We start from the raw sequence: 71,772 nt of genomic DNA, 5'->3' as shown, positions 1-71,772 counted from the left end.
TCTCAGCACGTCCCTCACCAGCTCCACCACCCTGCAGGAAAACTGGGAAAGAGAAATGATAAAAGTTAAGGTTTGGGGTTTAATGGATTTAAGCCCCTGGCCAGGGCTGCTCCCTGAGGAGCTGTAAAGTCATTTAATTTGTGTGTTTGTCCCCCTTTCTCCATGAATGGTGTCCAATTCGACATGATGGCACCTGGAATTGTGACAGTGTCTCTCTGCACATTTCACTTCACCCATACAATCACTGTTTTACAAAATCCGTGCCTGTTTTCTTCCAAACTCTCAGTGCCAGCCTCATTCTGCTTCCTTGAGCTTAGCAAAAGTAAAGAGTACCTTTTCTTGGAATAATGAACCAAAATAATATCAGATTTTATAAAGATTGTTCCAGTCCTGCCATCCAGAAAATGACAGCTTTATGTAACTGGGCAAGGGCTGGCTTTTGAGTAGAAACCATAATAAATGCATTAAATAAAACCATGTGGTGCTAATTGATTCAAGACCTGCTCTGTTTTCCTGTGTTGGCACTTCCTCCTCCTTTAGCTCAGCATAGATTCGGTATTTCCTGAGAGTCTCAGGTGTTAGGCCAGAAAATGCATTTTTTTATTTATGCAATGTTTCTCATGGTAAAAGCACAGAAGTGTGTTGGTTTAGGGTCAAAGCGTGAGCAGAACCTTGTGAAAATAGATGAATGCAAACGCTTGGCTTTCGAGGAACTCTACCTGAGGAACGAATCACCTGCAGCAATAATGAGGTAAATAATGAGGCAATAATGAGGTAAATAATGAGGCAATAATGAGGCCAATCCATGGAGTTTGTTCACTGCCTCTGTTTGCCCTGACCTCAACATCAGCCAGGCACAGGAGAAACACCCAGCACTCTCAGGAGCCTGTGCCAGCCCTGGAGAATTTATTACAACTCACCTGGGAATTAATATTTTCTTTAGGGCTCTGTCAGCTGAACTTATTTAATGTGTAGGAGTCTCACCTTTCTTTTAAAAAGAGGTTCATTTTTAGCCTATGTGGCTGGGAAGGCAAACATGAAAATGAAGTAGGAAATGGGGAAATGCAAGTTTCAGGAAAAGCACTGGCGTTTTATTTTAATTACTCTCATATTTTGTGGGTTTGGACTTGGCATTTTTCAATACATGGCATTAGCAGCAGTTCACATGTTTTATACAATATTTTTTTCATTTAATTAAACTGGAATGATCTGAAAGCATAGAATTTCTTATGTGACCAAATGGTTTGCAGAGAGTTTCTTTTGCCTTGTAGACACACCATGGTCCAAGAACAAAGAACCTTGTGCAGGAGTGCTCAGTAAAACTGACATTTCTGGGTACCTGTGCAGGATGAATGTCCTATGGATGCTTTGGCTGAATCCATCCTTTGTAGAATGGTGCAGGGCCCAGCCCACATCAGAGTAGAGCTGGTGATGAACGGGATGAGGAGAGAGGTGAACCCTGGCAGGCAGGAACTGATTCTTTGTCCTTATCAGTGAACTCGGCTCTGGTAAATTCACACGTGGCCTCCTGGGCTTTCCCAATTGACCTGAGTGATATAAACCCAATGGATGTGATGCCTTAAGTGTGAGCTTTCATATTTTTAAGGCTCTGTGCTGCCCAGGGTGCAGCTCTGAGCTCACACTCAGGGTCACTCAGCTCTGCACACAGCAGGGACACAAAACAAATCCTTCTCCTGCTGAAAAGCAAAGACAATGGTTACAAGTTTTCAGCCTCAAAAGTACAAACAAGGGTGGGCTGAAGGAGAGGAACAAGAAAGGTGGGACCTCACAACCTGAAGCTGTAATTGGACAATTAAAGCCCAATATGCAAATGAGCTAAAACTTATCAAAGTGTGAGACCTCGTGACCGTTTGTCCATTTTGTGACCATTTTGGGTCCACCTTGGGTGCAGCCCTGGCCAGGCTCTTGTCCTGCCCAGGGTATATCCTGGAGACCTTTTAATAAATACCTACTTTATTCTCTAGCTCTGTCCAGTCTCTGCTCCAGCTCAGCCCTCCCAAGGCATCAGTTGTTCCTGGGGTTTTCTGCCTGCTGCTTCTTTGGGTTTTTTCCCACCACCCTGTGGATCCAGATTGCAACCATGGCTTTGACCAACACTCATCAAAATTGCAACAAGTCTCATCACAAGGCTTAGGGGTGGTGAGATCTTTTCATCCTCATCTTTTCCTTCTTCTTCATTTTCTCAAGTGATATTTTTTATGCTCTTATATTATCATATTCCTAAGGATAACAACAACCTGAACAGCTCTATGCCGCTTTCCTGTACAACCCAATTTTTCTCCAATAAACCCTCCATGTGAATATTTGCAAACACTGATCATTCAGTGTCGTTTCACTCTAATCCACCCTAACAGATCTACTAACAGGAACCTGAATTATTCCTGTTTTCTGGGGTGGGCTGACAACCCTGCAGTTGATAATGCCTCTTTACCACTCTGTGTTAGCCCAGCAAGCAGCACTGCAGGGGCAAGAGAATCTGAATCATTTCAAGGATGTTTGGGAGGGATGGAAAAGAATGGATAGGGATAAATGCCGTGTTTGAGAGACCCTACAGTACTTTACCAGCCCAAATCTCTCTTACTCTTTACTTAAAAACTTGAAACACCGTTTGTAGTTTTGGAGAATGGCTTTTTTAATGGAATCACAGAATTGTTTGGGTTGTTAAGGACATTAAAGCTCATTTTGTTCCAACCCCCTGCCATGGGCAGGCAAACCACCCACTAGATCAGGTGCTCAGGACCCCATCCAACCTGGCCTTGAACACTTGCAGGGATGGGGCATTGTATAACTGGACTTTCTGTATAGCTAGGCTGAAAAAAACCTCACTACAAACTGAAATTTTTGTCTTTTGTTCTTGTAAAGAAAAAACCTGTTATTTTCACTAGGGAGGTGGATGATGAGTACAAAGAGATCAAACCTTCTTTTACATTATTATGACCAATTAAAATATCCTCTTTATTATATTAGAGCTTCATTCTGGCAATTAAAAAGAGCCCCAGAGCAGCAAACATTTCTTTCACTGATTTTATTAAATAAGAAGCTAGAAAATACCACTTGGGTCATCAACCCCCATCCCAATAAATGAGAGGTTGCCATGTAAAGGGATGCTCAGTTTAGAAAGGTCCCTAAAACCCCATCTGAGGTGAGCTATCCCCTACAGCCCTTATCCCAGAAACACATTCAGGAGCTCAGCCCAAAGGTCCTGTTATGAACTACCCCAGGGAGAAAGGAGGAGTGATGTAGGAAATTCCCAGTTACTTTCATTCCCTGCAAGAGCAACAGTTATTGCTGTTGGATAAAACTCCCAAATGTGTATGTAAATGTCTATAAATTTTAAGTAAATGCTTGAACTCTTTTTTTTTTCTTTTTTTAATCTCCTTTTCATTTTTCCTCTGGACAAGCAATTTGTGATAGTCCAGTTTTTTCTTATTTATGCATCTGGCAAGGCCTTGTGGATGAAACACCGAGATCCCAAGGCTGTATAAAATTTTGATGAGACATTTTCTTCCTGGGGTGAGAAGATTGAACATTTCACCCCAAAGTGCCTCTTTTACTAAAACTAGGCCACTCCAGCCTTCTGACTCACACAGCCAAGGCAGCAGCCCACGCTTGGAGCTTGGGTTTGCTGGTCAGAACTAATTCCTGGTGTAGAAATGCCCCTCCAGCAGTGGCTGAGCTCCCTCCCAGCTGCCAGCTGGGTCCTAGCAGGTGAGTTGGATGCACTTCTGTTGGTCCAGGACCTGCTGAGCTGTGACCTGCCCTGCATGGAACAAACCTGGGTGGGGAAAAGCCTCCCCCAGCTGGGATTTGGGATTTGTGCTGTCCCACCCTCCCAGATCAGTGGAGAAGAAAGGAAGAGTCTCTCCACCAAAAGGAGAACCCAGAGAGGCCCAGTGCTTTGGAGAGCTTGTGTTGTTCCCTCCACAGGTGATTTTGGCATTGTGCCACCCTCTGCAGCTGTCCCACATTCCCTGCAGGGCACACCTGGGTTTGTCTGCAGGAGGGAGGGGTGTCCCTGCTGAGGAGAACGTGGTGCCACCATCTCCTGCCCACCATGAGACTTGTGACACCCAGGCTTCTGCTCTGCTGGGCAAGGGTGAGTTTCAGTTCATTTTCATGCTGGAGAAAGGGAAAGCAATTCTTTTCCCAAATATATTCAATAAAATACAAAAACAAAATTGTAGATGCTGGGAATTGGTGCTGCTGCCTCTTACAGTCGTGTTCAAATTGACTTTAAACATGTAAAACGATTTCTGAACTGCGCTGAACAGCACTGCATGTACATTTTGGCCATCTGCATTTCCTATTGTGACTCACCTGGAGATGCTTTTCTTGAATAATATTCTCAGGGTTTTGCATCTCAATGTGTGCATTTTCCTTATCCTTAACATGGAGTAACTTTGAGAGATTGTAGTTAGGGAAAAAAAAATATTTATACTTCAGTATTCTTCCTGAGGGGTTTTAAAATGCATGTGTTACATGGGCAGTGTCCCTGACTGTGGTGGGGGGCTGGAACTTGATGGTTTTTCTGCTCCCTTCCACTTTGTGATTCCATGAAAAAACTTTGGCATTATGCAAGTGTTTGCATCTACCTGACCTGCAAACCTGGGCCCTTTGTGTTGCATCTGCTCATTAAAATTGGGCTGTGGAAATGCTTCAAGAAAAACCAGGAACCAGCCCAGCTTATTCTGGGAAATGGTTTCAGTGGCAAAGCAGAAAATCTGCAGCATGTGTGTGCAAATTGGTTGCTCTGGGGAAAAGCAGGATAAATATGTTAGGAAACCTAGGCCTGGATGGGGCTAAATAACAATGTACATGTTTCAAAGTATATAAAGTAATTTAAAATATTTTTTTAAAAACTCAATCAAATAAAAAAAAATCTGTATTTTCTTGGTTCTTGGACTTAATGACAACCAGGTTTTGGCTATCCTCACAAAGCTTTGTGAACAGCTCCATGTATCAAAACAATCTCAGGATATTGTTCAAGCTACTTATTCTAATCAGTTACATTCCACATATCCCCTTTTGCCTTGTCCTTTTAGAGCAACCAGAAAGCCAACACTGGGCTGGTTCCTCACAGCAGAGGAATTTCTCCTCATGCCTGAATGCAAACCTGACCAAATTCTCTCCACTGTCCTTCAGTCTTCTCACCTGGAGCCAGGTGTGGGTAGGTTGGGTTGCCTAAGTTACCTTTTTTTTTCTTTTTCTTTTTTTTTCTTTTTTTCCCAGGTTATTTCATGAAACAAGGAACTTGTGGTGCTATTTTACTCCCAGTGGAACATCAGTTTAGGTGTAATGCCAGGCCAGCATGGCTGGTTTGCCTCCTCAGTTTTGCCAGCCTTGAAGGGCAGGCAAGATGAGCCCAGGGCTGTTGTTGGAGGCTTCCTTGAGGTTTGAGGAGGATATGGGGATGACAAGGTCCTCAAGGCCTTCTGAGTCCCAAGGAAGCAGGGGATAGCTGCAAGATCTTCCTTTCCTTCAGGTTTGGTGACTACAACCATGAGCTGGGTGTGTTATTGTCTGTGGGAAAATCCTTGATCCAGCATGCCTGGAAGTAAGGAAAATACAGAAGACAGGAAAATCCTTGGAGCAGTAACAGATTTTTGAACACCCACAGGTGAAGACCATTCAAATTTTAAAGATTTACAGTCTAAAATGTCTGAGATAGCTGCCAAGGCAGCAGTGAACAGTGAGCAACATCTCTTGTTAGCTTGTTCTGTTTGCAGCTGAAGGACCAAATCACTCTGGCACAAGGCTCAGTTTCCCTGGAGTGGATCAGCTCCTCCTCACCAGGGCTGCCCTTGGAGCCTTTCATCCCTCTCAGCCCTGGGTTCTTCAGTTCTCCAGCACACCAGTTCCTCGATTTAAGTGTTAAAATTCCCAATTTCCTGGCTCTGGCAGCTGTTAGCCTCAGCAGACCCTGCCTCCTGCCGTGCTGGACACCCACAGCTCCTGCCCCCTGAGGTCTTACCCTGCTCACAACCATCCACTTCTGCTAGCCCAAGTGCTTTGAACCTCCTGCCTTCAGAAGCTCAGGGGTTTGATTTCTTGCTGAATTGTTCTGTTTCAAGCACCTTCCTCAGCTCCTGCTGTGCTGCCTTCGCCCCCCATGCTGTAATTCCAGAGCAGGAGGTACCTCCTGGGCTGTTCATTAGGTGATATTCACTTCTGGAGCACCTACAGAAGAAAGGGAAATTACTGAGAGCAGCCCAATGTAAATGTATAAATTCAGTTCTTCTCAAATGCAGCAGTACAAAAGCGCAGGCATGGTTACAATGCCAGGACTGCTCTGCAGCACCACCTGCTGAAGTGAAATGGTTTTTAATCCAGTTTTAGGAAGGGACATATTAACCATTGGCATCCTGCTCATTTGGCTTTGGATTGGGAACAAATGTTCCAGGGCTGTATGACACAGCTCTGTCAAGGACTGGCTCATATTTACCAGTTTGGTAGGTGTTATTTAATGTTTTTTTCAGTCCAAGAAACTTTTTTCATGGATTAATAGGACTACTGAAGCAAAATAAAATGCTTCAGCAGTGCTTGGTTTGTAACATCACTGTGAGGCACCAGAGAAATGGGAAATGCTGTCCATGATTCAATGAATGCTGAGCTGACTGCTGAGTGTGTCACAGGAGGGATTTTCAGTGGGGATGAATTGTTCATATGTTCTTTTCCTGATCTATCCTGATACAGGATAACTGAATATTGCACTGAAATTGTAAACTCAGAGGAGCCAGGCTTGCCACTCACAGCAAGGAAGCAGGGGTTTTATTTGGATTTTTATTTACCTTCAAAACTGCACTGAGGTTTGAGAAGGGATTTGCATTCAGCAGGGTGGATCAGAGTGAGTTTAAGTTCCCCAGTTCTGGTTGGCTCATGCAGGAGGGAAGAAGTGGAATTACGATGCCAATGGCTCTGTGTGAGGAGCACCAACGCTGTGAGGGTGGATTTGGTGACCTGAAAGGTTTTTTCCAAGATAAACAACTCCATGATTCTACACTGTGTGTAAATTACACTGCAGAGTGTGTTTCAGCCCCTTTGTCCAACTCTCCCAGTTATGTTTCGGGTGAGTTATGTTGAGTTACATACAAGTTATATTGTGTTATGTGTGTGTTTATGTTCCATAGCACGAGAACAAATTTCTCTCCAGCATTTGCTGCAGTTCCTGGTGAAATCTCTGGGGTTTTTGCCCTCCAGACACGCTATCAGACATGTCCCTCCTTTTCCCCCTTTTCCCACCTTCCAGGTGTCCTTTCTGCAGGTGATGCAGGACAAGCAGCTGGCTCTGGCTGTGGCACTGCGTTTCCAGCTGCAGCTGAATTTTCAGCCGTGCCCTGCCCTCTCGTGGTGTGCTGCTGGCCCAGTCATGCTTTATTTCTTGCTGCTCCTACACCACTGGGAAATAAAAAATTGCCTGAGAGCTGCAGCTGGAGGGCTGGGGTGACAAAGTGCTGCACCCCACCCTGCCTCTGTCAGCAGCAGCACAGCCCAGCACCTAAAATCAGTGAGTTTTCACCCAGACAGAGCCCAAAATAGAAAGCACGTTATATTTTTGCCACCTGTTTTACATCCTGCCTTTTTATGGATCCTCTCATCTAAAGCCACCACTCAGGGACAGATGATACCTGAGAAATCTCTAATGCCAATCCTTTCTTCTTTTCAGCCAGAAATGCAGCTTTTAGCCTCTCTTTCAGACTCTTAATCCAGTCAAACACTTCTTGTTCTTTTTTCAGACCTTCCCCTCAACGATTGCTCTATTCCCTTTCACCAGTGTTTGCTCCTTCCCAAGCTTAAATGAAGAATTAGAGTTTTGCACAAGCCAAGCAGAGGAAGTGAGGAACCCACATTTCTGTGGGTTTCATCCCTGGTGCTGAATTTAAACCTCTCAGTGCAACAAACAACAAAAGCAAAGTCTGCAGTGGGCTCAGCTGATGCTTTCCACTCAAGCCAACATGCTTTCCCAGGTGAAATGATTATTTTCCTTTCCTAAGCCTTTTCAGATGGTAAGAAAAAAATCCACCTTTTCATCTTACAGCCACACATCCCTTTCTGCTCATTTCTCTGTCTTATTTCTTCTGGGTTTTTTGGCTGCCTTGCTTGGCTTTACTTTCTTCCATGCAATTTTGTGTCTTCAATTTGTTCTCAGCATTCCAGCATTCACTAGACACAGCTGCAGGACTTCTTTCTTATTTTTCCCCTTTCTCCATTCCTTCCTGTAGCTGTTTTACCACAGCCTTTGCCTCCTTGCCCTGTAGGAGTGCCCAGCTTGTATGATGGGCAGAAGTTTCCATTGCTTTCTATCTCTGATTTCAACAATTTAGAGGAGGAAATAATGTGTGTGGACCCAATTACCCACCCAGACAGTGCAGCACCAGCTCCAAATCTGTGGTCTCTGAGACACCCAAAGAGTTCAATAATCAGGATATACTGGCTTTAGCTTCTTTAAAAACTCCAAGTCACCTGTAGCCTAAATTAAATGAAACTTTGGGAGCTGGTCTGAGGCTGTTCATGTACTGCAATGTTCTGAGGAGCAGGAGAGCCTTTCCCTTTCCTCATTCCTCTTCATTAATGGAGGAAGAAATAATTTTCTGAGTGTGTGAGACATTCCCAGACTGAGGAAAGGCCTGGAAATCTGCCCCATTTTCCTCAAGGAAGGTGTCCTGTGCAGCTGCCCTGCTGCACAGTGTCACACAGCAGCTGCTCCTTCAGGGACTAAACTGCAATTTAAACCACTTGAGTTGTTGTTTTGAGCATTTTTTCAGTAGATCTTCCACACCTCTGCCAGCCCAGCTGAGGCACCACCACATCAACACCTGCTGGAAGGGGAAGCTTTTCCCCCAGCAAAGGGAGGTTTAGAAATGGTGAGGATGAGGGAAAGTGTCTCTGCTCTGAACTGTGATGCAGTGATTACTATTTGTGCCTCTTTCAGACCTTATTTTCTGCTAATTGTGCCTTAATATATACACAACAGGCTACTAATTTTAATGGCAGCTTCCAGCCTGGCAGCCCATTAAGCCCCTGCCATGCTGGCAATCATTTTGAGGGTCTCTCTGTTGATTGAGGCAGTGCAGAGTTTTCACAGGAGCTGTGACTTAAAAGCATCTGTCCCCAGCAGGGCACGGAGAATTCAGCAGAGGTGAGCAGCTCCCAGCTCAGCTGCTGGTGACATCTTTCCCTGGATGAGGTGGGCTCGGTGTCTTCTCCCAAGGAATAAGGGACAAGACAAGAAGGAAAGGCCTCAGCTTGCACCAGGGGAGGTTTAGATTGGATTTTAAGGGAAAATTCTTCATTGAAAGGTTTGTCCAGCCCTGGCACAGCCACCCCGGGCCGTGGTGGAGTCTCCACCCCTGCAGGGATTTAAAATCCCTGTGGATGTGACACTTGGGGACATGGGTCAATGGTGGCCTTGGCAGTGCTCGATGATCTCAGAGGTCTTTCCCAACCTGAATGATTCTGTGATTCCACAATGCTGGGGCTGTGCCAAGCCAGCATTTCTCCACATGCTCACCAGCTCCTGAGCTGCTCTGGAAATTTAATTCCTGCGAGCATCTGAAAAGAAGTAGAAATGGTTTTTTCCCCTTTTGCACCTGCCTCTTCTTTTTTCCAGAGCAGGAAAAACCCGCGTTCATGGCACAAAGCAGGGTTGGCCACAAGATGGTACTGCAAGGCAAGAATTCCTGTTGGAAACGCTGCTCCTGGAATTGTTCAGGTTGGAAAAGACCTCCGAGGTCTCAGACCATCCCCAGCACTGCCACCACTTAGCCATGTCCCCAAGCTCCACATCCACAGCTCCTGTAAATCCCTCCAGAGGTGGTGACCTCACTGCCCTGCACAGCCTGTTCCATGCTTGACAACCCTTTCAGTGAAGAAATTTTTCCTCAAATCCAACCTAAACCTCTCCTGCTGCAAATTGAGGCTGTGTCCTCTGGTCCCCCTGCTCTGTGTGAGGGGGATCAAGCAGGGATGACTTTTTATGACCCTGCTGTGCCTTGTCTTTAACAAAAGAACATTTGGCTTAGTTGGAAAATGGATCCATTTCTTGGCAGAAAGGTACAACAACTTCACCTTTTCTCCTCAGTTTGCTAAGCTGAAGCCCAGGGTCTGCAGCCTGGACTCAAGAGATAACAGCACCCCCTTTTCCAATCAACCAGTGCCCATTTTCCTTTGCAGGAGATCCTTTGTTTTTATTGTACTTCTTCCAGACAGCCAAGGTGCTTGGCCCAAACACTCAAGGTCTTACAGAAAACACATTTCACATTCCTCTGCAGTAGCAGTGAGAACATTTGGAAACAACCCTTTCCTCAGTGCCTGTGCACTCAGGAAAGCTGCATCTTTGATTAGTTTTGTTCAGCAGAGATAAGAGCAAAAGCACAGTATGAGACTGGGATTTTCTGAGGTGTCTGCAAGGAGCCGCTGCTATGCTTTGGCACACAACAGCAAAAATGAAAACATATTGTCTGATATTAATTCCATCTTCTTGGCAAATTGTTCTTTTGGGGGTGTGGGTCACCTCAGAGCTACAGTGACTAATAACAACAAAACTGAATTTTTTCACGGCTAGAATTGTCAGCAGGAAGGTGCAGGGAACTGGAAGAACTTGGGTGAGCCTTGTCCTGTGAAGGGTTTGCTGTGAAGCCACTGACTGGCTGTGGATGAAGAAGAGGGGCTCTGACACCCAGCACTGCCACATCACTTGAGGAAATGCTCTTTTATTTCACTCTGAGTCACCAGATCAATTTTATTTTTACAGCCTGAGCTAGACAGTGATTTCCCTACCTCCAAAATGACTGCTTGATCAGTACTGGCTGCTGTTTGATTCTTAGTCATGCCACAAGCCAACAGCATAAGGCTGCAGTGTTAAAATCAGGAGATTCTGCTTTGGAGCTCATGAAGGAGATGGAGACAGAAAAGCAGCCTCAGTGAAGACTTCACTTCCAGAAGGACCACAGGAACAAACCAGAGCACGTGAGCTGTTCAATGCTCAAGTTAATGATAAGGACAGATGTATTAATTAGCTTTTAGGGCTGGTAAAATAATATCATTAGATCACGGCTGTAGTTGACAACTAAATGGAAATACTTGACCGTGGCAGACCAGGTTAGGAAACATCTGTGTAGAGTTATCCTGACCACACAGAGTTGATTCCAAATCAAAGCACAGCTGGGTGAACTCTTTGGTGTAAATATGTTGTTGATTAAATTTTTTACATCTGCAAATGGTGGCAAATTTATTCTGATTTTTTGTTTCATGGTCCCATGATACTTTTTATTTGTGCTGCTAAAGTAGTCCATTCTCAGCTCTCTGACAATTTTTGGTCTGTGAGCATTTCTGAACTAGAACTAATCTGTTCTGGTTGTCTAAAATACTTCATTAAATTACTTATTTTAGGTTTTTCAAACCCCAGACCGAATCCTTTTTTTAAGCAGCACATTACCAGTTGGCAAAGAACCTCAGAACAGTCTCCTGTTGCAAAACATCTCACATGTCACCAATCATATTCCCGTGTGGAATGCTTGGGATCCATCAAGTTTTCAGCGTTAATTCTCAGTTTAGAAACACATGAAGTGAATAATATGTCCCCGTGGAGAGGGATAGGGAAGAGTTCTCTTCGATATTTGTAAATGTGCTTGTGAATCTGTCAATAAAGCTGAATTGTGGGGTCCAGCATCAAGGCTGGAAGGACACATTAAGAGAGAATTCTCTGGGGTTTTGGGAGCTGTCAGCTGGACAGGAGCTGCCCTTGACCCACTCACCACATTCAGGGAGGGAACAGCTTAGCCCATGAGAGGAAATGATCAATAGGTAACATTTATATTTGTCTTTTAAAAAATCCCTTCCTTAGGTGGGACTTCCACCTGCAGAAGGCTGCAGATTGCAGCTCACAGTGACCTAACCAGGTGTGTTTGAAATCAGAGATAGAACTGCTTTACATCTATAGAAAAATCTGATCTTTTTTGTGAAATAAAAGCTTTCAGGGAGTCCCAAGTTTCTCTGTAACTTCCAGAATGTTGAGGTTTTTTTCCTCAAGTCTGCTTATCTCAACTTCTTTAACTAAATACAGACATTTTTCCTGAAGAGGGAAACACATAACCCAATTCCTCATGTAACACATCCTTGCTGTAAGGTACTGACAATCCTGCTCATTTATGATTTTAGTGGCAAAATTTCATATGGCTTTTAAAATGCATATTCCTTCACAACAGAGAAGAGTAATCCTGCAGAATTTAGGAGAAATATCCATAAAAGCCCTCCATGGCCAGGAATGGACTTTTAATACAAATGGTTTCCTGGGAAAATGCATGAGTGATATGAATAAATTATACATATTAATACTTACATGAACAAAATATCTCGAAGGCAATGAATTTGTTATGCTAAAAACCAAATTGGTCTGTTTAGGTTTCAGCCATCCATTCTTACCTGGATTGTAAAATTTTCTTTTACAAGAACTGTGGAAGTGTGGAAAGTCCACTTGTCTTGAAGATATAAATGAGACTTTATGTGAATGCACTTTATCTTTCTTTCAGAATTAAGGAGACACAATCAAAATTAGTGAAGGTCATTTGTAAACAGGCTGACAAAAAGAAACAGAAATTTAGGTTGAATTCAATTAAAAATTTTAATGACTAAATGACATTGATTGCTTGAAAAAAAATGAATGAATAACATATAATGAAAATGAGAGATTATAAGTGTAATTGTAGGAAACTGATGCTAAATGTGTGTTGCAGCATCTCAGAGAAGGTTACACTTCAACACCCCTGTGGAAGAGTGCAAGACATCCTTGTCCTTATGCTTGTCCACTCCTTTGCTGGGGTGAAAGAAGTTGCAATAATTTGATTAAAGCAAGATGCTTTCCATTCTCCCAAGGAGAACATGGTAGAGCTGTTGAGGCGTGTGCTGGCTGAAGGTGAGACTCCCAGCTCATCCATCGGCTGCTCTTTGGAATGGGGAAAAAAAATGTAAAATATCCACGCACAAAAATAGAATTTAAAAAAATAAAAACTCCTTTAAGCACTGTAGTCGTGGCAAGAAATTTACACGTTATGTCCTCTTCCATAAAAAAGCATCATCAAAAAGAACTTGTGCCAGTTTTGTATTAAAAGGCCTATAGAAATCTCTTAAAATTGCCTTGGTGGTGGGCAGCATCGGGCCCAGGCTTCTGTCCTCAGGTCTTCGGGTGTTTGATGCAGGACTCTTGGTAATCAGAGCTTCTTGTTTCTCACTCAGAGGCCCTGGGGGAAAAAAAGAACATTATCTTCAAATATTTCCCCCAAAAATGCCCCTCCTAAAGAAATCTAATGACTAAATCAGAAGGTTTAGTCATTATGATTTAGTCATTATTTAGTCATTTAGTTTTCACGGGGAAAAAAATGTAATTTTTGTTGGCAGCCACAATGTTTCAGAATATTGAATACAGGCTTAGATCAATGAAATAAATCACTACTGGTAAATATAGAAATAATACATGTTCTTCTCCCATTAATTAATCATCTCTCTAAAAAGCAGCATAAATCACTCTTGGAGGAAGATACCTGTTTCCAGAAAAGAAAAAGGAAAAAAAACCAAAAAACAATGATTGAAGACAACTTCCCATCCACTCTGGAGCTGCAGGTATTTTCTGCTGCTATTCCAGTTCATGGTGTGGGATGACTAATACCCAACAGAACCTCTTTGAGCTTCACTCAGCACTCAGGGAGCCCTTGCTTTGTTTATTTTGGAGGCTGGCAGCGGGATCAGAGTGGACACAGGTGTAGTGATGGCCCCACCTTGGGAATAAATGTGCATCAGCAAGATAAAAACCTTTGGAGTTTTCCAGCACAAACCATATTCAGGAGGCAGCTGCCAAGCTTTTCATCTGTTCAGCCTGCTCCATCCAAGCTTTCTCATCATCTAGACCAATCTTTGGACCAGACAGACAATTTTTCAGCCACATTTTTATTCTCCTGCTACTGTCAAATCAACATTGGGCAACGTTTTGTCTGCCGGCGTTTCTCCGAGGATTAGCAACAGATGTCTCAATCAGCACAGCAAAAACACAATTTCCCTCTTCTCCTCGGCTGCAAACACAACCTTTCATCGTGCTCAGCTTTAGGTTCTGGGCTGGTAGCACCTCAGTTTGTTAAAATTGTGGGGGATAACTCTGCATCTCCTTAAACCCGTGGCAAACAAGCCCTGAGTGCCTGCAGAAGCAGGGCTGGCTTCTGTATGGGAAGATAAATCCCTGCATTCCCAGTGGTCTGGAATTTTTTGCTTTATATACTCTTACTAAGATCTTCTAACACCAGGCATTCGAGAATTTAATTTTGCTTGACTCCAGGCAATGAGATTTAATGCATCCTTCAAGCCAGATTCCTTTGCTTCTCTTTTTGTCTCTTAATAAAGCAAAACCAACCTAAAAGAAGGAGGACAATAATGATTTTGCACACTTAAACCAGCCAGCAAGCACCTACCCAGATCCAGGAACTGGAACACCATGTGCATGGTGTACCTCATGTTTGAGGCGTGGTCCTCCAGGCGAAGAACAAGGATCTGATCTTTGTTAAAAACTGTCAGCCAGTCCAGGAGATACACAACATAGAGCCCAACCTGTAACCTCACCTGTAAGCACAAAAAAACCCAAATTAGTCCACCTCTAGCTGTAAAAAACAACACTCACCCCTGTCATCTGGGCAAAAAAATCCCCAAAATGTGCTTTTAAGGAATGACAAAAAGAAAGTTATGGGAGTATTTTTCAATCTTCCTCTTGTTTTCTGAACAGCTTGAAGAACTCTCTGCAAACAGCTTTTCTGCTGGTGAGAGGTGTCATTTTACCAAGCTGCACCAGCCCCAGGTCTGTGCAGAAGTGTTGAACAGACACAATTATCTGTGGAAGGATGCTCTGGCACCTCACATCCAAGCTGCTCCATGCTTTGGGGCCTTCATGGAGACACTGAGGGCTCTCAGCCCCTGGATGAGCAGTGATTCAAGGGAGGATGCTCAGTCCTGTCACCTTCTCCAGACCCTAAGGCTGCTTATTTCAGTTTGAGTTCACCTTGGGGACACAGTTTAGGGGTGATCTTGCCAGTGCTGGTTAAAACTTGGACTCAATGACCTTGAAGTCTTTTCCAACCTAAATGATTCCATGATTTTCAGCTGCACCAGGTCACGCTGCCATGAGCAGGACAAATGTTCTGCCTCGCTGTCAGGTGTTAGATTTGGGTGTATTTTGCTGCATCCTCTGATTGCAATAATTAAGTTGAGGTCTGAGCTGCAGCAGAGTTGATGCTGCCTTGTGTGAGTACCCAGAGAGCCAGACTCTGTCAGACCAGAGAGGGGAAAAGGCAGATTGTCAGCCTCTCCTGCCCTTATCTCTGTTTTTCTTCCCTCCTCAATTTTAAATAACAAGTTGGAACACAAAAAGAGTAGCCTCGGTGTTCTTACAAAGTCCAGCCTCTGACTGTGCTTATAAATATTTTTCTGAATCCCTTCAGGCTCAGAGGAGAGGAGCATGAATCCCAAGTCTTAAACATCTTTCATAAAAGAGACTTAACATCTTCAGCTCGCATTACCACAGAGCCCGTGAAGTCAGACAACTTCTGACGCTGCCCCATGACCTACACTGCTACCTAATTTTCTCTAAAAAAGCCGTATTTTGAATTATTGCTGAATTATTATTATCCTGTGTGATTCTGATGTGTATCTTTGGCTGCTTGTAACACAAGTCTCTGTATTTAGCAGATACCTTTATAGATGTGCTACACCAGAGTGTGGAACCTCTTATTTGATGAAGACACCAGGCTAAGGTGGGGTAATTCTGGCAGGGCAGCACCCCAGCCCTCAGCCAGTGCCCTCATTCCACCCAGCTCTGGGGCAAACTGTGGTTTAATGGTTCTTTTCTTGCTCCAGGCTCTTGTAAATAGTTTCCACCTTCCTTGTACACTCCTTCAGGTGCTGGCAGGCCACACAACTGGGATCCCCCTGGTCACTGTGCCTTTCCCTGGGTAATGCTCTTTCCACTGAAAGTCCCAAACTCTTTCTTCCCCCTTAGCATCCACCACGCCTAGGACCTCTCTGGTTTCAGAAACACATTAACAAATAGCAAACCCCTTTTTTTCCTGGCACAGTCACAGAGTTAACAACCTAATGGGCTCACCGGGGACAACAATCCTCACTTTTTCAATGCACAGCAAACCACAAACACAACAGATTTAGCAACTTGGCTGAAGAAGAAGATTAAAAAGGCCATTGAGGAGCACAGCTGGCATGTGGGTTTTATTACAAACACCTGCTTGTGGCTCTATGGAGGGAAAGAGGCCCCCTCTGCTGGTTTCCAAAAGCAGCATCTTCAGGAGGGCTGCTGAAGATAACAAATGGAGATGGGTTCTGCATCCTGAGAATGAACATAAGAGGAAAATCTTTCCTTCTGGTTCTCTCTCTGCCTTTCTCTGCCACCCTGGAAGGAATACATTTGTGCAAGCAGATGGCTGGAAAATTCTGTGATGCTGCCCAGCAGCAACTGGTGTGTGAGGAAGTGCTGGGGGCTGCAGTCAGGGACGAGCAGCTCCAGGCTCCCTGGTAAGTGAGAGCAGAGTCCTGCTGGCTCTGCTGCTGCAGGGCTCCAGCCCACCAAAGACACTCTTGTGCTGTTATTTTATCCAGTGGAAGAGGCAATAACTTCATCCCAGAGGCAAAGGAGGGAACTGTTCCCTCCAAATCCTTTACAGCCTGAGCAAATAAAAGAGGATTGAACAGCAAACTGGCCAGATGTGATACTTCAAGTCTTCAATCTCTTCCATATTATTCTCTGCCCTCGAGCAAAATCTGAAGTCAGTTCTATGCTGAAATTGTGAATTTTGGAATCCTAAGCCTGTAATACTTATCCATTCCCCTGCCAGCAGTTTCTGTGTTTTCTTGTATAATTTTCTGGCATGCACAATTGCAAAAAAAAAGAAAAAATATTATCTAGTTATTGATAGCCTTTTCTTACAAAAGAACACATAATTTTTCCTGATTTTGAGGCAATTTGGTACTGCAGAGATCTTTGCCAGAGCTACTTTTTTGGAGACATCTGCAAAAAGCTTGCACATTAAATTGTAATCCTCGCTCAATGTGCTCTCCGTGCACTTGCACAATGGGAAGGCTGTGTGATCCCTGTTGGCATTCACCAGGGAACAGGCTGAGGAGACAGCTGGGCCCCCACACCCTCTTTTACATGTTTACACAGATATTTACATCCTCCATGCATTTGCATTTACAAACGGAGAGGGGGAAAGTTTTGATGTCTCGCCGCTTCCTCGCGCAGGATTTTGGTGCCTGGAGAACCTTTCCAGCAGGTGAAAGCAGCAGGGAGGCAAAAGTGTCTGGGAATACGTACGGGCATGGCGTTGTTGAGGGTGTTGTTGTAGACACAGGCTCGCAGGGAGAAATCCAGCACACAGCCCTCAAACAGCTGCAGCGACTCCGCCACCTTCTCGTGGAAATCCTCCGCGGATTTGTTGGCACTGGCGAAGTACAGGTAATCAGAGTACAACCTGCGAGGGGAAAACGTGGCAGTGAGGGGCTGGGGGAATGGAAGAACGTTTATTTAAACCACAAATTCGGCAATTCCAGTCAGTTACAGTGTCTTGGGTTGCAATGAGAGGTGTAACCAAAAGTGTGCATTCTATTGCCATCTGTTGAAACCTGTTGGGAGGTGTTTTCTTTGTCTCTTCCATGACCCATTCCCTCATAACTCCAGGGGGGAGGGGGCAGGTTTCTTCTGTTAATGGCCAGCTGTTAAAACCAGCTGGGGCAGGGTTCTTTATCCCTTCCAGGACCCATCCTCCCTCCAGGGGATCTCTGCTGTCCATGGGCCATCAAGGCTCCCTGCAGGGCTGATCCAATTCCATCACCCATGGGAGATGCTGCACCCAGGGGAGGAGCCCAGCATTCCCACCTGGATAAACCCTGGCATTCAGAGCCCAGCACAGCCTGTGTGCACTGCATTCCCACCTGGATAAACCCTGGGATTCAGAGCCCAGCACAGCCTGTGTGCACTGCATTCCCACCTGGATAAACCCTGGCATTCAGAGCCCAGCACAGCCTGTGTGCTCTGCATTCCCACCAGGATAAACCCTGGCATTCAGAGCCCAGCACAGCCTGTGTGCTCTGCATTCCCACCTGGATAAACCCTGGCATTCAGAGCCCAGCACAGCCTGTGTGCTCTGCATTCCCAGAGGAAGGCTGGACCCATCTCAGCACCACTGGACCTTCAGAGAAAACTACACCCTTGTACAGCATCATTGCTGCAACAGAACCACATCTGTCACTGCAGGAGGACTTAATCAGACTGCTACCAACACCCTGACCAACAGGGTGTCGGGTCATGTTCTGACTCTGTCAGTGTATTCTTTTTTTATTTTTTTGTTTGCTTGGTTTTTTGTACTCCTACATTTTTATTTTTAATATTCCTAGTAAAGAACTATTGTTTCTATTCCCATATCTTTGCCTGAAAACCCCTTAACTTTAAAATTATAATAATTCAGAGGGAGGGGGTTTACATTCTCCATTCCAAGGGAAGCTCCAGCTTTCCCTGGCAGACACCTGTCTTTCCAAACCAAGACATACAGGAATCCACGGGAAGGGGACGTGTGTGTGACAGTGTCCCACCCACAGCCTGTTGCCCAGTGACACTTTTTCCATTAATTTTTATGAGTTTTAGCTCACAGCAAAACCCTCTCCAGGGGATTTTGAGCAGCATCCCCACTTTCAAGGTCCGCATCCCTGGGGACCTGACCCTAGAAATCGTGTGAGCCAATGTTTTCTCCTGAAGGCAAATTTTTAAACTTTAAATTCATGTTCTCTGTGAACAGAGCTGGTCTCAGCTGATGTTGCTGCCCCTCTGCACCTGGTGTTCCATGGACAGGAACAGTCCCTAAAGCTTAAAGCTAATTTTAGAAACTTTAGGTGGGTTAGAAAGAGTAATTCTTATATTATTACCAAGCTGGCTACCCTCACGAGTAAGAAAAGTCCAGATTTCCTATTACTTCTACAGGAAGCTTCACCTCCAATCTCATGTTGACTTTCCATCAAAAACTTCCAATTTACAACATTCTACCTGTTGATTTTCTATTTTTTTTTAGATGAAGCAGGAGTTTCTCTAAGTTACAAAGCATGATCCCCTCATTGCACAGGTTTTACAAATACTTAAAATCATTTTTAAAGATAATGTAAATTCAAATTCCTTTGGGGCTGATGTGGTGAAACAGCCCAAAACCGACAGGCAAGGAAAATATCAATCTTAGCATTAACCCCTGAAACCTTGATTAGGCTTTTGCAAGTAAAACACATTCTAAAGAGACAAAGGAAATGCTCAGGCATTACAAATATTAGATCTGCTGAACATGATATTTTAACTTCCGTTCTTAATTAAGATTAGAATGACCAGAACCACAACAATACCACAGGATATGGAAGACAATTTTGTATCACTTGAGGAGTCACTTCCTCAATTGTGTTCAGAGCACAGATTTGCTGCCTCCATAGTACCCACCTCCTGACAAAATTCCAGAAATTGTACATATTTTTCAGCCTCTTTCAAAAAACCACAGATGTTTAAGAAATAAAAAACACCAACCTATTTAGGTCTCACTTATTACTGCAGTAACCTTTTGTATTGCACTTACTTTATTTATCCTTCAACTTCCCTAGATTTCCTTGGGTACTTAAAAACACCTCATTTGGAAAGTTTAGGCCTTCATCCAGCAGAGCACTTAAGCACAGGAATAGCCCCTCTGCAGTCATTATTTATGTCAGTGTTTTGCAAGAACAGGATTTTAATTCCCATGTGAAACAAATGAAGAATCTCTGTTCATTAAAAAAAAAAAAAAAAAAAAAGAAGAAGAAGAAAAGGAAAAGCTGAAGGACAAGGCTGAAGGACTCAGGTGAACCCTGAGTTCACCTAAATTAGAACACAACAGCATCTCCTGCTTCCAGGAAATGGGGATATCAGGACTCAGCTTGTCCCAGGGATGGTGGGACTGGGTGGTAAAAGGCTTCTTCCTGGGAAAAATTGGTCATTATATATCAGGTACAGCATGGGCTGGGCTGAAGTGTCATTAAAAAGGTTTAATTCATATTTTTAACTATCCATAAAAAAAGTGCATCGTTTTTCAGACTTGTTGGCATCTTATGAAAAACTACGTTCTTGAAGACAAGTTCTCCCTCTGCAGGGCAGTTGAGATTTTCTTTCCATTTTGCTTTTTCTTTTTTGCCCATCTGTTTTTAATTCTGAGGACATCTGCCTTTACTAATTAGGATTTCAGCTGTTCTAGCTACTTGAAGTCCTTCCCTGCATCCTCTGTCCATTCCAATGAAATAATGGCACCAGCTGACAACAACCATCTCAAAAAAAAGATGTCATTCAAATATTCCCTGCTGGGGATAGCCCAGGCTTTGTGCAGGTTAGATCAGAGCCCGTGCCAGCCCCCTGCCCTCCTGGCTACTCCAAGGAACCTGTCCCACTGCCTGGCATCACCAGTGGGTGCCTGGGCTGTCCCTTCTGCTTTTGCTCCTGCAGCTCAGATGAGCCATCAGCAACGCAGAGAATCACAAACAAAAAGGAACCAATTTGTCATAAACACAGTAAAGGAGATGAAGCTGGATTTTCCTGTCACCCCTGCTAAAGCTGGCAAAGAGCTACACCCCGTTACAGAGGGTGGTTGAGGCAATCAGGGAGTTTGTCCCTAATTTACATGAGGGAGCCACTCCAGCTGCTCTCTCCATAAAATTTCCGTCTGTTAACTCTGCGGTCAGGAGACACTGGTGAAGCTGAGAGCTGCATTTCCTGACACAGGAGCTGGGAAACATCTCCCAGGCCTGCTCTCACCACAGCCACGTCCTGCCAGCAGGGAAGATCCTTGGGGAGCACCACCTCAGCTCTGGAAGCTGCTGGGCCATGGGTATGGGCTGCCTGTACAGGCACCATGGGTCTGCTCTTCTCCCAGAGCCACCACAGACTGGTCCTCACCTTCATCTGCATGCCCAGCATCATCTGCATCCCCACCATCATCTGCATCCCCACCTTCATCTGCATCCTCACCATCATCTTCATCCTCACCTTCATCTGCATCCCCACCATCACCTGCATCCCCACCATCACCTGCATCCCCACCATCACCTGCATCCCCACCATCACCTGCATCCTCACCTTCATCTGCATCCTCACCTTCATCTGCATCCTCACCATCATCTTCATCCTCACCATCACCTGTATCCCCCACCATCTTCATCCCCCTCCATCATCTTCATCCCCACCATCACCTGCATCTCCTTCCTTCCCTGAGTTTCTCTGGTGCTTTGCCCTTGAGCACTGACCCTGCCACAAGCATTCTGAATATCCCTGTGGAGCCACAGTGAGAAGGGATTCACACCCCCTCAGTCTGATCTTTGTGGGCTCTGCCTCCATCCCCTCCACCCTCCCCATCACCCTCATCATCATTATCCTGCCTCAGAGGACACAGTGGGAAGGAATGTCCCAGAAATCTGGAGGAAGAATGGAGAGAAAAACCAAAGTGCAAGTGGAAAGCTGGACATTCCTGACTCTCCACAGCCATCTGAATCAGCCATACCTTGGCAAGAGCCGAGCCCTTTCCATGCAAATGAAGTCAGGAAGACCAAGGATGAGCTCCTGAAGCTGTTGGCTGTGCAAGCCACAAATGCCCAGTGAAACCTTGCACAACTGTGTCACCAAACACTTGAAAGAGTTTTAAAAAAATGTATCATCTGCTGGCTCTGGAGCTACTTAATCTTTCTTAATCATTATTATGTGATCAGTTTGAACTGCAAACCCCATGAAAGCGTGGATTTTACTACTTAAATGAAATGAAACATTTCCCAGGAGCACTTCTGCTGAGATCTGAAGATGCAGTGCCCTCCTAGTCTAAAGAGCCCTGCTGACAATCAGGGTATATTAGCTCAGGTAATGGCATTAGATTGCATTTGGAAAACTATAAATTCTTTTTTTCAGAGTAACTCAGGAGTCCAGGCATGGCACTCATGGCATTCACACTCACATGCTTCTCTTTAAAACATTACCACTGTTACCTGTGCCAAAATACACAGAATAAAACCCCTCTTATCACAACCAAGTAGCTCTCAAACACCACGTGAATATTTACTTGCATCCAAAAGAGTGAGAACTAAAAATATTATTATAACAAGAAAATTTTCTTGCTCACCTTTCAACAGGGTCCCTCAGCATGATGATAAGTTTGGCATTGGGTTGGAAGGCATGGATAAAATCCTGGATTAGGAAGGGAGGTTCTCCTTCTGTACTGTTGTCATAGAAGAAAATCCAAGCGTTGTTGTCCCACATTGTCGAGGCACTGGCCTCCCCTGGAAATGAAAAATATCCCTGCTGGTGACTCGTTCCATTCTTCATGCTGGAGTGGAAATTGCTGGATTTTTAAGTGCTATGGGCAGATCAAAATTGACTCCATGAATTTCAACACACCTTAGCTCTAGCAGACTGCTCTGGCTAAAGCTCCCAGAGCTGCAGCAATCCCACTGCCCTGTGCCTGTGGGAATGCAGGGATGGCTAAGGCAGGTTTTATGCAATTCCACCTGAAATATTGCTCTCCATAGCCACACTGCTTCCTGCTGGTGGCTAACACATGCAAATTGATTTAATTTGGGCTGGAATGGGCTGCTCAGGGTTTTAGCACATTTTCCAGGGGGGAATCATGGAATCACAGAATGATCTGGGCTGGAAGGGACCTTAAAGATCATCTTGTTCCCATCCCTGCCATGGGCAGGGACACCTTCCACTAGGCCAGGTGGCTCCAAACCCCACCCAACCTGGCCTTGAGGAGGCAGGACTCTGTCCCTGCTGAAGCCTTGCAATGCTCTTTGTAAAACCCATGGGTTGGCCTTAATGCTCCCAAACCTCTACAAAAAAAACCTGTAAATTTTCCCACAGAACAATGTGGAAACCACCACCACCCCTGCTGATCAACAGTGTGGAAAACATAATCAGGAGAATCAGTGAACATATAAGAAATATTTTAAAAGCAGCTGAGATGTGTCACTGAGGTTTGAAATACTATTTTTTATGTAATTATTCATGTAGAACAAGACAACTATTTATGAATAGAGAAAGGGTTTATAGAATTAACAGCACACTTTGGTAAAATACCAGATTTTGGTATCTTTATCGTCTGAAGAAGCTCACTCGGAATGCAATGCTACAGGGAGAAATATATTCAGTAAAAAACTCTGCTGGAGTGAGGTATATGATGGTTCAGCTGCTAAATAAATGATCCGATACGTTGTTTTGAATTTTGTAGCCCTCTCTGTCTTTTTAAGTAATCGTGGTATTTATGTGGCGCAGTACTGTTCAATAAAACATGTACAGAAGCTTTTTGGGGACTTACACTCTCTGACAGTCTAATGAAAGCTAATTCTTGCTAATGAGGTTTTTCAAATCAAAGGGAAGGAGATTAAAAAAATAATAATGTTGTAGGCTTATAGACTAGTACATTATTTCCCTATTTTTTCTTCCTTCCTCTGCTGGGAAAGCCCAATAAAGATTTAAAAAGATGGACAAAACACAACGTGAGAAGGGTACTGGCTCCAAACTTCAGCTGAACATAATGTGATTCATTAATAAAGTCTGGGAGTTGTTAGAAAACACATTAATCTTCTGTCATGTTCATTTTGCCTCTTTTCAGGAGGAGGAGATCAGGTCCACTGGCTATAGCTGGGTGTCCACAACAGCTCCACTCTTCCATTCTAAATTAATTAGCCAAAGCGCTGCCTAATCACCAGCAGGCTTCGACTTGTCAATTAAAACTCAATTAGCCCAGCTCCCACGCTGGGTGAGGCAGAAACACAAAGGATTAAACAGAGGCCAGGGGCTGAGGCAGCCCTGCCACAGAAACCTCTCCTGAGCCACCAGGACGGGGGGAAAGGCAAAGGGCCCGAGCTCCTGCAGGCAGGGATTTGCTGGAAAGGGCACTGAGGGATGGGAGCGACCTTGGGAAGTCCCTGCTCCATCTCCCTGACAGGCACAGCCCGGCTGGAACAGCTCCCTCAAAAATGTTTGCCTGAATCTTGCCAAGATAATTAAAGTCTATGACCTCATCGAGCCACCTATTCCTCTCTGGGCTAGGGCTGATCATCCTTCACAGTTCTCTGCTCTGTTCCCTGATCACCTTGGATGTTCTGCTGGATTTATCCCAATTAGCGTGGCCAAACCTGCAAACACCTCCCTGTACTGCAATGGGAACTACAAAAAAAAAACCCCAAAAAACCCCAGTGCATTTACACATAAATGGGCAGGTTCTCTTAACATCAGAGCCCACATTCCACAGAAACTGCGAATTCCACCGCCCAAAATCTGCAGGCACAACACAATTCAGGGAAAATCCCATAATCATAAGGGTTGGAGGAGACCTCCAAGATCGTCAAGTCCAACCCAAGACCACAGGCACAAAACCAAATCATGCTAAAGCATTAACAGGGCTTGAGGTGCTGCTCCAGCCCAGCAAAACCTGGGGTCAAGAGGGTAAATCTTCCCACAAGATTACTGTCACGAATTTAATGAGGAGGAAAAAAAAAATAAATGTATCTATAAAAAATATAACAATCATTCTGGTCCCTGCTGGCTTTTATAATTTTAATTTCCTGAAGCAGGCAAACAAACATTTTCCTGACAATTTGACAGCGTTTGGTTTTGGTTGATAATACAGGCTTAATACCTGCAAAGAGAACAGACCATACTAAACATGAGATAAATTAATCACCAACAATTAATTATGTTTAATTACGCCAGTACAACTGAATTATTTTTTTCTTATGGACTTAAAGATGATACAAATTATTAAATTGCCTAAAGAATGGTGCATAACCTCCTCATTCAGTCATTAATGGATTAACATCCTACTGTGTTTTCACAAGTCATTCCTCTGAATTTGTCTTATTAATGATCCCATATAAACAAGTCCTGCTCAGAACACCTCGGGCTGGATCAGCCTTGTCTTCCCAGGTTCATCTCTACATAGACGTTGGAGGTTTTTTTGGAAAATGCAATTATTACCCACTAGGTTTATTATCCAAGGAAGCCTAACTTCTCAAAATAATATAATATGATGAACTACTGAAATATTTACAGTTTAATTTGATTTTTTCTTTGCAGTCATCTGAAATAAGAAAAGGAAGATTATGAGCAAACCTGATATTCATACAAATTCATTTCAGGCTAGATGGCTTTGTTTTTTACCAAGGTCATAAAAGACTGCCTTAATGAGTATAATCATTCAAGACTTTTCCTGTAAACTTAATAAGAAAACCCAGCAGAACCTTAATGAAACAAGAAATGAGACCACAGGAAAAAGAAACACAACGTGAACTCTACAAAAAGCTGCAACAGGAGGTGGGTAATCAAAGATGTACGTTGCCAATTAGATTAGTGAATTTAATTAGTATAAGCACTTCACCCATGAAAGGACAGGAGATATTATTGTAAGTAGCAGGAAAATCTGCAGATGTCCTTGATGGCAGCATTTCTTAAGAACCCCATCTTGCAAATGTTGCTCAGTGTTGCAGATGTTTAATAAAGTGAATGATGGACCTAAATGGAGGCTGGGGAAGTACTGAACAAATGTGACTCAGACAAGGCTCTGGTTTAATTAGCCTAAGGCATCATCACCATCTCATCCAGCCAGCAACAGGTTCAAATTTTAGGTCATAATGAGACCAAACCCTCAGTAATTCTGAGAGCAGGAAGCAAAAATCTTGTCTCTATTTTCTGTAGAATTGTGACTTCAAGCCTGCTTGAAAAGTCTCTTTTTGACAGGGAACTGTCACTTGCTCAACTACTTTTTGCAAGGAATGTGTCTGTTTTCCCTGTGAAATAAGACTGGTAAAATTCCCATCCCCTCAGTTTCCTGCTTTTAGCAGACAGCAAAAGCAGAATTTAGAAGTTTTTGATGTTCCTCATGGGCACTGCAAGCCAGCACACCATGGACCAGAGTGGATGAGCCCAGGGGATTGACCACTGTGTGTCATGGAAAGCAACCCAGGGATCCCTCCCTAGAGCCCAGTGCTCACCATGGACTTCCACAAAGTACAATAAAACAGCACTGCTAGGCCATTTTTAGTGGTAATTAGGTAGTTTAATGCCAATTAATTATATCGATTTCTTCTGCTGGAGCTTGAGAGGAGCCCCTGGGAGCTTTTGCTATCACATCTCCCACCAGCTCCAGGATTTCTGCAGCACCCAGTGTGTGTCATAACAGCTACTGATTTATCCTGGACATTGCTCCAGCATTTGGAACTGAAGCCACAATCCCAGCACTACAGGCAATCCACTCATAATTGTACTTAAAGTGGATGTAGCACTTGGGGACACGAGTTAGTGGTGACCTTGGAAGTGCTGGGAGAATGGATGGACGTGATGATCTCAGAGGGCTTTTCCACCCTAAGTGATTCTATGAAAACAAAATGAAAACTGTGTTTGAAGGAATCACCAAGGTCATTCTCATTCTTGGAAAAAAACCCACCAAAAACGCACATTAATTAAATGCTGATGTTCATCAGATATACAGCGCTCACTCAGGGATTTTCTAAAGATAATCACAGCTTCTTCACAAAGAAAGAAGGGAAAGAAAGCCTGCAAGGAAAGAAAGCCAAGGGCTTCCAGGCACACAGCGAAGAGCAACACCAGGGGCAGCTCTGAGCGCTGCCACTGTGGAGCCACAGGGAATTTTGGGGCTGTTTTTGCCCTACCAATGATGATGTTGTTCCTCTTGCCCCTCTCCTTCACGGCATCGCTCTGCAGCACACTCTGGATCTGATGTGCTGCCAGGTCGAACAGATCCAGGTAATCCTCCACTGGATAGCGGTCATGAAACCCATCCCTCAGCCTGATGATTCCTAAAAAAACCACACCAAACAGTGAAAAAGAGAGAATGAAAATCAGCAATTACAACAGCATCAACAGGGCAAACCACTGGTGCAAACCAGGGTGGTTTCACAGACGTGGCTGGCCCCGAGCCAGCCACCATCAGCACGAGATCAGACTGACCCAGTGCAGCCCTCAGATAAAAGTGCCAATAATGGAGTGGCTGGGATCTGAGATACTGAATGGTTATGCCATAAATTCACAGCGATATGAAATATTTTAAGTGTGCTCTGTTTTGTAGTCCCTGCGTGAATGAGCTTGGATTTATCTTCTTCTAAATTTAGCTTCTGGAAGGAATATAGAAGATAAGATTCTACTTCCCTTTGCACCCATGTAAATTGCAGTAATATTGGACTCCCACTAGATTTACTGTTTTGAGATTGAGCACAGGCTCTGATGCCAAATATGCAAATCAACACACACTGGGAAATCATTCATGGGTTTTTTCCTTTCACAGGTATTCAAATAAAGCTCCACGGTAGTATCTTATTTTTCTCCTCTGCTTCCCTACACACCAGGATTAATTCAGTATCACCTTCCCCCCATGTTTCTCAGCATTTTGAGCCTCATCCTATGATTTTTATACTCCTTTTCCCACTCCTGTTTACAAATCTAGTCTCACTTCTCCATTTGCTGTACATGCTCCCCACACAGGATTTCTCAGCTCTCCCCTTCTTGTTCCCACAAGGCCAATAATTATCAATTATGTGAGAGGAGAGCTCAGCAAGGGAGTTCTTTTGTCCATTGCCTGTGATTTTCCCCTTTTAGGGAAGTGGGATTTAATGAGGGTAGAAGAAAGTTCAACAGCATATTTTGACTTGTTTTGAGGAGGGAGAAAAGTGCAAGCGTGGTGCTACAGACAGCCCTGGTTTGTTGCCACCCCACTCCTGGGAACAGAAACAGTGGCAAGGAGCCAGGAGAGAGAGACAGTCAAGCTGAGACAAAGTCCTGTGGAGCATCCACCATCCCAGCAGAAGGGGAAAGGAGTGATTTGTGAAATGGGGCCTCCCCAGAGGGCTGTTTAACTTCAGCTGAAATTAGTCAGTCTCATAAAAATGCACTGAATCAGAGGATGCCATTGAACAAAGAGACTTTCTTGTCCAGCTTAAGTGTTAGAAACCAACCCAAGTTAATAGCCAGGAGCACGGGCGTCATAGCCACTTGCTGGCTGTCTCAGTTTCACTTGTGAGTGTGCTGGTCATATTCTCCGTTTTTCTTCTTTTAATTCTTAAATAGTAACCATTAGGTAATGTACCTTTAAGGCAGAATTAAAGGACTGAGCCACCAGGAATAAACTTGATCTTTCCTTCTCAGTGACAGCTGGGATGGTCAGAAGGTCACCCCTGCAGATCCCTCTCCCATGAGACCACGAGCTCTGCAATGTTTCCTCCTCCTCCAGCTTTACAAAACTACTTCCAAAAAACGGAATTATTCAAGGAATGTTCTCTTCAAGGATCAGCACTTTGTCCCCAGTGGCTGACCACAAGACTCTGCAAGTGGAGGGTTTGTGAATGCCAGCACAGAGTTAGGAATTCACCCTTGTTCTCAAGTTAGATGCACTCCAGCCTGATTTTTTACATTCCTCTGCCTGTTTGGTAGGTCAGGTTCAGAACTTTAGTGAGCCCAGTCTTGCTGAAGTGATGTTGGGAGCATTACCTCCTCCAAGATTCATTCCAAACATTTATGTTGAGGTTAGTGTAAGTGGAAGGAACTATTTGGTGGAAAACCTCTTAGTTTAAGGCACCAGCTGGGTTCAGCCTTTCCTGCCAGCACTACCATGGAACATAAAATCCTCCACAGATCTTGCTGACAATCCCTTGTTTTCATCACTTTATCTGAAATTGAGAAAAAGTTGTGGCTACTCCTGGATCACTGGAAGAGTCCAAGGCCAGGTTGGACAGGGCTTGGAGCAGCCTGGGACTGTGGAAGGTGTCCCTGCCCATGGCAGGGGTGGCACTGGATGGGCTTAAAGGTCCCTTCCCAAACCCAAACTATTCTATAATTCCCATGTTTTGTCCTCATTCAGCTGCTGACTGTGATGAACCAGTCCCTTCTCATGGGTCTTCAAGGAGCACCACGATGCTTCTCTATGTCTGACTTGGTTTCACTCCTCAGTTCACACTGGTGCCTCCAGTGTTTCTCAAACAGGGTTAAATTATCTCAAAAGCAAAGCTGTATTTTCATCACATTGCTTTACATCTTAGTTTACAAAAAATTATTTTGAAAATGTCCAAGGTATTTATTTTGGCAACTTTCTTGGCATTTGTGAAGGAAGAAAATTGAAAATTTAACAGCAAAATCATTAAATCCTATCTCTGTGGCTGAGCTCCTCACCAAGAAGCAAGGAACAAAATCCTTATTTGCAGAAGCTGAAAGGTTCTTCTGGGATCCATGGCACGAGGAAACAAGATGGAAATTACAAGACCACATGTAGGAGAAATAAAGAATATGAGGTAGGATCTCAAAATAAAGAAGCAGCACTGCCGGTGTCCCAATGCCTCAGAAAGTGTCCTTTCTTGCCTTTAGCCACAGAAATTCATTATTTTCCCATTCTAAAGAAGCTTAGAAAAGCACCAAAAGAAAGTAGTGATCAAACACCTCATCTACCCTCCAGTGCCAATTTTTCCTGTTCCAAATTCTGTGTCTGCCATGAAGCAACAGCAAATGAGAAACAGAAATTAAGATGTTGCTAAAATAAGCAGAATCTTCCTCCTGGAAACAGTAAAATGACTGAAAAGTCTTTGATCTGTGATGCCAAAGTCATACAAAGTGAGGGCACGCCAGCACTTAACAGCCAGACCCCAAGAGAGGAAAATCCAGTGCCTGGGTGGAACACAGAGGGCACACCACTCATCCACACGTAGAGGGGAGCAGTTAGGAAATTAAAATGGGTCTTCTGCAGCCCATCTAATGTCTAACCACAAGACTGACCCTCCTCAGCGCCCAGAAAGAGATAAGAAGGAGAAACACACTTCAGATGGATGAAATTCTGTGCTCAGTCCCACTGCCCCAAGACACCCTTTGGAGGTGCAATCACCAGGGGTGGATGCCTTTTGCTCAGTTGGCTACAACCAAAGCTATTCAAGTCTGGCTTCAGAGATGGAAGCACCGATACCATCCAGGAAAAGTATCAAAAATACATGCAGGGCCCTCAGTGAGAGAAAAATTCCTCATGCAAAGCATCTCTGCTGATCAGTGTTGGCCAGAGCTGTGGCACTAATGAAGCTCCTGCCACTGCTGTATTTACTGAACCATGAGAACTGAAATTTTAAATAGCAACCCATCATTTATTGATGTGAGAAAGGCTTTACAGAATTGTGCAACACAAAACTATCACTGCTGCTCTTCAACTCCCTCGTGACAACCCAGCAGTTTCTCTTCTTGCCTTTATAAGTTCATAAGGTCGGTTTTATGTACTGTTTTTGTTTTTCCTTAGATTTTCCAAACCGCTGCAAATGAAGCAGATGAAATGTGCATTTTCTCAAGAGATTCAACCCAAAATACCATTGAACAAAAGCAGGCAGCAGGGGCGTTCACCACCTGGATTTCTCAAAACTATCAAAATCCAGCAGTTACTTGGCAAATACAGCGCAAATCTATAAAGCTGATCCCAAATTGTGGGGAATCTAAAAACCAAAAGACCCCAGAAGGTGCAAAAAGGCCTCAGAAAGTAGACAAAAAGCTGAGAAAGGCTGGGAATCTCAATACTTTCCCATGGGAAGCAAAGAAATTAGGAACCAAGTGAATACATTTATATCTATCATAAGGAACAAGAACAAGGACTAATTGCTGGTTCAGGATGTAAAAGGTCTTAGATATATGCTTTGCCAAGATAGAGAATGCTTCAGTCTTAAATAATGAATTACTGTGTATTGTTTCTTAGGTTTACAGAAGTCTTATTGTTAATTCTAAACCCATGTGGGTCTTTCTCTGATTTGTCAGAATAATATGACTCTAAACTTCTTTTTGTAAACTATTGGTTGAGAAAATATCTAGAAAAGGCTCCGCATCAGCTGTAGCCTTGTCTCTGATCTAGCTTTGCATGGATTTTGTTGTTTTCCCGTGTCTCTTGCTTATTGCTTACATGATATGGACAAATAATAAATCCTAAGTCTGCAACTAGACAGAGTCCTGTCACCTTGGTTTTGAAGACTTTTCTAAGCCTTCTGTATTGTTCGTCATATTGGAGTCATAAATTTTACTTTATCACACTTTGTACTATAAACAATGGCCATGTTTTGCTGTCTTTCGTTGTCTACATATTTTTAAGTGGGAAGAGAAGGTTGATTGACAGTTGGCTTGACCAATGTGGTTTGAGAGGTAGAATTCCATCCTCCAATCCACGGCCGCCATAGGAAATGTCTAAAATTGAGTTTTGTAAATAAACTCGTCCCTTTTTCCTGCTGTGCTCACCAGCGCGTCCTCGCGCGGTTCTTTTCGCGTCATCCATGACAGAGTCCCAACCTGCCTGTGAGACCCTGACTGATCGGGCACCAAACACAACATTTTGAGAGGGGAAAAAAACGCTGCCTGGGATGGCAGAGAAGAGTTTGGCTCACCAAAGCGTTTCCTGGTCCACCAGTGGGGCTCCTTGATGGCGGAGAAGCGCACGTCGGGGTGCAGCCGCAGGCGGTCGTACAGGTCCGTGGTGCCGCACTTGGGCTGCCCGATGATGTAGAAGTGCGGCAGGCAGCGCAGGCGGTAGTGCTTGTCCTTGTAGTGGTACAGGTGGTTCCAGAACACCTTCCTGAGGTAATCGAAGATGATCCGAAAGCGCTTGGAGTACAGGGCGTAGGAGTTGGTGGCGTAAGGGTCGGTGGTGGTGTTCCCGCGGTACTCCTCGTACCAGCAAGGGTTCTTGCTGTTTGGGAGGAATTTGTTAGGAATTACCGAGAACATCTGCAACATAAAGAACAACGATTTCAGTCAAGGGCAGCAAGCCATCAACAGTTATGCTCTTCTTACTTAGCACGGTGAGAGAGCAGAAACACTACCTGGGTATTCCTACCTACAGAGTTGACCCCCATTTATTGCTTCTGATGGCACCAAATCCTGTGCAACCCATTAGACTGGGAGACAAGTATTTAGAAATCCTTTTATTTTAAAGGCCAGAAAGGGCCTCAATAAACCCCCCTAGCTCCTCTGCAACCCCAGGAAATTATTTTTCAAGTCAAACACCTAACACTCAAATCAAATCAGCTTCCAGTTTTTAACTCTGAAATACAAGGTTTGCAAGGATTTTCAGCAAGCAGTTATTAGAAAGGCTCTTTTCTTATTTATCATTTCAGGTGACAGGTAAATCTAAGTCAGAAATGATTTTGCATGAGAAAAGGTAAAAGTTCAGTGATGTTGTACAGCTATCAGAAGACTGCCTGATTTTTTGCTTCAGGTGTCAAGACCATTCATAGGACCCATCCATCCTGCCCGTGACTCAGAGGGATGTGACCTACAATATCAACTTCTCAGCTGCTGTGAATCAGGAGACTCTGGATGGTGCAAATCACTGTATGAACATCCAAGATGTTGCACTTTTCTATATCTAGGCAAAAGATTGATCCAAAAGCCTTGAAATAAGGACGTAAAAAGCAGTTAAAGACACTCTTCAATTCATACTTACATGTGGCTCTTGCTTCCTCAGCTCTTCTAAATCAGGGCGCTGCCGCGTTATAAACTCTATCTTTGAAGTAATGGTGTCAATAATTAATTTAATGCTTGGATAATCCTTTACATATGAAATATTCATTTTTGAAGGCTGGTAATAGTCTTTCACGTCACTAAGGCTTTCATTGTCCATTAGGCTGGGGTTGCTAGCAAAAGCTCCGTAATGGAAGGGAGATGGGATCAGCAACAGGCCGTGCTTGGCTCCAGTCAGCATGTAGGATACCATCACCAGAGTCATTATGATCAACCCAAACATCAAACTGCAGAGCTTCCCCTTCCTCAGGCAGAAGAACCCATTCCAGCTCTCACAGTGATCAGTCCTCACTTCCAGAACCGCCAGCCACTTCATCTGCTTCCTGTCGGTGTACAAAGGGATTCTGTTTTCTCCTCTGCACACAGGACACTTCTGGTTATTGTGATCAGGTCCACGGCATCTGAAACACTGTCTGTGCAAGTCATTTGGTAATAAATGTATGCAGCAATTAATGCAATACCTCATATTACTACCCTTAAACTCCTACATTAATGAGCCGAGCACAGCCGTAAAAATGTTTCTGAAGCATGTGAGTCATCTTCTGCAAGTCTGATATTATTTTGTTCCTGGAGTGGTTCTACAACTACTCAGCAATGCAAAAGGACAGGTTGAAAACAGAATAAAAAAGTGGCATGTGTCACAGAAAGAAAAAGAAGCCCCAGCCACCACCAACACACAAAAATAGATGTACTCTGGATGTGGTTCCCAAGAATTTGGCTCAGTAAGAGGAATGTGGCGAAGTAAGGACCAGCTACAATTCTGGCTCAAGTTTTTCCCATTGAACAAAATGAGAAGGAAGAAAAATTGTTACGTAGCGTGAAAATATGCAAAAAATAAAAATAACTCATTGTCCTGTGCTTTATGCTGGAATAGGCAAATATGGGTAGAAATTTCCAGGTTCCCTTAAAACAAGCAGGTTCCAAACCGCACTACTGCTGCTGGAAGCTTCATCTTCCCCGAGGTGGTTCCAAAGAGGTGCATTCTCCAACCTGGGGAAACAAACCCAGATATTTATGTACACCCAGACATCATCTCCACATCATCCACAGCCCCAGCAAAGCACGGCCCAGCACGAGCCATTTCAGATTTCTATTTGAAAGGCGCCTGCTGTTTGCCAAGTCTGTTAATTACAGCACTCAGGATATTAAACCCAGGAAACATTTGGCTCCAGGTTCACAACGAGCTGCCCCTGATTTTCCATCACCCATCTGCTCACATCAGGGACTGGTTGCTACCACAGGTAACACTACACGACTCACTAACCCATCCAACAGATCTTAATCTGCTCTTGAAATATGGGAGCATTTCTGGACAGTATCCAGTGACACAAGTTTAAATAATGACACTTTATCTGCTCCTGAGGACCTTAAATTAACAATCCTGGAGTGGGGTAGGACCCTGTTTGAGGCAGGGATATAGCAACTGTCTCCTTTCAAACACTGGGAGATAAAAAGCCAAACCAAAAAAAAAAAAATCAAAAGCCTCAAGTAAAACACTCAGCAAAGTGAAGGGATTAAAAAACAGACACAAGAGAAAGGCTAATGACAGGATCTCAGGTTTCTGGACCAAATGATGGGTCCTCTTATTACTCACCAAATCAGAGAAGTATAATCATTACTATTGTGAGTCCCACTATTTGTCTATTTTGCCTTTGGCTCTATCAACACTTATTTTTAATGCTTAAGCAACACTGCTGTAATTCTAGATAATACCTCCTGGTTCATTCCTACAAAAGTGCCCTGATCAAATGGGACAGTCACTTCAGATCCCACATTTATCATCATCCTTCTGGCTGCATTTTTGTACAAGACAAAGTAAAAATTATTTGTATTGTGATGTTTCTCCCACTGAACACTGTCAAATAATGGAGGATTTCTGCAATCAGAGCAAGCAGGCTGTGTCGCAGGGAATCACGAATAATTAGATAAGTATTGAACAAAAGTATTTGCAAAATACTTTCCTTCTCCCCCAAAAAAGTTCATTTTCTTAGTGAGTTTATTCTCTAAACCTGATGAGGCAGTCAGAAATCACAGCATAATCGTTACTGACTATGTTTAAACCAAAGGGAAAGAAATCAGTGCAAGGCCTCTCAAAGAGACCAGTCTTAAAAACTTCTCCAGAGGAGCAAAGCTGTGATGATTTTGACAGAAGTTTGGACAACCAGAGATATTAAATAAGATTCATGTGGGTTATGTTAAACCTAGAAAGTTTATGTTTTCTTATGTGTAAAATGTCCCCCTGGGAAATGTCCAAAAGAAAAAGAGCAACTATGGAAAGGAGCCAAGATTGGAAAGACCTTGATGGTTCTCCAAACACCACCAGTGGTGGTGAGAAGGAGGACAAGAAAGGGAAGTCCTGACAAGAAGTGAGAAGTTTCCACTTCCCAAGTAAATATTTCAGGCAGAAATAAGACCCTGATCAAACATTTTCAAAGAGGAAGCAAAGGCAGGCAGAGACAGAGGCAGTGTCAGGGCAGATTCAGGCAGCATCCACATCCAAGAGAGCAAGTCATGAAAACAGAGATGGCTCAAAAAGGAAATACTGTAAAAAAGAGAGGGTGGAGGCGAGGGCCTTCATCACAAAAGATAAAAAGGAAGGTGAAAAAAGCCCCTCTCAAAAAAGAAGCACAAAGAGGCTACAGGTTAAAGCAGTACCTAGAAGATATCTAGTAACCAAAACTCACCCTAAAGCATCCCTTCAATTACATTTATCCTGTTCTACACATTTGTTTTTATGTAGTCCTTCTACCCTGAACTCCTCCTCTTTGACATCCACCTCAGTACCTCTGCTCTCCAGCTCCTTGCTGTTTGTTTTCACAGACCGGTTCCTATGCACTGGCTATTTAAATTAAAGAAAAAATCCAATTTGTCTTCCAGTCCTCTTCTAACAGGGATCTGCAGCCTGCTCAGTGACACTGACTGAGCAGATTTATCAGAGATAACCTTATGGGATCAAGTCTCAAATTTTTAAAATGAGCGATCAGAAATACATTAATGAATACAGACTACAGGACCTTAGAAAAACCACATAACCCTCTCTGTCCTATCCTATGTCCATTTGTGTGTTGAAAAAAATGGACTGGAATTTACTGAACCCTTCCCAGATGCAGACACTTCTCATGAAAATCTGCTACAAATATTAAAAAGCCAAGGAAAAGCCATTAACTACATCTTTGACAGGTGAAGAAAATGGTTTATCAATAAGCTGATACAAGGAGGAAAAAAACAGAAATATGTTTGGGCTACAGTAAAACTGAGATGTAAATCACACCAGTCATGAGGGGAAATTTGAAGTTCCACCAGCAACCATAACTCTGCCAGCTCATGCACAAGCACTGCATCAGGCTGCTTAATTAGATGATCAGTTTGCTGACCTATCACAGGACAGTGACAGATCACTCAGCTAATAGAATAGAGACATTGATCTCATTTTTTCAAATAACTGCTAGTTGCCAACACACCATTTTATGTGATTTTCCTCTGTCACGTTCATGAAATAAAAAATCTGAATTGTAATAAACACATAAAAGGATATAATTCCCTAGTGCCACGCCCTTCTCTTTCCCAGGAAATTTTGATAGAAGCTCATTCCCTAAGATTTTACCAAGGCATGAAGGATGTTCACCAGAAGGGCAGGATCTTCCCCAGCCCTCATTCCCCTCTTTCACCCTATGGAACCAAGACAGTGCCTTGTTTTTGTTCCTTCCATCCAACATTCCCAGCAGCCACAACCACAGCCACCAGCACACGTCACCTCTCTGTATTCCACTCCTGAGAGCAGAAGGATGTGGATTGCAGGCAGAGGGAAGGTTATGAGGCTTGAGCTGGTAATAAACCATGTGTGTCTCCTTATATTTTAGCTGCAAAGCTGCTGGCTGTTCACTGGCAGAAAATTACTCTCTTTACACAACAAGCAGTGTCTTTGTATATTGAATAATGTAGCATGTAATTTCCCCTTGTTGAGGGGAACGGTGAATTATTTATGATCACGTCCATACTGCATTTGTCTGCTGTACATTAACTCGTGCCAGCCCTAACCACAGAGCAGAAATCAACAGCGACCTTTGCAAGCTCCTTGGCCAAAAGCAACCCTCCTCATAAAAATAAGGATCTCTGGGAATAGCCTAAGGAGGAAGCATGGATGAACAAGATGACACACAGTGGAATGAGGGGAAAAAAGGAAAAGCTCTCCTGGATTTCAATATATTCCCACTGAAGCCAGAGGGACTTTGCTCCAAACTGAAGCCGGCTCAAGCTAACAAAGGTATTTGTATGCAACAGAGAACTTAATAGCAAACAGGTGAGATCTTTTAATGCCAGTTTCCCCGAGCAATTCCTGCATTCCAACTCCAATGAGCTGTGGGCTCAAGATGCAGGAGAGGAGGCTGGCAGGTAACACTGGCAGGAACCACAAAAGCAAAAAGCAAAAGGCTGAGCTGCCTGCTTGGGCTTCACACCAAAGCACTAAAAATACAGCATCCACCAGGCCCTGCTCATCTCACAGACAGAGTAAAAAGAGACATTCCCCTCAAAAGAAAACATGCAAGATTTTTCATCATCCACACGGATTTTGTTGACTGTATAGAAAATATTTGAAGTTCTGTATTATTCCTATTAAATAAACATTTTATAAAATTCCTCCCTTTCCTCTTTAAGGATTGTAAGGGAAGACTGCAACCAAAACGGGTACAGAATCTCAGAATCATGGAATCACTGAGGTTGGAAAAGCTCTCCAAGACCATCAAGGCAAGCACTAATTGAGCACTGCTAAGGCCACTGCTGCCCCATGTCCCCAAGTGCCACATCTACACAGCTTTTAAATCTCCCCAGTGATGGTGACTTCACCACTGCCCTGGGCTGTTCCAGTGCTCAACAACACTTTTGATGAAGAAATTTTCTCTAATATCCAACCTAAACCTCCACTGATGCAACTTGAGGCCATTTCCTCTTGTCCTAATGCTTGTCCCTTGGGAGAAGAGACCAACAGGCTATAAAAAGCAATTACTTTCATATGCTCAGTCATGTAGCTAAAATTCTCCTCCTCTATGAATAAGATAAAACAGATAGAACAGATTTTACACATACACATGTGTATGACCTGTTTTCCAGGTCACCAGTTCCTTAATATTTAATATGCTTTCCTTTCTTCAAAACTCTTTAAATTAAGGATAAATCAAACTTTTGCTGGTGCTCTTCAGGCTAATTTTGCAGTAGCTTTGTTACTTCTAATCCCAATCAGTTTCTCCTCCCACCACAGGAAAAGGTGGCAGTTAACCTGTTATAAATACATTTCAGGTACACCAGGAGTACTTTTCTCATCCTGGGGTGTCAGTGCTCCCCTGAATTTATGTCACTGGAGCTACAGCACTTTGTTTCCACCCTTCACACAATATAAGTGAAGATTTCAGGTAAATCAGTCCTCATGGGCAGGTCACAACCTAAAATATGGATGTCTAAGGCAAGTGAGGAAATAATCCACCAGCTCTCAGACTAGATAGGATGAAGCCTAGTTGAAAAGATATAAATGCTATAAAATAAAGGATAAACACTTTTATCCAGACAAAAAACTCCAAAAATATCAGGCAAAAGATAATACTGCTGAATCATCTGGCCAGTAAACATCACATTGCTCCTAATTTAATATACCTAATGGCATTCTCAGAGCAGCAGCTATGTTATTTTATCCATAGTCTCCAAATTGTTTCCACCAAACTAATTATTCCTACTGCCTAAGTGCCTTCCCAGCCAAATCAGGAAGATTTGTTTAAATCAAGTTCTCAGTTTGCACTGCTGATGTTTTTTGGAATCTCAGAGCAAAGCTGATCCCACGAATGCTCCAGAACTGAACTTCCCAGTGGAAATGTTTCCCCCTGGAAAGCTCCTGTGGAAGACAGGGCTGTCATGAGTCACAGAGAGATGCAGGTCTGAGCTGAAGGGCTGCCCACAGTCCTGTGATGATAAACTTGCATGACTCACATCGAGAGGAGTGCAAACATGAAAGGGCAGAGTGAGGCTGGTGGAGTGAAATCCTCCCAACATTTTTGTGTGGAAAGAAAAAGCCCAACAATATTTAGTAGCAATGCAGCACAGCCATGTAATTCCTTTTCCTCCATCACCCAGTGCAACACTCTCCATGTACAACAGCAATTTTTCAGCCCATGCAGGATAAATTTATGACCTCTGGACACAAAAATCCTGCAAAACCTTACAATTACAGTTATTTTTTAGCTATCAAGCTTGCTGGAAGTGTTTAGAATTGAAGCAGACTGCAGGCAGCACACAGCCTAAAGTATTTGTACAAGGGTAGTGAAGTATTTGTACAGCAGGAGGAAGTTCATCCTGTGAGTGGGCAGGTTGTACCATTCCAATAAAAAATACCCCAGTAGAAGTAATAAAATCTAAACTGAGTTAAAAAAGAAAGAACATTATGTAAGGAAAAGAGATAAATAATCGTAGATTTTCTCTCTCTGGCTTATTGGACACATTTGGCTCCTCAAGTTAACATTTTTGGAAATAAACTTTGCCTGAACTCACATCTATTTACCTCAGAGAAATCAGAAGATGCCAGAAAGATGATATGTCAATAAAAAGAGGATCATGAATCACTGACCTCTGCAAACTTCTGGCAGAAAAAAAAGGGAAAAAGCCCAAACCAAAACAATAAAAACAAGCAAAAAGCAATTGCAGTGATTTAGAAAAGCCACAGGACTCATTACAAAGCTCAGCAACCTCCTGCAGACTGAAGTTATGTAAAGCTCCCTTATTTACTTAAACCTTCTAATTTTTAAAGAATCATCAATAAAGGCAACTCCCAAAATGCTGGATAAACCCACAGAACCCTTTTCAAGGCGGTCACTTGGAAAACAGGTACATCCTAAAAGCAAGATTAGGTGGCCACAGCCCACAGTTATATGTTCAACCTGTTGAACAACTGCTGAACATTTATTCAAGTCTAAAATTTTCCTTAAAGAACCCAACCCATGGCCTTTTAAAGCCAAAGAAAACCTCCTGAATCACCACTGGATCGGCAATCTCACCTAAAAAACAACGGTGGCTTCCTCCATAACCCAGCTGGTTTCTTTCTCAGAATTTAATCCAAACACAATCTGCTCCTTCCTCATCCGTACACTTCCAAATAAAATGTGAGAATGGAACAAATTCTGTGCTCCATGTGCAAAAAAATTCCCCTAAAATCAGCATAATCAGTCGTTTCAATCACATAAGGATGACTTCTATTATTTGGGCTGCCGTGCTCAGGAAATAGTTACTGAGCTGGAATCACCACTCAATTAGGGCATAAACACTGCCTGAATAAACAGATGCTTGGAAGCAAGGGAAAAAGAGTGGGGATTGGGAAGGGGAGCTCCCTGACCTCGATCAGTGACAGCAGGGTTATGCCATCCCCCAGAAACCTGTTATTGCACCTGAAGTCTTGTGCAAGTTCCTGGAAATCACCAAGGTCCAGTTCCTTAAACTCTTTAACATGCCCAGCCACGTGTTCTGATGTGTTATTGTCTGGTCTGCCTCGAGAATGTGAAAATAACAGAACTCAGTATTACCCATTTTTAAATTAAAGCATTTTTCAGCAGGAGGAAAAACAACCCACTAATTGTACTTAATGACTTCAGGGCTCCTTCTTTCCATTCTGTCTGAGTTCAATCTGTCTAAATGAGATGCAACACTTATTTTTTGGGCTACTTGCAGAATAAAAATTGCAGGCAGAAAAATGAAATAGAACCAAAAATCGGCAATTCCTCCAGAAATACAGGTCCAAAAAACCCTGGAAGAAAAAAAGCAGCAGCAGCAGCCACCCAACCTGTGGCAGCACACGCCTGGAGCTCCTGAGTCAGGGCAGAGCTCCCATCAGTGTGTTTAAATCCTCTCTCTTGTACAAACATGGAGCTGAGTGCTGTTCTCATACATTTCTGAGGATGTTTGGAGCAGAATTTCGCCTGCAGTACACACTGGCTTCTCAACTCCTGATCAAAACTTGCTGCCTACGATGTGCAACAGCTCCAGCAATTCATCTTTTCCCTTCCCTTAGTTCCTATTCATCTCACACAGCGCCTTGCTACAGAATCACTGACAGGTTTATACTGAATATGAAAGAGTTGCACACTGTAGGAAAAAAACTGTGTCTTCACATAAATTACTCCAGTGCATTTCTTCTCACAAAAAGCCACTTTAATCCACTTTCAGAAATCATTCTGCACGGTGCAAGTTTTGTGTCTTTATTGTCAACCCTCACAGGAACCATGAGCAAGCTCCCAACAGACCCCACGTGGTCCCGGGGGTCCTTCCATGGAAACAAGGAGAAACCAATGCTCCCATTCCTGGGGGCTCACACATTCCCTTCCCAAAAATCTGCAGCCAGATTAGAAGGTTCTGACATTCAGGAGACAACCAGAAATTGCATCTATTTAACAAAAACCAGGCAGTCCCTCATTAAAATGATCGATTCACCAAGAGCCAGAATAAGTAGTGATGCCATTGGGAGTTAATTTTTACCACTTCCTAAGAAACAGTGCATCTACTTAAATGCCCAGAGAAACACCAATGCCAAAATAAGATAAAGACAGATGCAGAAGGTCAAACAGTTCCTGCAGTGATTTAATATCTGTGAGAATTATTCAGTCTAAATTTGCCCTATGTATGCCTTTTGTTATATGGAGAAAAAAAAGGGAGAAAAAAGCAAAGAGCTCCCTGGGAAGGCACAGGGATCACCTGAAACACAAATTCAGTTGCAAAAATTCAATGTGACAAGGCTGGTCTTGCCATAAATGCCTGTATTGCATTTTTAATAAGACCAAACAGCTGCTGAAGTTTCATTTCCAACACAGGACATCACGATAATTTACAATAATAGAAATTCTTACCTGCCTGCTCTTTCAAGGAATACATCCCACTCTCATCCCACAAGTCAGCCAAATCCCTGTTCTGTGTGAGAGTGCAACAGGGAACCTCAGAGCACGAAGGCTGAATCTGTTATGAAGCTCTTTCACTGCAGTTATTTTTATCCAACAAACTGAAGAGGTTTGGGGGTTGGCAAGAGGGAAAAAAATATCATCTCTAAATACAGCTCTCATAAGCCCTGCAGTCAGGCTGTAATCAGAACTAAGTAAGTGTTTATCTTCAGAAAACGCCCAAGGCAAACAATTGGTCGGGTATTGACAGAGCTCACATCTCAAACCCAGCTGTTCTGTCGTTACCTGTTTCCTCCTATCCTGTGATATCCTGTTTTCATTTCAGGCTCCCAAGGCTGCTTTTTGACTCTCTGGAAAGATGCTGCTGCAATTTACTCAAACAGCTCCTCTGGAGCAACTCACTGGATAGAGATACAAGGTTTTCCCTCGATGCAGAGCTCAGGTAGGTGAGGACAGCAATGATTTCACCCCTCTGCCTGAACACAAGGAAAAGTTGTGAATTCCCCATCCCTGGGAGTGCTCAGGGCCAGGTTGGACAGGGCTTGGAGCAACCTGGGATAGTGGAATCACTTCAGTGTGCAAAAGAAAATAAAGGTTTGCAGTCAGTGTGCCAGCTTACCCAGGGGAGAGCTGGTGAGGCACAGTAGCTGGATTTGCACGAAGGGATCTGTCAGTGCTGAAGGGTTATTTTAAGCCCAGCTCTTTGTCTCTTGCTTTGATTACTGGTCCAGAACCAGCACGTGGGGGGAAAATGTTCTGAGAGTATTTCCACGTCCTGCCAAGCGTTTTCAGCCTTGACATGCTGCAAAATAGTGGGCATAACTCACAGTTATGAGTTACTCTGATTACCATCCTGTTCCTTTTACACATTTGATTTTCCTGGGTTTTAGCAGCTGCTGCCTCGGGTTGATTTAAAGCAAGGAACATATTCCTTCCACCATCTGATCTCTAATGCTTTCTGCCACTTTGCAAGGGGTATGCAGCACAAATTGGTAGATCTTGTGGGCTGTGAGAGATCAGCTGCTAATTTAAGGCTGCTTTTGGGGGATGAATAACATTGTATGGAATAAATAGCATTTGCATCACGTAATGCCATTGGTGCCTGTTTATCTCATGCTGTGGTAAAATGGTTTTGCATGCAACAATGCAACCAAATGGTATCTACTAGAATTCATCTGATGCACCTTCCCACTTCATATATAAGCAGTTTTTCTGAAAGGGGATCCATTCTATGTGAGGCTTAACTCTGCTTTAAACACAATACAGTTATGGCAATTCTAGAGCAACATAAATGCTCACAGCTGCTCATTTGATATTTAGTGGCTGGGAAGGGATTTTCCTCCACCCCCAAGCTGAATTTTCTCCATAAACTTTACTATCTTAACAGAGTCATCTGAATTCTTTTTGTTGTGACTCATATATGGTACCTTCTCTGTGAGACACGCATTGAAATGGATGGAAAAACGTATCTCATCTGTACATAAGTACCATGTAAGTGCTTTTTCATGAATAGGGCATTTCATCTTTCATCTAGTGCTGAGTGGGTGAAAGGAAACATACACAGCTGCATCCTGAAAAGACAAACTCAGCATTAGAGTCTGTCATTAAAGTTTCTTGTAAATTCAAACAAAAATTACTCAACTCAAACTATTCATTGATGCCAAATGACAACTGGGGCTTTGTTTCAGCACTTTTAAAAAAAAACCCAACTCTGTTCCAAGCTTAGTAGTAACTTTTCTAAATGTTCAACAACTTTAATTCTTTAAGCAATGACACATCAGATAAACCTCAGCTCATTAACCAAGAAACCACTTTGTTTATTACAAAGTGAAGCAGACACAGAGCCCAAAGTGGAAAACCCAAGAAAGATCTAAGCATTCTCAAGAAATTTCTAATTAGTTATCTCTAAAATATTACCAGATAAAATTCTTGCAGGTAACTGCTGGCTACACCTAATTAAGCAAAACCTTTTTGATATAATATCATTATACTGCTTCCAGCTTGCTAGAAAAGTGTTTATTCTGCAGAAGTCAAGCAACATTTACTTCCAAAGTCTCCTACCACTGTTCCTAAGTGTTTCATCAAAGGCTTGGGCTCCATCACTCACTCCTCTGTAGTCTGTGTTTTTTCACTGTGCCAAAGTACAATAAATTTTTATTTAACAGTTTATAAGATCCCATCATTCTGAAGACATTTCTGCAGCTCTCCACCCCGGGCTTTGTGGCCTATTGAGGTATGTGTGGTTGGCAGAGCACACACTTGATGTGGAACCTAAAGCCATTTGGTGATGGAATAAACTCTTGTGATTGTCCTCCCCTATCTTCACGTCATCACATCTAAAGAACAACACTTCTATCACAAGCTTCAAAGGAATTCAAATGTCTGAACTTACTGATTTCCACGAGTGGATGAGAGAGGATGTGCTGCACTTTCAAAAATATCACAGCTCTTGGTGCTGTTCTCATAACAGGGCAAAATCCAGCCCAGGAATTTTGCAACTGCACAAAGCCCCCAGTTTGCCACAGTCATAACAAAAGGGAAAAAATTCCACGCTACGTATGGAACCCAGTAATTAAATATTGTCATATCCAGGACAATAATAAGAAAATCTGTTCCTCAGCCACTGAACCACTGCCTCCCCTGACTTGGCTCTTTATTCCTGCAGGTTTCTCCCGTGTTTGGCTTCGGTGTGCTTGTTTTCCACTTGGAAAGTACACAACCACAAATACCTTTTCATGCCTTACACTGCACTTAGCTGGCCTCCAGATTGTAAACAAACAAGATAAAAATCTGAGAATGTTCTTAACTCAATCTCCATGAAAAGAAACCAAGGGGAAAAAGAAATTAGAAAAGCAAACCAAAACCCCAACTCTGCATAATGATGAATGTACCAAGAGAAATTTGGCATGCACTCCCTCACACCCTGCCTCTTCTGCAACATTTTCTGCAATATAAAGACAACATTTAGCTTAGCAAACTAGATGGTCTTTATTTGTGGGCAGAGGAAACCCGAGGCAAATGCTCCAAGAGACTTTTTTTTCCAATGGATATGTTAATTACATAACTTCTGTTATTGGGAAATTGTCCCAAACTAACCTTCTACTCTCCCTCTGCTCCAGCTGCAGAGGGGTCAAAATTCACTTTTTTAAGGTTTTGAAGTGAGAAATTGAGAAAACAAAGCCCACCCTTGATGGAGCTTCGAGATAGCACAAGTGCCTCGTTCAGATCCTTACTGATCCCTAGCTGAACACCTTTTGGGAGCTACACAGGGATGCCTGGCACCAGGATGCTCCAAGGTCTGCTCTGTGGGACAGAGCATCTCCTGAGGCAGCCCAGAGCTCTAAGGAGAAAGGGAGCACAACTGCTCCCAAATGCTCTGCTCCAGCCAGAAATCTCTCACTCCCATGAAAAATCCCCATGTCCCTGGAGCAGCAGAGCACAAAAAGTGAGCAGTGGGAGGTAAAATGAGGTTTTATTTTTAAGCAGCGGTGCTTGTTGATGTATTTGGTTCCAGACAAATAGAGGAGGACACGGAGCCGCTACAGGACATTGCAGCTGAAATGGCACCAACACAAGTTCTGAGCTCGGGTTCCACTGTTTGAAATAAACCTTTACTGAGGCAAAGCACACAAGGAATCTGAAGTGACACTAATTCCATCAGCTGCAGTTGGCAGCCAGGGTTTCAAGAACAGATGCATGACTGTTAGTGATAACCCAAAAATCCCAGTTTCTAATGCAGAAAGATTAAAACTGTGTTCACATTATAGAACTGCAAAGAACTAGAAGCATCTCCAGAATACACCCCACAAAACACTTTGCAGGAACTCACAAACTCCAACTGTAGCAGAATTAACATATCTAACAAAAAAATAAAATCTCCAGCAAAAATGCCTCCCAAGTTCTGAAATGCATTTCCATCTGTTAAATTTCTCTGCTGCTGATGGTGTTTACCTTGAGTTGAAGGTATGAGTCTTTGATTTCACGAGATTAATGTAATAACTTGGTTTAGGCTGTTAATGCATTCAAAGCTCTCAAACACACAGGAGACTAAGATGGCATCAGGAACATACAGATACTTTTGGAGGGGATGTTTTTAATGTGAAATAAATTAGAAATTCCCTGATCTATTTCTGCAGCAGGAACTACACTGTCATAAAATCTTCCTGGGGTGTCTTAGGCTGGAAGAGATGGCTTCCAAGCCCATTTATTCCTTCTAAGCACTGCTATATAACCTAAATAATAACACTAAGGAAAACCCCTAAAGCCTTATCAGGTAAGTGAGGACTCAAGCTTTGAGGAGTGCAACATTCATTTCTCAAAAGTGACACCTGGACACAGAGAAACAATTATAAATAAAATCTGCAGATTATATGCAGATAACTGTGGAGAAAAAGGCTGTGTTGGCCAGCAGAAGAGCTCAGTTCAGCTGATGCATCAAGCTGCAAGAGGAAACACTTCTGTTGGTGCCTCAGATCCAGAGAAATGTGGAAAGCAGCTCTACCCTCAGCTGTACTTTTTGGTGGGCACCAAAAGGAGCTGTGTGGATTTGGAAATAAGGCATTCTAGAAGCTGCCCTGTGCTCAGCCTCCTGAGCACTTTCCCCCTCAAGAATGGTGTTCAAAAAGCACAGCAGGTGCCACCAGGAGCTGTATCAATCATTGTCTCCCACAAAGATCACTCCACGCCCACAGCTAAAGACAGCAGCCTGCAAGAAAATGCCAAGAAATGCCACATACTCCATCAAACCTTTGGGAATGTGACTCAGCAGCTGGGCTGGAGCAGTTCTGGACACTGCAGCCTCCTCCACCCTGCTTTCTGTCCTCTACAGGAGACATCCAAAGAGCAACACTGCCTGTTGGAGCCCTGGGCACTGAGAATTCCAGGCTCTCTGTGCTGACAGGCACTGACCCCCCAGCAAACCCTGCATTGACCTGAGAAAGGTCCCAAAATTTAGTGACAGCACTGGGATTGTGGGTGTGGAGTTTGAATAGAAGTGTGTGATATCATAGGGTGGAAAACTTAGAGTTTAAGGGTTTATAATATAGTAATATATAAGCAAGATGGATGTTTTAGGGCCTAGGCCAGTCCTCCTTTTTCACCTTCTCCTTCATGGGTCTGGGTGGTGTTTTGTAATTGGGTAGAAAAATCCGCATTGCAGCCCATGGGTAGTTGGTTATTGGGTTAAAAGTAAAAATAATATAGGTGTCATCTCATAATTGGACAATTAAGGATTAAAAGACTTTGTAAAGAGTTAGAGACAGAACCATTTTCTACCTTGTTATCTAGAGCTCACAACTCGTGGGACTGTAATATAGATAAGAATTAATAAACATCAGAGTCTGAACACACAAATTGCATCTCCTGTGCATTTAATCCTGGTTCTAACAGAAGACAATAAGAACTTTACTAGGTGCCCACACCCCAGCAGCTCTGGCTTGCCCTTCCAACCCAAACCACTCTGACTCTATGGTTTTTCCATGTGAATAAGCAAGTTCTGCTCCTTTCATAGCAGTTACTTCACCAGTGTGTGGAAAATTAGGCATTCTGGAACACCATCCCAGGTGCAGGAGAGAGGTCTCACCACTGATCATTTGATTTAATTTGCAGTTTTCCCGCATGTTTAAATCCTGGAAAATGCTTTCAGCATCCAAACCATTTCTAATCAAAGTAAGTGACTGCAGAAGTTCAGAATAATCTATAAACCAAAAAAATTCACAGTTCTTCTCATTAAGTGAAAAAATAAATCATATGCTGATAACACACCTCAGTTTCTTTATTGCATGGCTCAGTGGTTTAAATTACACTTCGAGAAGAATAGCAAATCAGAATGAAACCTTACAATTATATGGGTTTCTCTCTCTGCATATGAAAACTTGCATTTAATGTTATTCTTACTATCCCTCCTTTAGATTACTTATATAGGGCCAACAAAACTGATCTGGAAAACACAAAATATTTTATCCAAACATGGACATTTAAATATGTGTATTGTTTTATCAGTGTTTTTACAGAGACACTTCTGCCCAAGGAGAAAACAAATTAAAAGAGAAAATGCAGTTGTAACCATTCGTGCCACACACAGGAGCCTCAGGCCAGAGTGCACTCAAATGTATTTTGGGGTTTGGTTTTGGTCCAGAAAGGGTGTGCAACTCTCAACATCAGATCTCAGAGTGCTTTTCAAAGGTGCTTCTCCATCTCTGGGTGACAAATGAGTTCTGACATGTGTCACCTGTTACATCATCTGGAATAAAACTGTACAAGTCCAAGAAAAACCCACACCTCCTAACTCACCATCCAGAATCCCATTACCTGGGAATTGAGGGATTTTGAATGAAATTCAGATATGTGTTACACAAGCTAGGAAGCCACCAGCAATCCAATTGCTAAATAAACCATCTGAGGCAGGCAGCATTGACTCTGACTTTCCCCCAGTAACCATATTAAACAGAACCAATTTCAGCCTTTCATAAGCTCAATAGACAGAGAAAGTGAATTTTCCCAGCTTCCCAAGCTGCAATCATGTTCCCCATCCCAGAGCTGTGCCAGAATCTCCCTGCACAACAGTGGCAGGGAGCATTTTTGGGGCCAAAGCTGGCAGATGGCACTTTCAGGAGCAACAGTGCAAGACCTGCAGTAGGAAATGAAACCCTCCCTGTCATAAACAACTCCCAGTTAAGAACTGGAGTCCTAATTAATATAATTGGTTTCATATGAGGTGCTAAAACACCAATTTTCTGCATGTGGAAGCCAACACAGTTTCTATTAGTTAGGGAGTGTTTTGCTCACCTCTGTTTTTGCTCAAGCACAGAGGAAAAAGGGAGGGGGAAATGTGTCATGTACTCTGCCTCCAGCTAGAGAATGCCATGCTAGAGTACATTTTTCACCTCAGATGAAAAATGAAGGCAGGTAGCCTTTCAGCACAGCTGCTCCTGAGGACTGAAATGGAAAATTATTTGGAGAGCAACTCTCACATCATTCACTCAGAGCTGTGGATTTACATCCTCCAACCTGCATGAGATCCACAGAATGAGCAGGACTCCATCCCAAGCTGAAATCTGAGGGAGAAGACATATTTAAAATGTCAAAACAAACAACAGTATTACCACTAGGGGGGAAAAAAAATCACTAATCATTACCCTTCAGGAAAATACTCAATTTTCAGCCTTTCTGCTTCAAGTCTAGAAATTTAAATTTCCTCTTTTTAATGGTGCTGCATTTGAGTACAGGCCAAAAAAATGAAAGGGCGTGAGGGTTCTGTTAGCAGGGAGCAGAAAGAGGGCCTGCACCTCTCAATTTGGCATCTCTGATAACGGGAGTGACCAGGACACACCCAGGACAAGGAGCTCTTTGGTGGCTCTCACTGGCGAGGAATTGTCACCTCCTCCAGCTCCCTGACACCAGCCATGTCCACCCAGGAAATTTTCCCACCAAGCCAGGAAATCCAGTTTGCATTGGGTACCAAGTGGGGTTTTTCCCCTTTAAAGATAAATCCCCATCTTCTCCTTGAAACCTTTAACCCCTGAGGATGAACTGCCCCACTCCAGAAGCAGATGTTGGTCTCTGATTTCACAGGTATTCCTTTCCCTCTCCACAAGGAATTCCACCTTCTGTGTGACTTTAAAACTCCTCTCACTGCTTTTAACTTGGCTGAGGATGAGTATCTGTGTGAGCCATTGGCTGAAGTGTCTTTAATGATAGAATAGTTCATAAAAATAAAACTGTCCTATCCGAAAAATGTACATTCCCGCTTCTGAAAATGGAGTAAGCCTATTCATTATTTTCTTAAAGACTGAATCTCAAAATGGCACTGCTGACATTTAAGGCTCATGAAAAATGAAAGTCTGTCTGATCTATGAGAAATGAATTTATATGATCTATTTTAAGATGAGAATATTTATCAAGGAAGACAGTTGCCAATTAGGAACACAAACAGAAACAAAGCCACTCACAGTAAGTTGCCCTTTTTTCTTTTAATCTTTTCCATGCCAAGGGCATGCTTCTCCCCAGAACAGTGGTGCACAAAATAAGTGACATCTGGTGGCTTTATGCTGTAATAGAATAAGGCACCTCATTTCAACGCTGTTAACCAAATCAATTTTTAAATTTACTGCTTCTTAGCAAAGCTTTTTAGATGTTTTATTTATTTATTTTCACACAGATACTTCTGAGGCCCCTGGGCATCACAGTCCCTCTTGCAGGGTGACAACTGCTGTAATCCAAATTAAGTGGGACTGTCATAGTCACATCAGGAAAAACACAACTCCACAAAGCAATTTGGAAGGCACAGGTTTAGATTTAGCTGGGCAGCACCAGTGAGAATCACACAGAGCCAGGCTGTAAGAAACTGCTCTGCAGAATTTTGTGAAGGAAATCCTTCACCTGCTCCAGTTATTCACGTGCTCAATGTAATTAATATCAACTCAGGTGTCTCTGAATTGTTTTTCACTGGATTTTAACTTCACCCACAAGAAACAGCTGCATTTTTTCATTCTGAGTTTAGCAGCATCCTAGTGGCTACAACTTTTTCAAATTCGAAACAGCTTTTCCCCTTTTCATGCTTTATTGATCCTCAGCAACAGCCACATCTAATCCAGCCAAGCCTCCTGCACCTAAACCTGCACTCCAGACATAAAGCAATTACAACTCTCCTTCGAACTTCTCCAGCCAGAAATACACTTCTCTTTTAGAAAGCCATAAGCCTCTCCTGGATAATTAATAGAAGTACTGTCAGCCAGCCTCAATTAAAATCACAAAATTGCTGGCACTGCAGTATTAAGGCTTGCAACACCAATTTCTGCAGTAATAAGTATTTATGGGGGGAAAAAAACAATCTGTAAGCACTATGTAACAGAAATGAGATGAAAGATAAACAGACTCTAAATATTTATCAGCAGAGGAAGTCCAAAAATATACCAGTAAAAACGGAGCGGATGGCAGCTAAATCCAGACCATTGAGGGTTCCTCGAAGGATGTGCAAGGAGGAACTTCATTTTCAGCTTGGCATGGCTAAATCAAATTAATTCCTTCCTCCTATTCAATTGCTGCATAGAAACCCCTGATGCCAAAAGGACAGAGCTAAAAATGTCCCCCAAGCCACGTCTGAGCTCTGCACTCACACCCTGCAGCAGTGCAATAAATAAAGAGTTGGACTTTGGGGCTTTTCCATCACTTTTAAGGCCTGAATATCCTGAAGAGGAATGTCCACCTGCACGGTTGGCTTCCCTCAGCACTGAAAGGGGGCTCCACATCTGCAGGAGCTCCACAAAAAAGGGGCCTCTGGGATAGCACAGCTACTGATGGATTATTTCAAAGAGAAATATTATTTCCTGCTCACATTCCCTCATCCCCACCAGACATTATCTTCACCTCGAGACCTCCTGGCTGAGCTAAATAACATATGCACAGAAAAGCACAGCTGAATGGCTTTAGCTCCAGCCACTCATCAAGAGGAAAACTTTTAAAGATCCCATTTCAATTTATTTTTTTTGAAATGCTGGCATGCTGAAGTCAGCAGGAAGACATTTCAGTGACTTTAATGAAGCCAGAGGTTCATCCAGAGAATTGCTGTTTGGAATGAACACAGCATTTATGTTATCTCATTTCAAACCTTCCAAGTTTTTTTGGTAAATGCAACTTAATGATATTTGCTATTTCAGAATTATTTGCTGTCTTCGAAAACACAGAAAGGAGGGTATTAAAGTTCTGCACTGTAAAATGTTTAGTGATGATGGATGGGATGCTCTTGTTTCAGTAACAGGCATGTTTTTAATGCATAAATATTAATTGTCATAAAATGTCTGTTCATTTTGCAGTTTTGGAAAGCTTTAGAATGTATGAATTGTAATAGTCCAAAAAAGATAGTGTTGGTATTTACATATTTATCAGCATTTTCACTGCACATTTTTAGGGCTTTTTTTTTTTTTTTTTCATTTATTATCCACTGTACCAGCACAGAAAAAAAAAAAAAAAAGGAAAACTGGAGAGATGACTACACCCACTTAATGGGTATCATTACAGGAAAACACAATCAAAACTCAGCAGAGGCTTTTTATGCATTCCCCTGTATTACACCACAATGAGTTATTGCAGTGTTCTAACTCTGATGCTACAGCAGGAGAATGCTCAATTTTTACAGCTGTAGCAGGAATGAGCAGCAGGTGAGTGGAGCCCCTCTGAGAGTTCCTGACTCCAGGGAAAAGCTGCTCCTGACAAGCTCTGGAGGGTTCCCCAGGTTTTCCAGCCTTGCCTCGCTCCTTGGTGAGCAGAGGGCTCTGAATTCCTCCAAAACAAAAAACTGTTCCCACTCCCACAAGATTCTGGTCCTCCTCACACCAGGGAAACCCAAAAGGTGAATTACTCCTGATCTAGCCTGATAAATCCACGTGGGATTTCCATGGATACCAACGCAGACTGCGTTTACTCTGCTGTGTATTTTTCATTTTGCTGATCTCCTGAGCAATGCTCAAAAATCTACTCTGAAGGGTTAAAAACTTCCCTATTAAAAATCACCTGATGTCAGGTGAATTTTTATTTCCTTTTTCCTCAGTGAGAGGGAAGATAAGCTCAGATTCCTCTCTTCCCTTCTGCTCACCTCTCACATCTCATTTCTTGTTTTAAAGAAGGTATAAATAGCTTTGCAAAGTAATTCTAATACTAAACGTCAAGTGCAATGGGTGGTTTCATTCCGATTTATCCTTATCTGATCCTCAGGCAAGTTAATCCTCAACCTGAGAAAGTGTTTTCAGAGCTTTATAATTGATGAAACTTTTCATCTAAATTATTTACTTTGCGAACGGCTCCGATGCGTCGCTCAGGGCATAAAGCTGTAGTACTCAATGCTGGAGTGCTCAAAAACATGTTTTTGTCTCCTCAAATTAAGAGCCCATCACTACATCCCGTGCTGCAGTTTCTACTGGCAGTCTTTAATGCGCAGCAGGGTTTTTATCTGAATTTTTATGGCCTGCAATAGAGGCAGTTACAGCCCAGATGTCTCAGTGTTATCCCAGCCCGCAGCTCCAGGGAGACACGAGGCAGGCAGAGCATCTCTGATCCTGAAGGTGTGAATCTGACAGTGTGAACCACTGCTCCTTCCCTGGAATCACACGGGCTCAAAGCCTTCAAAACCTGCTCCTCTCCCACTGCAACAGCAGCACCCCAAATCCTTTCCAGAAGCAGCACTGGGAAATGTCCTCAGGCTTCAGCAATCCCAGGGATGAGCTGAACAGCAGCAGCCCTAAAAATGCACTAGGAAGGGGTGGAAGATGAGAGCAGGAGCTCAATCACCAGCCCAGCACAGTGGAAGACATCCACGAAATGATGAACTTAAAAGTTGGAGATTCATTATCCGTTTAATGTACTTAACATTACCAATATCTATTTAACATTATCTAATATCTACAGAGCTGAGCAAAAGAGACAAATTACAGCTAAAAAGTAGCCAAAATCAAAGAGGCTGGGAAGGAATATCAGATAAGGTACTGGAGGGGCTTGCAAGGAAGTGTTGGTTTTAAGAGCTGCTAAAGAATTTTCAGGAGATGAAGCTCCCCTGTGAGGAGCTGGGCCTGCAGGCAAACCCATCTCATTATGTGATACATTCTCTTAATAAACTATTAAACCATCCTTCTCCATTCTTTCCCATTTCCAGCTTTACACAGACAAAGCTCCTGGCTGCACCAGTCAGAGTCCTTTTTCTTTGGATTAATAAATTCTGGCACTCAGGCCATTATATCCCAATTTAGGCACAGCGAGGTTGACACTGGGCTCTTACATTTCCTCCAAATTATGGGCAAAACCTTCCAGAATCCTGATTTCCGCTACTTTTTTTTTTCTGAGGTCTCTCCTATTTGTGGGTATCTCACTCCTCATTTGGTACCAGTTCTGAAGCACTTTAATTAAGTGCTTTTTCTCCAAGACCTGCAATTGGGCAGACCATCCAACATTACAAACTCACATCCATGTGCTGCCCACCCTCAGAGCACTCTTTCAACTCTACGAGGCTTCTTCCATCTCCTAAGTACACACGCTGCACATAGATCTTTTTTATTTTTGCCTTTGTATCTTGCAGGGTTTTTCATTTTTCAAAGCAGTCTTATCTTGTTTCCTCTGTCTGACTTTGAACTTTACATTTTATCTTCGCTCTTGTCTGACCTCAGAGTTCTTCCCAGCTCAAACTCACCTGTAACTCAGTGCCTTCTTTGAAAGAAATGACCTTCCCTCTTCTCCATGCAATCCTAAGAAGTTACAAGTCTAACTTAAACTTGTTGTATTTAACCCAAACACCAACAAATGCAAAAGCAAAGTAAAATACAATAATACAAAAGCCTTTTTCACTCTCATCAGTTTTTCTAATTTTATGATGAGATAGCAGGGTACATTCACCCACACTGAAAATCAAGGTTTTTCTACAGGAAAAAATATCTCCTCATGAAACTTATTTTTTCCTACTGGAAGGCGTGAAGCAAATGGAAAATGTCACTTCGAGTATTTTGCTATTTAGGTACAGATCTGCACCTTTTACAGTGAGGAACAACCCACCTTAGGTGCAGATTTGGCCTAAAACTCCATTTATTTATAAAATGCTGTGCTTATTTGGTGAGTAAATGATGGCATAGTAAGTTTTGGAATATTAAGTGTATTTGGTGCTTGGTGTATAAACAAATAAAAGTCTGGGTTGCTTCCTTGTCACTCCATCCCACCAGTTCTCCACAGGATTGGGTTCATTTCCAAGGAAAAAGGAGGCAGCTCCACCATCTCCAACCCTGTAGGGGCTGTGGCTGCTCTCACCAAACCCACAGGGGAAGATCCACACCACCAGGAGCTCCAAAAATGTGTCTGGAGTTGAGGTAAACCACCTCATTTCTGGCAAGGTCAGAAGGAAACCAGCAGCCAGGTGCTGAGGTTTGGGAAACAAGGGTTTGAGGCAGCCCAGGCTGTTGTGGGAGCTGGGGGAAGATGGATCTGGGAATGAGCAGAGGTTGGGGTTGGAGGGTTGGTGCAGGAGGTGCTCCAGGCCACAGCGATCAGGGGGCTGGAGCATCAGCCCTGTGAGGAAAGGCTGAGAGTGGGGAAAGAGAAGGTCCCAGGGAGAGCTCAGAGCCCCTTCTAGGGCCTGAAGGGGCTCCAGGAGAGCTGGAGAGGGACTGGGGACAAGGGATGGAGGGACAGGAGCCAGGGAATGGCTTCCCACTGACAGAGGGCAGGGTTAGACGGGACGTTGGGCATGAATTGTTCCCTGTGAGGGTGGGCAGGCCCTGGCACAGGGTGCCCAGAGGAGCTGTGGCTGCCCCTGGATCCCTGGCAGTACCCAAGGCCAGGTTAGATGGGTTTGGGGCAACCTGGGACAGTGGAAGGTGTCAGGGTTGGAACTGGATGAGCTTCAAGTTCCCTTCCCACACAAACCAGTCTGAGATTCTCTCCTGTGACCTCTGGTGTGCTGCCACACAGCAGAGGGGACAGAGGCAGGGGGACAGTGTGCCCAGGGTGCCTCACTCCTGTTCACATCCACCACCTCCTCAGGTCTCTCACCCTCCCCACAGCTGCCCTGTCACTGCCATCACCCCCCAGCACCCATCAGGATAATGTTTTCCCTTCTGTTTCCTCTTGCCAGGCATCACCTGCCTGCCTTCCCTCAGAGGATGCTCCTTAAAACTCCAGCTCGCAAGCCACGTTCACCAGCTGCTGGAAACCAGGTGTAACATCAATTAATAAATATTCCATGGAAAAGCTGCATTAACTGCTTGCCCCTGAAGAGCTGTTTAGTGGCATGTCAGGCACAGCTGTGTAATCAAAGGATTACAGTGCTCCCTTTGCAAGGCTCTCCACCTCCTCGGGAGCTTCCCCGTCTCCCTCGCCTGTAAAAACCCAACCCAGGCACCAGGACAGAATTGTAATCGTGCCTTTGAGCCTGGAAAACACAACCCAACAGGCCGTGGGGACAAACACAACACGTTTCCTGTCAGATACACGGGCAGCCACACTAATTTTTAAGAGAACGGGTCAGCAGAGCTCTGGATCATTAGTTTGTTTTAGTGAAATTGCAGTGTAAGTGGAGGGATGGGTGCAATAAAGGCTGCTTCAAAATAAGAACTTGCAGGAGGTTACAGATCCCATCCCCTGAATAGCTGTATTTAGACTCCAGATCTGACACCACGCTTGGTCAGCAAGAAAAACAGGGCACTTCAGTAAAAAACATAAATAAATAAGAATTACTAATTTGTGGGGGAAAGTGGTGAAAAAATGCTCTTTTATTGGAAATCTACCATGTTTTTCCACAGCACTTTGGATTCTTCCAGCTGAGCACCATAACTCCAGCCAAGGAGTATGGGGGGAATTTAGAATTACCCCTCCCTGTGCAAGGTATGGAGGAAAACAGGTGGGTTAAAGGAGAAAATAGGAGTCTAAAGACAGCAATTAATGAGCCCAGTTAATCAGGGTACATCTTCCGCAAACCCTCTGAGATGTTGTTCCACATCAGGCAAGTACCCAGAGTAGCACTGAGTGATTTAAGAGCCCATTTCCTTGGGATTTATGACTGTGGAATACACATTAACAGTGGGAGTAATTAGGAGGGAGAGGGGGATGCCAGCATCTGTTCATGTCGTGGCTTTTCTTCACCCAAGTGATGCATCAGTGCTGGAAGAGGAGCACAGTTGGGTGTTCCAAGTTCCTAAACCCACGTGTTATTCAGGTGAGATCAGCCCTCTGCTGCCAGCTCACCTTGAGGAATTCTGTCAGCACCCAGAGGTGACACAGCCCTGAGTAACAGCTCCCTGGGATTTTGCCCTGTGGACATATAAGGAAGAACTCAGCCTAGGAAATGTAGTTTATAACAGGAAGGGTTCCCTTCCCAGGCAGCAGAGGAATTCCATAAGGAATCCTTGTTGGCCAGCAATAACTCATCAGCTTTGGCAGAGTTTGCTGCCATCCCCCAAACCACTGATCTTCAATGCAAACCAAAGCTTTGAGAGGTGCTTCAGCACCAAACCACTTTCAGCAGCACTGAAATCACCCGGGCTGCCAACAAAAGCTTTGACCACTGAAACTCCCCATTCTCATACAGCTCCTGCCACAGGTTGCTTAAAATAATGTTAAAATGTAACATGAGCAGTACCTTATTTGCATCTCTGTGATCGTGCCTGTGCAATCCTATCCTTGTTCATGCTTTCGTGGATTACACACCTTCATCCTTCCTCTTCAACCACATGAAATAATTCAAATAGGAGAGTCTGCTTCACTCTTCTCATTTATATGATTTCCAGATACCTACTTTTAGTTTAGCAATTAAGATAAAAATCCATTACTCCCTTCCATTGCATTAGTGGAATTAAGTGTTTTGCAATGTAAATCTGCACTGTTTGATCATGGTCCTTTTACAAACCACCAAATAAAACACTCTGAATTTGAGATTAGTCCTCCTATGACAAAATCTGAACCATAAAACTATTTTGCTATTGATTTCAGAACTGCACAGTGGCTGCAACTCACAGACACAGGATCTAAGTGCTATTAAAAAAAAAAAAAAAAAAGGAAAGAAAGAAGGTAGTTTCACTACTAAATCTTCATACAAGTAGTTTCCTCCTTTCTGCATTCAAATTGATTTTCTTTCTTTTGGCATGTGAAGAGCCAGATGAATCCTTTGACTCAATGCCCAAGAGTGAAATGGCACCAGCAGCAGCAGAGAAGCTCCCAGGGCATGAGACGTGTGACAACATTTTAATCACTGACAAAAAGAGGCTTCAAGGCAGCCACTCCGTTAGTGCTGGCTGGTTTTAAGTGAGATTTACTGTTTAGGAGTGACTGCATATAAAAAACATATCTATGTCTATAAATAGCACAGATATAAATATATATGTATGGTTCATGTATATTTGGGGATGTTTTATTGGTGGAAATTTCCCTCTCTGCCAAAGATCAAGCAGTCCCCAGTTAGTATCAAGTGCAGTGCTGTTCAATCAGGTGTTTGTTTATCCAAACGAGCTCATACGATATTCAGTTCAACCCTACAAATATTTACTTTTCATGAACAGTTCCAGCAAACTTTGAGATTTAATCTGTGATGTGCCCAGCTGGCCACTCTGCCCTTGTTTTTTTTAAGTTTCAAAACACAAAAGAACGTGCTTGTTCTACAGGAGATGATGACGATGATGATGATGGGGTTTTGGTCTGGCTAACAATTCAAGAAGTGAAACTGTTCTGATGTCATATGCAAGGAAGTCAGTGTGAAGGGGACTTCAGGCCACAGAATGATATAATAAAATATAATTTTAAAAAAATTCCAAACTGTAGAGCTTCGTAGGTGTTTGGATGCACCATGCAAGCAATACTCTCACATATCCTATTAACCTACAAATCTGTGTCTAGGACAGTCAGATCACTGCAGAGTACGGCTGGAGTATTACAATGAAGCAGCAGAGGAAAATTAAAAAAAAAAAAAAAAAAAAAAGAAAGAAAAAGAGAAGCCCATATACGAGACCGCCGAAGTTCAGCTGGTGAATTGTTGCCTAACAGACTGTGACCATAATAACCCGTCAGTGAACCTTGCCTGCGTTCTCAGCAGCTATGAAGCTATTTTTAACAGCCAACAACCCTGCATTTAAGAAATACCCCTCTTCACCCAAAAATACTCACAGCGAATGGCAACACCCATGCCCGGCTCGCTCCTGGGTGGGATGCGCTGCCGGGATTTGGGGGGCTCTGGGAGGAAAGCCCCTGGGCAAGTGCGTGCTCCGCCGAGCCCCCGAGCCCAGCGCCACCCGGGGGGACCTGCCGGGGCCGGCGGTGACAGCTCCGCGCCCCCTGTGTCCCCGCGGGGCTCGGAGCCGCTCCGGACGCTGCCCGGGGATGCCCGGGGTGCCCCAGCCCGCCGGGGAGCGGGACAGTCCCGAGTGCCCCGGCCGGAGCCGTGCCCGCCGGAGCCGTGCCCGCCGGAGCCCCCGCGGCTGCCACTGCTGCTGCTGCTGCTGCCCAACTTCCCGCGAAGTCCCGCCGCCTCCCAACTTGGGGAGCCGCGGCCTGGGCACCCCCCGCCTTCCCGCAGCGCCCATCCCATGCCAATCCCATCCCAATCCCAGCCCAATCCCAGCCCATCCCAGCGCTCCTACCTCCGCCGCCTCGGCTCCGCTCTGCCCCGCGCCCGCCGCCTCCGCCGGCTCTGCCCTGGGGGAGGGGGGCGGAGGACGAGGAGGAGGAGGAGGAGAGGAGGAGGAGGAGGAGGAGGAGGAGGAAGGGGGAGGGAGCAGCCCCGCCGCTCCCCGGCCGCGCTGCGCAGCCCGGGAGGCGGAGTGCTGCCGCTCGGCTCTGCCCCGCGGCTCCCGGGGAGGGTGGGGATGGGGGTCCCCCGGGGGTGGGGTTCCCCCGGGGATGGGGAGCGGGGATGGGGGTCCCCCGGGGATGGGGAGCGGGGATGGGGTGCGAGCAGAGCGGGGGATGCTCCGCGGAACCCCCCGGCGCGGGCGGGGCGGGATGCGGGGCATCCCCCGGGCATCCCCCGCGGCATCCCGGGCCCCAAGAAGCGGCGGGGGATGGATGGAGAGGATCGAGAAGGAGATGGGCCCCTCCTGAGGCGTCCGACGGGAACTGGGGCTGTCCCGAGCGAGGCATCCCGAATGCGGGTGCGCAGGCAAAGGCCAGCCCCAGGAGAGACACGGCTCGGACGCTGCCGAGGCTCCGGGGCCGGAGCCGCTCTGACCTTCCCTGCTGCTCACCTGGCGGGCTGCGGGAGCAGCCACTGCCTGCTCCGGGCTTGCAATGGCAACAGCACAAACCTGGCTAAGAGAACAAAATCTTCCACTCAGCTGAACGCAAAGTTTGTTCTCAAACAAGAGATCCTACCAAAATGTATATATATGTAAAGTGAATATACATAAAAACTGTTAAACTGTCAGAGGGAAAGCTGAGATTAAATTTGAGGATGGAATTGTTTCCTGTGAGGGTGGGGAGGCCCTGGCAGAGAAGCTGTGGCTGCCCCTGGATCCCTGGGAGTGTCCAAGGCCAGCCTGGGACAGTGGAAGCTGTCCCTGCCTGTGTCAGGACTTTAAGGTCCCCCCACCCTAACTGTTCTATGGCTCTGTGATGATAAATATATGGTTAAATGTATAGTCTGGTTATTAAGTCTGTGATACACACACATCCCTTCTGAAATGCAGCACACACCATTTCCCTCAAAGGTTTAATGCAACACTTGCCAAGCCAATATTATCAAAAGCAAACTCTTCATATTTCCCTCCTTACACTGCTAAGCCCAAATCCATGTGTTTAATACTCAGCAATATTATTTCTAAGCATTTGAAGTGATGAAGCACAAGCTGAGCATGAAAGAACAGTGAATTCTCTATTTTAGTACTTCCTTTTGTGATCAAGCCCATCTTTGGTTTTAACTTTCAGAAGCATCCAAAGCTCACACAGCTCTGTGGGGATCTGTTTTGCAGTGAAACCGTATGTACCTTAATAGTAGAATGCAAAGCAGAAGTTTACAAATTACACAGCTCTGATTGGGAGCCAAACAAATGAAAAAATTTCAAGCAGATGATTGTGCACCTGTAAGACCATATAAAAATTTAAAAAGGTTTTAAAAGCCACACATGCACACATTTCCTACAGCACCACGTCTGTATCTCTGTTCAGATCACATCTGAGTCTCACCTGGTTTTTAGGGAAAAAAAACCAACCAGAATAAAGACCCTGACGAGGTGAAACCTGTGATTAATAAAATACTCACACATATTCAGCATTTCTGTTCTGAGTTAAATATGCTGCCCTCCAAGGCCTTTTTTGGCCTCGTGGGATGCTCTGAATAGCAATTATCCTTAGCCAGATTTCTGCGTAATTACACTCCCTTCCTTTTTCTATATTTTTAAATAACAAAAAATCAAAGAAGCTGTCATGAGAACAAGATTTTCATTCCCTGGGGAAGTCTCTATTTACATTATTCCTCCCCAAGCAGCAGCTGGAGTAGAAATCTTGGTGGTGTTTTCCACACGTGGTAGCTCAAGCTTCCAGGCACTCCTTAAGGCTGAGTGTGCCCATCTTACAGACACTTACAGACTGCCCTCAGTGTTACCTGGAGAGATGGGGAGGAGAACACAAACTTTAATGGCATAATAAATCCCTCTCCAGGAACTGTGTTACCAGGAAAAATCACAGAATCAAAGGATGGTTTGGGTTAGGGGGACTTTAGAGCACATCCAGTCCCAGCTCCTGCCATGGGCAGGAACACCTTCCACTATCCCTGGTTCCTCCAAGCCTTTCCTTAAACACTTCCAGGGATGAGACAGCCACAGATTCTCTGGGCACCCTGTGCCAGGGCCTCACCACCCCCACAGGGAAGAATATTTTTCTAATACCCCATCTAACCCTGCCCTTTGTCAGTTTGAATCCATTACCCCTCTTCCTGTCACTACATGCTCTTGTAATGATTGCCAGAGGAAGAAAAAACAGAATAAACAGCCCAAAAATCTAAAAGCTGAGACTGACCTTTAATTCTCATGATTCAGAGTTCAAAGAGGGAGGAAATTAAGAAGTTTTGATATAGAAATTATAGTACAGCTATCTCTGACTAGATTGGTTTTCATAAAAAGAAAGGTCCTGACCTCCACCTCTGTAAATCTGATTTCTGCTGGTTGCCATGCTTACTCTGCAACATATGAAGAACCATCCCACTTTTAAAACAAGTTTGTACATATTACTTATCTTTGAGCAGGCTTATGTGGTGAAAAAGATGGGAGAGTCCTTTAGCAGTGTTGAAGAGCAGGCCCAAAATCAGTGGTGCAAACTTGTGAATTTAAAAGGTGATTTTTTAAGGACATGAGTACGTTCTCCATGCTGCTGGCTGTGGTTTGGGGCAGAAATCTGGTGGACAGGTCCAGTGGCTGTGTTTGCCAGCAGCAGAGCTGTGCATTTATAGCCAGATTTAACTCTGGGATAAATAAATCAGATTGTGTCCTCAGAGCACCGCTGTAATGGGATGCTAATCCCGGGAAACGCGCTGCTTTTCCTCCACGTGCCTTCCCAGCAGCAGCATCTCTGGGTTATTCTCACAGAGAGGGCTTAGAAATGCAGATGTTTCTGCTTTGTGCTTCCTCCCTCCCAAACTCATAAAGCAGAGGAAGGAGTTCATTGCCCGCAAGGACCGAGGAGGATTTTGCTTCCCACCCCGGCTGCTTTTGGGGAGCCCTTTTCCCATGACCTCCACCCCCAGGCGCTGCTTCCCAAAGCTCTTCTCACACGGGATGTTGCTGCAGGGTGCCAGCACAAAGTAAGAAAGAAATCCTAATTCCACCAGAAACAGGGCTGGGACAGGAAAAGACCAAAACTTCCCCAAAACCTCTCAGCGCCTCCAGACCCGGGAGCAGAGGGACCTGTGCCACCTTCCCCAAGGGAGCTGCCTGAGCAGGCACCTTTTTTCCCTTTTTTCCCTTTTTTCCCTTTTTTTCCCTTTTTTCCCTTTTTTTCCCTTTTTTCCCTTTTTTCTCTTTTCCCCCTTTTTTCCCTTTTTTCCCTTTTTTCCCTTTTCCCCCTTTTTTCCCTCTTCCCCCCTTTTTCCCTTTTCCCCCCTTTTCCCCTTTATTCCCTTTTCCCCTTTTTTCCCTTTTCCCCCCTTTTCCCCTTTTTTCCCTTTTTCCCTTTTTCCCTTTTTCCCCTTTTTTCCCTTTTTTCCCTTTTTCCCTTTTTCCCTTTTTTCCCCTTTTCCCCCTTTTCCCCTTTTTTTCCCTTTCCCCCCTTTTTTCCCTTTTTCCCTTTTTCCCCTTTTTTCCCTTTTTTCCCTTTTTCCCCCTTTTCCCCTTTTCCCCCTTTTCCCCTTTTTTTCCCTTTCCCCCCTTTTTCCCCTTTTTTCCCTTTCTTCTCTTCTTTCCCTTTTCCCCTTTTTTTCCCTTTTTTCCCTTTTTCCCCCGTTTTCCAGGGAAAGCGGAGGTGTGGCAGAGCTGGAAGCAAACCCCTTCCTGGGAGGGGAGCTGTGAATGCAGCCGGGAGTTGCCGTGCAGTGAGCCCGGAGAGCCGGCAGTGACCCGGGTGTTGTGCTCAGCAGCTTCAGGGCTCAGCCCAGCCGGATTCCAGGCGGATTCCCCATCCCTCTGCATTCCCCATCCCTCTGGATTCCCCATCCCGCTGGATTCCCCATCCCTCTGGATTCCCCATCCCGCTGGATTCCCCATCCCGCTGGATTCCCCATCCCGCTGGATGCGCTCTCTGACATGGGCTGGCCTCGCTTAGGATGTGCCCTCCAGCAGCCCCAGAGATTATTTCAACTCCTCTCCCAGCTCCAAGCTGTGAGTTGGTGCTCTGAGAAAATCACCAGCTATTCTCAGTTGTCCGCTCTCCCATTAAAATATTGGTGTAATTCTCACTGGAATTAATGGAATGTGTATGTTTTAAAGAAATGCATTATTACTCTCATTTTGCCCCTGGTATCCTGGCAACAGGCACATTCACATCACTAATTTCATGTCTTGTACATCCTTCAGCTCTGAGTAAAGGGTATATCAACCTTCAGACACTCTGAATGCCTTCTTTGCTGTTTTCCTGACTTAGGTTGGGAATTATTCTTCTTGGCATGCACATCCTTGGAATGCCTCTGGGAATTCATGCTCAGCCTTTAATTGAAGACAATGCCTTTGTCCCTGGAACAGACAAAAATTAAAACTGAAACTTGATTAGGTAAATGTGGCAGAATCTGGTTTCCCACAAATGGTCTGTTAGATTTTAATGATGGAAGCAGTGAGCCTCTTGCTGATGCCATCCTTTCATCCTGAGCTGCGTGTCCTTCAGCACCCTCAAGAGTTCCCTTTTACTGGTGATCTTTATGCCCTCCAAGTACTTGTTGAAGGGTATCATTCCCCTCTTAGTCATCATTTAGCCAAGCCATGCATATTAAGTTCCTTTAATCTTCACTCATAACTCAGTCTCTTCCGACCTTTAATCATTTTTATTACTCTTCTTATGAATTTCTTCCAATTTGTCTGCATCTCTCTGGCAATGAGGCACCCAGGATTTACTGCCTTGTTTCAGCAACGCTCTCCCTGCAGCAATGCAGAAGATGTTACCTCCTGCTACTTTCATCCACCACTGACTAAACAACACGCTGGAGCTGTGAGGTAGCCGGGAATCAATTAAAATGGAATTTAAATGGTTCAGTGCTCAGAATTACTATAATTCTTTTGTGGCACCGTGTGCAATGAGAAGCCTTGGAGCCTGTGAGTACCTGCTGCTCCTGGAAGTGTGTGTTTGTGGCTCCCAGGGCAGGCAAGGCTTTGAAACCTGCTGCATGCACTGCTCTGTGAGTCTCTGAAGGGATGGGAAGGGGTTAAGAGCCAGAAGACAGATGGAGATGGGCTCAGATTGGCACCAGGAACACTCACAGGTGCTGCTGGCCTGAGGGCTCCACTCTGCTCCTCCTGGAGCCCCCACAGAGGTGACAGCACCCAAGGGCTCAACACAGCAGCAGCAAAACCGCAGGAGACAGCAGCCAAGAGCTTGACATTAGGTTGCTTCAAGCTCTGTTTAAATGGTTTGCTTCAATAAAAAATATATTTTAAAAAAAGGCTTTAGAAATCTGCAGCGCTTTTGAGCTTTGATTAATGAAGAGCTTGAGATAGCTGAGCAGCAGATTCAATGATGAAAGATGCTCTAAGGCTTCTCGGATCTGCTAAAATTGTCAGGTGGCTTCTCTGTCCCCACCACACGTGGTTTTGATTCAGGGCACACACTGGAGTCAACAGGATCTCTGCTCCTGGTTCCTCTTTTCCCATCTGTGGTTTCACATTGCCCTGGTGGATAAGGAGGGAAGGCTGTTACTCCTGGGGGTGTTTAGTTCCTCTCACAGAACACTTTTTCCTTTTCTGCCCCACACACAAACCGTGGCTCCCCAGACCTGTTTGGAGGTGTCACATTTGGTCTCTGAGCCTCTGGCAGGGAGCTGAAGGTCCCTGGGCCTTTACACGCACACTCCAACGCCCTGAGTGCTCACTGTCATGTCATCTATTACTCCTCCTCCAGCTCCTGAATTCAAAATGAGGCGTTTAAAATTCGATCAGGGATGTGTTCTAATGAGTGCTTGGATTATATGTGTGCCTTGTTTCCTTAAGTGATTTCTACCCTTTTGCCTGCCTCCAGAAAAAAACACATTGACTGCATTTTATGGGCTCTTTTCCCTACGTACCCCAGCCTTTCCTCTTTCCCATCTGTTGCTCTTCACTCGTGAAGTTCCTTGCAAACCCCAGCCTTCAGGAGTGGCTCAAAAATTAATAAAACAGCTTGTGGCATGAAGCACACTTACATACAAGTCATGTGCATGCACATATGAATCTTGCCTTAAAAATTATTTACATTCTGGACAAACATCTCGTAGTGCTGGAAAAAAAGAAAAAGAGTGTTTCTTTTAGGCATAATTTATGAATATTTCAAGTAGCAAGGCTGCTTTGTTAATGCTAAGTTTGTGGGGTCTTGTATAGACATGGCCTGTGCCATCCTGATTTTTTCCTTCAGGAGAGAAGATGGGCCCTGCTCCTGTACAGCTGCAAAGAGATTAATTTCCAAGCCTGCTTTTTGCTATATTAGCCTTCATTTTAGATTCACAAATAAAGTAATTTAACTTGTTGGATGTTCTATGAAAAATACCAAGATAGACCAACTGTCTTTACCTTCAAAGTTATGAAAACCATTATTAAAAAGATCAATCACCCAACCTCCTTGCTGACATAATGATAAATGTTTCCTGCAAGTGTTATTCTATCTTCTAATTTCAGAAAAATTAATATACCTTTTTTCTGCCTTTTTTTTTCCCTTTTTGCTAGCTCAGGTCTTGTTACAAAGCCATTTTAATTTGCAATCATTCTTCCAGTGCACCTGCAATGATAGAGCTGATAAACACTTTCTTAGATGATAATTTTTAATGACTCCCACGATTGCAAACTGAATTTTGGCTTTAGGAAGAACACCAGAGATGGCACAAAACTGAGAGACAGAATAAATAGCACAGGAGGGATGCATTTCATACAATAATTATATTGAGAAATTTGGTCTAGTGGAAGGTGTTGGGGGTTGGATGAGATGAGCTTTAAGGTCCCTTCCAACCCAAAACATCCTGTCGTCCTGTGATTATCAATTCTTACTGCATTTTATTTTTCTGGTGAGTTCCTACTCACACGGTTAAAACACTGCCACGCTCAAATCCATCAAACCCCTCTCAGTTTCTCCTTTTTCCCAGTGCCTAAAAGCTGAAACATAAGAGCAGGGTTTCTGCAGAGTGCTGCTATCTTGCTGAATCAGGCAGTTTGGGGCAAAGCCAATTCCTGTGACTCCTGTGGTCTCGCATGAGGAATTGCTTCTGTTGGAGAAGCGTTGACCATTTAATATACGGTGCTCATGACTCACCATATATTCCCAGAGCACTTGGAGGTATTTCCATGCTGTCTCTGTATTTTTACAACCTAAACATATTCCCCTGGAGATTTATGCAGCTTTACATTCTTTTCTCTCATCCACTTTTCCAGGAGTTTTATGGGGGAGCAGAGAGGGAGCCTAACCAGCTCGCTTAATTTAGCACAGTCCTGTCCTTTCCAGTTCACCCACCTGCAAAATGGGAATCATAATAAGCACTTAAGGGAGAATATTCTCATGTCTAGCTTGAGACCTTTAATGTTCATCTCTCCAGAGGCTCAGCAGAGAGAAACAGCTTCTAATTCAGATGCTTTGAATGGGCTTCTAATGGAGCTTGCTCCTCTTCTCCTCTCTGCAGCCAGGGAGGCCAAGCTCTCAGCCCTGCACCCCTCCATCAGGCACTGGGGGACGTGCCAGAGGCCAGACACTGTGAACATCCTCGTTCCTGCCTCATCCTGCAACCACTTCCATGCTCAGCCTCCCTCTGGTGGAGCAGTGTCTGGTTAACCCAGTGGTTTCCCACATCTGCAAAGAGGAGAGGGCTGTGGGATGAACACCATGCAGAGCCCCCAGTGATCACCGAGGGTGAGAAAATGAGCATTTCAACAGCACTTTGTGTGTGTTCAACCCAGTGGAAGCACCATGAATTATCAATATGGCCAGTCATTAGTATTCATTAGGCCTCAGAGCAAACTACTGAGACTCAAATCTCCCTGTTGCAGTCTCTGGGTTGCAATCCTGTGACATTGAGCAAGTCACTTCTCTTGTCCTCATTTTTCCTTGTCATTAGGACCTCTGCATCATCCCTGAGTGTGACGTGAACCTTAATAAGGCTTGAAAAGGGCTCTGAGAACTTGTGGTGAAGAGGGAAATACGAATGTCAAGCACTGCAGTAGCAGCAGATGAGGTGGAGCAGGAGCCTCATCCCAATCCAAAGGGCTCGGAGCGGTGCCATGGATCACTTCAGTGCCTTGTGGATCCTGCCCAGGAGCACTGAGGACAGAGAGGCACCCCGAGCCAGTTCTGCTCACAGGCACAGCCAAGAAGCACCACCAGGGAGCTGGGATTTGGAAAACCCATCCCTCTCTTGCTTTTCTTCGGCTTGCACAGGCAAGCTGCCCATTGGTATGCACAAATGGATATTTAGGCTTCTAAACAACCACTCCTGGACACAGAAATGCAATTTGGGACTGTGTTTAGCATGGAAAGGCTGACACGGAAATCAATCTTTATTTCAAAAAATCTTCTCTTCAGTGTTTAGCCTTGGTGTTGATTATATGAATTAGATCCCTATTACAAATGAGACTCATGTCCCAGAAACTAATGTGCTGTGCTCAAGAAGCAAGACTTTCTGCATTTCATCATCATTCTGTTCCTTAATGATTCGACTTTCCTGGCAATGATGAGAAATGTTTATTTCCCTGGGGTATTTCTGGATGGTGAAATTATGGTGTTATTTGTGGGCAGTGGATGCTGCATTAACCCGCCAAGGCTGCAGTGCCATCTTTAATCATTCTGTTTGGAGAGCTGGCCACCTTCCTTCACACCTCTGGTTTCCCTTCGGCCACTTTTTAATCTATTCGATCCACTTTTAAGCTGGAGACAGTGGCTGCCAGCTTGTGCCTGCTTGGAGGCACAGGAGCAAGACAAAGTGACAAAGTGACAGTGAGATAAACACTGCTGAGAGGCCTTAGTCTGCATTTTGAGGACTGCTGTAAATCAGAGTGATGGAGAGAGACAGATTAGTGGTGCCAGCACAGAGAGGTGAATGTGCCTGCTGGGATCTACATATTCCTGTAAAATGCATCTACTTTTCATTTATAGCTAGTGATAGGAACACTGTCATAATGCTGTGGAAAAGAAGGATTTGTTGACAACAAGGTCAGGCTCTTGTGCAGCTCCTCAGGCTCTGCAGGAGTCATTGATGGAGTTAATGCAGGTTCCTACAGTGTTACAGCCACATTTTCTTATTTCCATCTCCAGTTAGAAGCAGAAGGAATTCTTCATTCCATGTCTTGTAACTTCTGTCACCAGGTGTTGGCTGACACTCTCCATCCCGTTGTAAAATCCAGCTGCCTTTCCCAAACCGAAAACCCAAACACCTGTGATGCCTTGTCAAGCCTCTAAAGGGGGGAAATGATGCTTTAAGTTTTATCTTCCCTGTATTTCAGACTCTATGCTGCCCAGGGTGCAGCTCTGAGCTCACAGTCAGGGTCACTCAGCTCTGCACACAGCAGGGACACAAAAATCCTTCTCCTGCTGAGGACCAAGGACAATGGGTACAAGTTTCAGGCCCAAAAGCACAAACAAGGGTGGCTGAAGAGAGAAAACAAGAAGGATGACACTTCACAACCCAAAGCTGTAACTGGACAATTAAACCCCAATATGTAAATGAACCAAAATTTATAAAAGTGTGAGACCTTGTGACTGTTTGTCCATTTTGGGACCATTCTTAGTCCACCTTGTCCTGCCCAAGGTGTATCCTTAAAGGCCTTTTAATAGATCTCTACTTCATTCTCTGGCTCTGTCCAGTCCCTGTTCCAGGCCAGCCTTCCCAAGGCATCACATGAGATGAGGTGAGTTACATACCCTCACTACATTTGATGTTTGAGGCAATGGCACCATCAGCTAAAGCAAAATCTCTGTGAATTTGACACACCCCCCCAAAAGATTGCACTTAAGAAAGTTACATCAATGCAAAGTCAGGCCTGAAATCTGCCATCTGCTAAAGCAGGGAACCCTAAAGTTAAATTCACCACTGGAGCCAGTGCTTGCTGCCCTGCAGGTATCATCTGTAGTTTTTTACATTGCTGTTTATTCTGTTAAATTTATGCCGCAGTGTGTAAAAATGTCCCCAAACTGTGAAAGCAAATGAGCAGTGTGACAGGGCTCAGCCCAGCAAAGACAATAACTTGGACATTATCAGATTATTCAGTCTTGAAAATCTCAAGGCTTAACCTCACATAAGCCCTTGGTTTTGCAGTTTGAAATCTCTGCTTAGTACTGGAAATCTTGCAATACTGATTCCCCCCCAGCACACTGGAATTTCCTCTCGTGTTGTACTAACACAGATTCTTTGCTCAGAATTGATTATTCTCTGCTGCAGAACATAAAACCACTGGCATCAGTGGCTCCTGTTGGAGTTTTTAGGCCAACACAGGTGAAACAAAAATCATGCAAAAAAGCTTTGGTGCTCAGCTCCGTGTGCTTCAACCTCAAATTCAGCCTTCACATGAACAAAGGAGAATGTTTGGGAAATGTACAGGCATGCAAAAATCACCATATTTCATGATTTTACTCACAGGTGACTTTTTCTTTCATGCAAAGGGATGCAATTTAAAAGAGACCAAAATTCCCTGTGGTTGATTCATTCAGCTTTTTGGATGAGAAGATGCAGAACTGCCTAGAATGGCAGTGTAGCCCCTTTGCTATTTTTCTTTTTTCCTCTTCTGGTTCAGAAAAGAAATGTCAGTCTGACCCATCTGCTGGAATCTGAGCAGAGCCCCAAAAGACCCACACACAGCCTGGAAGACAAGTGCCCATATGGTGTCTGCATTCATTCATTGCAGAGCTGGTAGGCAGCAGAAATACCTCCGGGAAGAATTGGGGATGAGAAGATATTTTTAATAAACCAGACTGCAGTGATCTATAATGGGAAATAATCACCGAGCCTTTTCCACAAATGTCTAAATTTCTGTCTCTCCTACTTTCCCTTCCAGAGCTGGCAGAGAAAAACCAGGAAAAAAAAGGGTTTTTTGCACTGTAAAACACTCAAAATTTCCCAGTTACTGGTGTTCTACTGTATCAAGGTTACTGTTAACATTATTAATATTCATTTTCATTTACACCACTGCAAAGCCATTAATGTGATAAGAATGTTATTATCTTTATAGCAATAAGTATTTATTAAAAGCATGTACAGTGAAAATTGGTAATAAGATGAAGCAATGCAAAGTAGAACGCAATGAATCCCTTAGGAAGAATAATAAAGATTTCTGGCTGGTTTTATTCCTCCCAACAACTTCACAGTATTAAAAAAAAAAAAGGCAAGATAACAACGCAGTCTCGAAGTCACTTATCAGAATTTGCAAGGGCTCTGAGTGTTTATCCTCAGTGAAAGCTGGAAGGATCCATTTCTGGAAAATTATTGTTTCCTGCCTTTCTAGCAAGAAACTGTCTTGCTGTTTTTGTTTAATTAAGCTGCTGCTGTCAATTACTGCCTGCGAGTAACACAAAGTATTGCCCAGTGAACTTGGGGAGGCACGCAGCAGCCACCGGGGTGTTGTGAGCTCCCTCTGCACTCCCTGCACATCTCTTGAGGGTGGGAGGGGATAAAATTCCCCATTTCTGCCCATTTCCCATTTCCTTAAAGGAAATAAAGAGGAAATAAAAAGAACCATCATTGTTGTGGCCCCACTGATTGAAATATCAGCTGTTCTTCCCCAAGCTGAAATATTTGCTTTGGTCCCCAAGGCCTCATGTTTGCTGTGCCTTTCCTGTTGTCCTGGCAGGGGCTTCCTCCCAGGGGGTGCAGCGGGATGCTCCACTCCGACTTCCACCCACCCCCTGCACCTCTGCCCTGGCCAGATGGGGCACTCCTCTTCCTCTCCATCCTGCCACATCTCTCCAGCTCCAACTCCACTATCAAGTTTTATCCTTGCTCCTTTTCTCTTCTCTTTTCTCTGCCTGGAGGAGTTGTGGTTGGATTTACGCCCTGCCGCTGACCCCGGCCGCCGGGCTGGCAGCTCCATGGAGGTAGAGCATTCCCAAACCCCAGGAGCACAGAGAGCCAGCCCTTCCTCCGTACTCTGTGTTCCCTGCAGCTCTGCTGGACACTTCCTCAGGCAACAAGGAATCTCACCACTGGCTGCAGCTGAGGCTGGCAAGGGCTGCTGCCGAAAAAATGACAATCTATTTTTTCCTTTTCGACTGGTCGCCAGCTGAGATTTCGTCGTTCAGCCTTCTGAACCAGAGGGCTGCTGGTGCTTTCTGCTTTGGGGAGCTGAAAAGGTGACCTCTGATTAACTTTCTGGGCCAACGAGCTCTTACATTCACTGTGCTGCAGCCAAGGACCACAGCCGGGTTCTTAACTGCTCCAAAAGTCCTCTCCCTTATCCAGAGTCTCCCTCTTTTCATCCCAGTGCTGGGCCAAAAAAGGGACAGGACAAGTGCTGCTGACAAGTGTGATCTTGATTGAATTGGATGAAATTTTGACCAAAGTATCTGAATTCCAGGAAGATACAACCTGAAAAGTTCCATCACCAAGTTTGGGGGGGTTTTGTGGGGTTTTGTTTTTGTTTTAAGTGCAATTTTTCCATAGGGAACTCTTTTCAGTGGAATTGAAGGCACTGTGCTCCTTCCAATGACCATCCATATAAAGATTGTTCCCCTCAGGTTTGAATGTTGGGGGTAATTGACTGGGGAATATTTCCCACACTGTGCATTCAATATAATCTGTACCTGGACTTCAAACTTTACTTTCAAGTTGTACAGTGATAAGAAACACATCAAGAGTAGACTGTAATGTTAATTAGGTTCAGTTTCCCTCCTGTCTGGTTGGCCCAGAACAGTCCACTGATTTTATTTGTGGATAGATTTGAGATATGTTCACATATTTATAACTCCCCTGCCATGGCAGGGACACCTCCCACTGTCCCAGGCTGCTCCAGCCCCAGTGTCCAGCCTGGCCTTGGGCACTGCCAGGGATCCAGGGGCAGCCACAGCTGCTCTGGGCACCCTGTGCCAGGGCTGCCCACCCTCATGGAGAAGAATTTCTTCCTATGAACAGGGTTAAACAGAGCTGAAAAATCATTGCTAAAGTGATACATTTATTGTATG

At 44.1% G+C, this 71,772-nt stretch overlaps 1 protein-coding gene across 3 annotated transcripts; it reads right to left on the bottom strand.

Moving 5' to 3' along the window:
- Positions 1–12,621: 12,621 nt before the first annotated feature.
- CHST15 (carbohydrate sulfotransferase 15) lies at positions 12,622–58,770 on the bottom strand. 3 transcript variants are annotated; one of them, XM_063405135.1, is made up of 8 exons: positions 58,662–58,770; positions 32,562–33,628; positions 31,504–31,843; positions 26,770–26,916; positions 22,221–22,377; positions 17,378–17,534; positions 14,475–14,622; positions 12,622–13,256 (listed from the first exon to the last, which is right to left on the bottom strand). In XM_063405135.1, exons 2-8 carry the CDS (start codon positions 33,102–33,104, stop codon positions 13,066–13,068), a joined length of 1,683 nt encoding a protein of 560 aa, XP_063261205.1. In that variant the 5' UTR covers positions 33,105–33,628; positions 58,662–58,770; the 3' UTR covers positions 12,622–13,065. The 3 variants fall into 3 exon arrangements, with proteins under 3 accessions (XP_063261205.1, XP_063261206.1, XP_063261207.1); XM_063405136.1 differs by lacking the exon at positions 58,662–58,770 and adding an exon at positions 58,189–58,326; XM_063405137.1 differs by lacking the exon at positions 58,662–58,770 and adding an exon at positions 39,676–39,695.
- Between the last annotated feature and the right edge of the window lie 13,002 nt (positions 58,771–71,772).

The sequence above is a fragment of the Prinia subflava genome, chromosome 9 (genome assembly GCF_021018805.1).
Source record: "Prinia subflava isolate CZ2003 ecotype Zambia chromosome 9, Cam_Psub_1.2, whole genome shotgun sequence".
NCBI classification, from domain to species: Eukaryota; Metazoa; Chordata; class Aves; order Passeriformes; family Cisticolidae; genus Prinia; species Prinia subflava.
Note: the sequence above shows the minus strand (reverse complement) of the source record. Positions and strands in the feature narration are given on the sequence as shown.

Excerpts from the sequence above, each read along its gene's own strand:
- CHST15 (XM_063405135.1), bottom strand. The coding sequence starts at position 33,104 with ATGAGGTATTGCATTAATTGCTGCATACATTTATTACCAAATGACTTG. Across the intron at positions 31,844-32,561 it reads TGAGGAAGCAAGAGCCACAT|ATGTTCTCGGTAATTCCTAA; the intron begins GTAAGTATGAAT and ends TTTATGTTGCAG. Across the intron at positions 17,535-22,220 it reads CTGAGGGACCCTGTTGAAAG|GTTGTACTCTGATTACCTGT; the intron begins GTGAGCAAGAAA and ends TTCCCCTCGCAG.